Here is a 60,948-nt window from a genome sequence, read left to right on the forward strand (position 1 = left end):
ATAATCAATACAATGTGTGTAGCTGTTGTCAAAATATAACTTATTTATATTATGATTTGCTTATATACTGTGTAGATATTGTTTGTATTTCAGTAGTGACTGTTTGTATGTTGTCACAATAATAAGAAAAACTGGAATGTGGCGCATGTGTGGGTATATGTCATGGATCCTTGAAAAACCGCTTTATAAGTGGATGTCCTCTGCTAGTTGAGACAAACGAGGACATATCTTGCTTCCTTCCCATGTCTTTTACAGAACTGGAACCATCCTTATGGATGTGACCAGTTGTATATATCTGGGTCGTGGAGGAAGCAAGGATGTAGGAATTGAGGAAAGGACACAATTTGGCATTATTGGGACACAGCAGTAGTTTGAAGCCTTGGAGGCTAAGAGGGTAAAGCTTTACCCCGATGTCTGTGGCATGAAGATGCTCAGTGCACAAGTACACCCCCTATACAGAGCACCAGTGTACTGAAGGAATCCACAACTTCCCAGGTTCAGGGAAGACATTTAATCTTTATTCATGCCACACTTCGTCCATATAATTTACTCCTGTTTTACCTCAGTAACGTTTTGTCAATGTTATTCTTATAGGCATGGCAACTGTGTCCTGGGAAACCAGCTGGGGCGGTCCGAACTGGTCTACGTTGGTGACCAGGGGAAGAACGAACTTCACCTCTTCCTTTTTCCCTGACTATACCAACCTCAGCCATGCTCATGGAGAAAGCCCGTTTTTTTGGATCATCCCTGAAAACAGTTCCGCCACCGCTGGCCCCCCTACGCACTCTCCCCCCACAGTAAGGACACGGGACCTGGCTCTGGCCCGTGCAGAGATCGGGGTTCTGGGGCTGGTGTTAGCGCTGACAGCCCTGGGGAACGGGTTTGTGCTCTGGGTGCTGCTCAGAAGGAGGAAGCACCATGCTCCCATGCACGTCTTCATGGTCAACCTGTGCGTGGCGGACCTGGTGGTGGCCTTCTTCCAGGTAAACCTTCATGTGTTTCTAATACAGCAATGGGCAAGTGAGGCTTCTCGAACTCTTCAGTGCAGGCAGACATCCCTCAGGCTGAAGTACCAGGAGATGTATTTGTTTTTTTGGTACCATCCAAGCTGTTATTTGCTAAATTAGTTGTTAGTTATTATATTCATTTAATGGCGGTGATTCAGTTTAAATGGTGAAATGCCACGCACCCTGAACATGCGGTCACCTGCATTGATTTAGCTGAATTATCAATCCTACTGTGTGATGACTAGGAGCTCAGATGGAACAAACTAAGAAACATCTACATTACAATGCCACACATTAAATTGCTGACAAAGCTTTTCATCCTACTATGACATGTGACTATGACTGTAGGCCTCGCATCGTCTGTGTGCACACATTGTTCATGTCCCACTTCTCACCACGCAATGTGCGCTGCCTCCCCTTCCAGGTCCTTCCCCAGCTGGTGTGGGACATAACAGAGCGCTTCCAGGGTCCCGACGCCCTCTGCCGCTTCGTGAAGTACCTGCAGATAGTGGGGATGTTCGCCTCCTCCTACATGATCGTGGCCATGACCGTGGACCGACACCACGCCATCTGCTTCCCTCTACAGGCGTACCGCGGAGGGGCCACGTCACGCTTTAACACGCCTGTCATCGCGGCCTGGGGCCTGGCCGTGGTGCTCAGCCTGCCTCAGGTGGGAACACAGAGTCCTAGACATCTTACAGCTGGTCAATTGATTCTGTTTAGTGCTCCATAATATCACAAGCACACATTTTATGATGCCTTTTGTATGTCAGACCCATGCTTTTGAAGCTATATGCTGCTCCAATGAAGGGTTAAGAACAGAAACAGGTTAAGACTGTGAAAAAAGCACTGAAAGAGGACATTATTTCCTGATGCTGCTGTCCCCTGTGCCTTTGCCAGACAATGTGACCATGCGCAATAAATGTTATTGAATTAGCTGTCGGGCTCTGTCTCTCTCTCTCTCCCTCTGTCTCCCATAGATATTCATCTTCTCAAGGTCAGAGGTTTCCCCAGGGGTGTTTGAGTGCTGGGGACACTTCACAGAGCCCTGGGGGCTCAAAGCCTACGTCACTTGGATGACCGTGGCTGTGTTGGTGTTGCCGGCTCTCATCATCACCATTTGCCAGGTACGGGCTCCTTCTGTGAGTGCACATGTCTGTGTGCACATCTGTCTGAGTCTAGCTATCTCTCTCTCTCCCTATAGATTTGTTTTTTTCATAAACCTTGGCCTCGAGGCTATCACTGTCCCTCTCTAAGACAAAGCTTATTCATGAACGATGAGTCCATTATGGGGACTATATACCTTGAAAAAAGAATGAAGTCTCCCTGTTTGGCTCCAGAATTAATATGGGAAATTAGACAGAGCCATGTTACTTATGTACTGCAGGGACTACCTGAGGATGTTTGGTTTGACATCTGTTTGCACATCATTCAATGTTGTTCTATTTTCACTGTGTAAGAACAGAAATAATGTTGCCTTTTCTGTCATCCCCCTCCTATTCCCACCCTGTCACTTCCTATTACATAGGTGCGAATATTCAGAGAGATCCACAACAACATCTATCTTAAGTCAGAGAGAGTGGTGGCTGCAGAATATAAGAGAGCCTCTGTCCTCTTCCACTTCCAAAACCAGCAGCAGAAAGGACAGAGGGGGAGGGGTGGAGGAGGAGGGGGTAGAGAGGGACGAGGAGGTCACTCTTTGCCTGATGAGAATAGCCCTTCTTGTATTCCTTTCAACAACTCTCCCTCTCCAGCTCCCACAAACCCCAAAAGTGCTTTTGATAACATGCCCGCTTCATACGATAATCCCTCCCTCTCTATCCCCTATTCCGAAGTCCCCGCCCCCAATTATAATCTCACCAACCATCAGAACTCTAGCGTAGCAGAACCTTCGCCTGTCCCTGATGCACCTGAGAGCTCGGACACCTCCCCTTCTCTGGTTCCCCACACTGTCTGCTTGCAGCCCTCCCCCGGTAACTCCACCTCCTACAGCAGCCATCCACACCCCGCACGCTCCTATGATCTCCCTCCCGATGGTGTCCCCGATCCCTCCACCCACGGGCCCGCAGCGGAGTATCCTCCCCTGGCCCCACCCCACCCCCCACCGCTGGGCGTGTCCAAGGCCATGTCCAAGACAGTGCGGATGACTCTGGTGATAGTGCTGGTCTACACCATGTGCTGGTCCCCCTTCTTCATCGTTCAGCTGTGGGCTGCTTGGGACCCCAACCCCCCAGACCAAGGTCAGGATCACAGGCTTTGTCATGCTCATTGCCCTTTCCCTCCTGTGTAAGTCAAACCTTGTGTTAAGTTTTTATGTGACACTCTGTCTGTCCTTAACCCAAAACCTCTGTATGAGTCTGACTAAACTATGTCCCATATATGACCCCAGTAATCAATTGTCTCCATTTACACTTGGGCTATGAATACTAGTGGAACCTGCATGAATGAGGGGCCTTTGATTGCCATCAGTGTCCCGGGGAGGTGGGTTCACATCTATTCACATTAAATGCTGTAGTAATTTACGCTCCTAACCATAATTTTAGAATAATTACTAAGTAGAATAATTAGTCAGGCACATAAATGTGTCAAAAATAAGCAAGCAAAACACATGAGAGAATGTGGAATTAAGGAAGAGAAATCCATGAAAGAACAATATAATAAGGAACTGAAACATGTGAGAGAACACTAGAATTAGGAAGAGAAATACACAAGAGGAAAATAGAGTTAGGACAAGAAATACATGCAAGAGTCACAATAAGGAGAAATAGGGGCTGCTCTAAGAGAGATGGCAATGATGCACCTGTAACCCAAACAGTGGAGGTGCCTCAGGATCTCTAGCTTTCTTGACTTTTATAGCCAATAAATAATCTGCTCATTCTGACACCTGCCAAATGCTGGCATTCCGTCAACAACATGCATTTCTAACCTCTTGCACAGATTTTTCCACACATGCACAGACAGATGGTTATCATTTGTCCAGACAGCACCAGCTGTGCCCAGCCCTGCTCACCCCGCTCACACACGAATGCACACACATACACGTGCGCGCACATACACACATGCGCACAAACACACAAACACACACAAGCACACGCGCACACACACGTGCGCGCACGCACATACACACACAAACACACACACACACACACATAGCTGTGTCTCTCACTTTTCTTACATGGCCGTGCTGCCTAATGCCAAATAACCAGTTTTGTACAGCATTAGTGCCCACAGGTATTAATTCATTTTTTGCTCACCACAGTAGGTGTAGAACTTGTATGAATTCACCTGTTAGTAATGTTTCCTGGCAGTATCCCTTCCTGGCATTACCATTTTATTGACCATTTTATCAATCAGTTATCAATTTTATTTCATGTAGCATGCCTTTGAATGCTTTACATATCCTGTTCCATTTAAATAATACAGTCTGCCTACATGAACATCTTCCATATTGAGACATTAAAATAAAATAGCAAGATGTCATATTACAGTTTTCTACAACTGCTTTCACATGTTTTCTGAAACTTGGTCTCATTTATTCAAAACTCTACCTACAAATCCAAAAATTGCACACACAAAATGCAAAGTGCCTCATATCTCCTGCAAAATGAAACACTGCATTCAAAATACCATAAACATATCTCAAAATCAAGTATTTGCATCAAATGGCAAACACTTTTTCACAAATTTTTGGCTATACCATGTACACACTGTTGTTCTAAATCTAAAGCTCTTCTGTCTTTCATAGGCTTATATCTACATTTCCATACAATGTTCTAGAGTAAAAGTAATCTGCTGAGAGTGGTTGAAATGTACACATTAAACACCAATGCAATGCTGAAAGTAAATATTTATTTTTCCAAAACATTACTGTAGTTACTGTAGTACAGTGTTGTATGACATACAAGAAAACAAAACTATATACCATATGGGAATTTGTACAGAAACCATAAACACATGTAAACCAAAAGTTGAATTTTTAGAGGAAAGAAAAAATGTTGGGGGGTGGGGGGGTGGGGGAGGCAAATCACCAGTGCTAAGGTGTATCCCTCCTCCGGACTGGGTCTGGCCACAATACTTCGTCCACATCACATGCTATATTTTCTCTTGTCAAACAGCAAGGGAAGAATCTCCTAGAGTGGCATATCCAACCTTGGACAGAGGCAGTGTCTTTGTCCCCACATGCCTCCTCCTGCCTGGAGAAGTGGCATGCAGGCATAGGGCTGATGATCATACACTTTCCAGCGCCATGTAGAGAAAAATTCCTCAACAGGATTTAGAAAAGGTGAATATGGGGGGAGGTACACAACAGTGAACTGTGGTACACAACAGTGAACTGTGGATGGGCGGCAAACCAGTTTTTGACCAGAACAGCCCGTTGAAAACTTACATTGTCCCATACTACCACAAATCTGGGCTGGCCTGGATCCGGACTTTGATCTGAAACAAGCATATTGTGAATTGCTATCAGAAAAGTAAGCCTATGGGCATTGTTGTAAGGACCAAGTGTGGCATGGTGGTGGAGGACACCGTTCTGCGTGATGGCAGCACACATGGTCACCTTTCCCCCACGCTGTCCAGGGACATAATAGCTCTCTGTCCTATTACATTTCTCCCCCTGCGCCTGGTTTTGGTGAGGCTGAAGCCAGCCTCATCCATGTAAATATATTCATGGAGAATTGCATGAGCATCCAAATCCAGTATTCTCTGTAACAGACAAAAGAATATACAGATCAGTAAATATGGTACAGTCCAATACTCTGGCTCTGTGTCTGCAAGTTTGAAGTACTGGAAGTAGTGTCGCATACATACATAGTCGCATTGCAGATCTTTGACTCTGTCAGAGTTTGTCTCAAATAGCACCCTGTACAGTTGTTTCATTCTCAGTCATTGCTGCTGGAGGACCCGTTGCAATGTCAGCAGGCTAAAAGCATCGATGTTGTTGAACACTGTTGCATCGTTTAGGATATGATCTTTTATATCCCTAAGCCTAATGGCATTGTTGGCCAAAACCATATTTACAATAGCCATCTCTTGTTCCTCTGTAAACATGCGACCTCTTCCTCCATGATATCTTTGCCTTTCCACTCTGTAGAAGATTCAAAAACAGTGTGAGTGTGTGCAGTATAGTACAAAAATGTTTTTTACAGTTGGCTGTATTGTAGTACAGTATGATAACTCACCACACTGTGGCCATCCATTCCTACAATGCAGTGCAGTAAATGGGTGGCATAGAGCTACAAATGTTTATGTCATACTATACAGTAATACGCATTTTACAGTAATGCTGAAGTAGCCATTAGATAGGTGCATACCTGTTCTCATTACTAAAGGTTTGAATTATGGATACCACTGTGAACCGACTCAAGTTAGGCTGGATTCTCAGTCCAGCCCCCCTCATAGTTAACCCGTGGTCCATCACACGATCAATGAGCGTAGGCCTGATCTCATAAGAGACAGCTCTCCTTCCTTCTCTTCTTCGCCCTCGTCCTCTTCCCCATCCACCTCGTCCTCTTCCTCCTCTTCCAGCTCTTCCTCCTCAAACTTGTCCTTGTCCTCATTCTCGTCCCCTTCCTCTCCCTCCCACTCCCCTTGCTCTCCCTGCAATGTTCACATCCATTGTTCTAAACAGGTAATCTGACCTTTGGCTTATTTATAGGCCTATACTAAAGCAGCGATTGGTTAGTGATCAGTTAAGCAATTAGTGTTTGCGCATTTGAGGAGTGGGTGTGAGACACTGGTGATTGGTTGTGTTTGGAAAAGGAAAGCAAGTTCCTGCTTCGAACTTCCTGTTCGATTTTTGTGTCTTAGGTAGAGAATTGTGTGTAGTGTTTTGTGAAATTGAAAACTGAGTGAAAGGCTGAGAATTAGTTTTGCAGACTTGGTGTGTGGTTTTGCTCTTTGAGTGACAGGTTTCAGAAATTGTGTGACAAAGATTTTGTGTGTAAGCAGTTTAAAAAAACTAACAATATTATAGAAATGTTAACTCAAGACAAATTATTTGCTGCAAAGGGATGAAAAATGTGAGGAAGACTGGATCAATCTCTTATTGATAACAAAAGACACCATGTCCTTAAATGACCTCTGTGTTGTGTTGAATTTCTCTGGAATAAGAAAGTGTTTAAGTGGACAAAGGATCCTGATGGCACCCAGCAGAGGGGAGACATGTGAAGAAAAAAAGAGGAGAGACACCATAGACCTCTGTGTTGTAAGTGATTGATAGAAGTGGTATGACAATGTTACAGAATTAAATTCAGGCATGAGAGGACACTGGCAGCAGTTAATAAATGGCAGCATAGCTATGGATGGGGTTTCACTCTAGATTTAAGTATGAGATTTAAATGATTAAACTTGTCACAACTGGGGAAACTGTCATTTTTCCAAATAACCTCACCATGTTAAATGTACAGCATATGTATACACTATGTATATGGAAAAAGCAGAGGCCCAAAACCAGACTCCTGTGGGACTCCATATTTTGCATTGGAATGATCTGAGAAAACTTTCACGAGCTGCACAAGCTGACATCAGCTTGATAATTATAATCTAAACCATGAGACTGTAGCCCCTGCTTTGCTGACAAGAGTCCAGCTGATTACGTAGCACTTGGTTATATCAACTGTAACAAATGCAGCACTTTAGTAAGATGAACAGAACAGAAACACGGGCTAAATCAGAGGATGGAAATGAATTGTTTACAACTTTTAGAAGACCCGTGTCTGTGCTATGACCTGGGTGAACGCCCGCCTGGAATGTTCTGAGAACACAAATTGTTCAGTAATTGTTATGCCACTGCTGTCTCTAGGACTTTTGACAGGGAAGATTAGATATGGGTCTGTAGTTTCCAGGGTTGTTTGGATCAAGAGTTTGCCTTTTAAGTAAGGGCTTCATTACAGAAATTCTGAAGGAGTCAGGCACATATCTCTGGAAGCATGACATTGATTGTATTCAAAATAGGCTGGCAAAGAGTGGGTAGACGCTTTGTGGAAATAGGATCCGGTAAACATTTAGAAGATTTAGAGATCATAATTATTTTGTGTAGTTCAGGCTTGTCTGTCAAAGAGGCCTGTTGTCTGTATTTTGCACGCACATATGCGTGTATTTGTTTCATGATGTCAGCAACTTTTCAAATTAAAGAGTTGAATACAGTAATTACAAGTAAGTATTAGGGTATTGATAAAGATTGATGAGATTTCAGATTAGGATGGTATCAATTCCTAGAGAAATTTGGAATTATCTCTGTTGGCCTCACAAAGGTCAGAGGACTAAAAAGATCTTTTCAGGTTTGAATTACCTTTCCGTGACAGGAATAAGACTTTCAAATGGGTTTCCATTTGAGGTCTGTGAGATCTGGTTTATGACATCACTGTTTCAGTAGATGCGATACCACTGTAGCAGGAGGTAGCCTTTTTTTGGCAAAAAAAAACAGTTACAGCTTTATCAACATTATTTTCTACAATAGCATTTGTTTATTAGGATGGACATATAACCCCAAGATCCAATGTTTTACACTCACTTGTATCAAATGTGATACATATTCAGTTACGACTGTACATTCACTGTTCACGCTATCATAGGTGATTGTATCAAGTCTTTATCCTAGTAAAATAATCAGTGTGTTGACAACCCCCTCCCCCTTTTAAGCAGAGATTGTAAAATGTACTATTGACAACAGAGGATACAGAGGCATTCTGAATATGGTGAAGTGAATTACCTCAGATATGGTTGGCTGCCCTGACACTTTGGAGTTGAACCTGCCTGAATGTATTATGACCTGATGTAAATGACCAATGCATGTAAAAGTGTCAAAGGAACCAGAATTGACATTCCTGCCTTTATCTTCTGCTTTGTGAAATTTATCTCCAGTTATTTTTCATGCGTGTTTTCCCCTCTTTTGTATGGTCAGAAATGCAGGAAAACATGAGAGCCCCCACAATCCCATGCACGTTTTCCATCTGCAGAGCAATCTACCATATATGGCACTTATGTTACAAATGCGTTTATGTGACGCATCAGGGAGGCCCAAAGCTGGGGCTTGACCCAAAGCAGTTTACAGACGTGGGAAAGCCTCTTCGCATTCAAGCATCCGGTCTAGCTCCTCTGAAGCCCCCCTCTCTCCTCTCAACAACTTCTGTGGTGGCTGTAAGCTCTCAGAGTACTTGGGAACGAACAGCCGGCAGTATTTGAGCAACCCCATCACCTTTCACAGACTGCGCACGCTCACTGGCCAAGGCATATTCTCAATCACACTTCTCCTGTCTCCAGTCACACACTTCTCCCCTTGTGAAATGTGTGTGCTTAAGTACACCACCTCTTTCTGCGTCAACTGCGCCTTCACCTTGAACCCCTGCCTTGTTCCTTCTCTTTCTCCTGACACTCCTCACAGTTTTTGATTAGAGGGGTTAGTGCGATCACTGCAGATTTATCACTATGGCTTCGAGTCAGGCTCCTCCACCACTGTCCTTACATTTCATCAGATGCACCTCGGCCCCACCCAGCTGTCTCCGTTTTAGATGCTAGCTGCGTATATTTTGCAAGCACATATGTTATCACTTCCCTTATCTCCCAGGGTCTGAGTCTATCTGCTCCATTGTCTGCTAAGGTTGTTTATCTTCCCTGAGAGCCTTCTGTACAACTTATTTTAACTCTTAGTTAAATCTCAGGCAGTGGCGTCTTTCATTTATATTCATTCTGTACATTTATATTATATATCTTTTAGACTTTTGTATTCTCTTTATTTATAATCTATATCTTTCAGTTATATTCATTCTCCTGCTAGTGATGAGTTTACACATGTGTTTACGCATGTCACCTGCCTGGTTAAATATGTAAGATTTCACTAATTTCTTACTGCTGACTATAAGCATTTTATGATACATTGACATAACACACTGTCACACCTGCAGTGCTTTAACCCCAAGGTTCTGGGCAAAGACATTTACAGTTTCAATATTCAATAATACTTTTTGCCTGATGCAGGGGGATAGGTCTGGATAGGTCTTGCCTTTGCTGCATGCAGAAAAACACATGCAAACACAAACCACAATGCGTATTCCCCTGTGTCCCAAGACACATCAGTTTATTAATGAACATCAAAAGATCAGACAATCAAATGCTCAAATAATCAAGCAATTAAGCTATATAAAACATATTTGCAGGACCAGCACTGATTCCTCTAGTCCTCACTCACCAAGTCTTTTACATCACTTTTCTGATGTCTCAGACTGACGGCTTTTCTGATGGCTTGGGTGATGATTATAGTGTCGGTTATATTATTCATCTGTTCTACAGTCAACAATTAAATAGCTTTTTTGTTTTTGATTAAAGAATATGTCAGCCACTATAAATTATTTCCCAAAATATGAAATCAAAATAGAAAATTAAACAGTTTATGCACATTACTGTGTGTTGATCATAAAGGTAGGTAGCTAAGAGGGACACGGAATACTATTCTTAAAATTGATCAGGTACTGTTTCAACAATAATATTTTTAATTAAGAAATGCAGAAGACCCAGATAACAAAACTGACGAGTAACTTGCCAAAATGATAGTGGAACAACTCACAGCCTAGCACCTGTACAATCCAGTTGATCTGAAAGTAATTTAGGTATAAAGCAGTTTTAGTTTATTAAAAAAGGATGAAAAAAGAGGGAGGGAGGGAGGTGCATTTGTTTTTTCAGGACACTTCTCACATCCTCCTCTGTCTGCACAGGAGTAGCCTTCACCATCCTGATGCTGCTGGCCAGCCTCAACTCCTGCACCAACCCCTGGATCTACACGGCCTTCTCCAGCAGCATGTCTCGCGAGCTGCAGGGCCTCCTCTGCTGCAGGTCCCGGGCCTCACGGCGCGGCTCCCTGCCGGACGACTCAACCACCACCACGCACACCTCCACCACCACCAAGGATGGCATGTACTGAGGGGGGACGGAGCGGAGTCAGCATGTTGCAAATCTGGCAGCAGAGAGCCCAGGGAAGGATGAGAGGGAGTGATGGGGGAGGGAGAGAAAGACTTGATTAAGATAATGTTTTATTATTTTTTTATATACCTAAAAACATTATAAAGATCTTTATTATTTCATGTGATTTGTTACCTGTGTGAGGCAAAGCACATGGAGTCAAACTGTGGGCTCTATAGAAAGATAAAAACAATATCGCTGAAGCTGAGCAAGACTTGATAACCAATGGTGAATTTCAGCTTGGACTCAGAACTGTTGCGAACGATCAAGGCAGACAATGGAAAAGCACATGATCACATCAGAAGAGAAAAGAATCCAAGAAGTGAGAAAAGATCTGGAATGTAACCCAGGCCTGGAATGTGAGTGCAAACATTACACGGACCATGCAGCTCCAGTGTGCTGTGAGGAAACAAAATGGTCTGGCATAGAGATGTAAGACCTTTGTAGAGCAACAGAAGCCAGTATGACAATCAGTGAGTTGAACTGGGACGGACCCATGGCTGAGCACAGCGGGAAAGCACAACACACTGGTTACAAACAGGGAATCACACAAACACAGTTACAAGTTGTGATGGGGACCAGTATAAATAGACAGTGGTGATTTGGAAGGACTAAACAGGGGAATACTGAAGACTCTGAATTTGACGTGGCACGTCAAATGAAGTAACCTGAGGGAAAACGGAGGACCGGGATGGACAGACTTTTACAAACTGGGAATGAGAAGCACTAAAGGGCCAGTATGTGCAGAGTCACACCTTGGGATATTACTTAATGCCATTACATTATATCTAATGTTACTGTAATGGAGCTATACAACTACAGTGTTACTGCAGCAGTTAGTAAGAACAGAAATTGAAAAAGGTAACAATCAGGAAGAAGGATTCACAATACACACTGAAAAAGCAAAGTACATACATAATAGCACAACCAAGAAACAATGCAAGCCAAAACAGAAATTCACTGCAATATACAGCACCATGTATTTATGGATAATGCAATGCAGAAGAGTGAGAAATTCAGAAATATATAATTTAAACACACATCAATCAGTAAGAAGCAGCACAATATCTGACAGCGGCAATAAGTAATGTAAATAAGCAGTCAATAAATACAAAAGTAAAAACAGAAAACATGTATAATGTCAAATTTGGGGAAATTCCCAGACAATAGTTTAGTTTTATTTTATTTCCTATCATGTCACATAACATAGATACATAAATACCTTTATAAAGCTTGTATCTAATAATGTGTAGATGGATTCCTTAATGCACTTCAACTGGAACATTAACATTACAATCAAGTAGAAACATATTTGTATAGTTTCTAGATGTCAATCAAGAGTTTATACATTATAAACAAAAGACTTTTTGAAGTTTCAACTCCTACCTCTAGCAGATGACTAATGTCAAAACTGTTAATTACTAAATAAAATATATGTTTTACAGACCAGCAGTACCCAGCTAAGAAAACAAGAGAGTAAAATAAGAGAGTAAACATTTTAGTGGAGTGATTGGGGTACTGGTTTTAAACTTGTTGGGTAACATCCTTAGTGGAATAGTGTTATTTACCCTTGTGCAAGGTATTTACATTGTATTAGTATGTATTAAGCCATGTGAAAGGATATATGCTAAAATGTAACCTGTGTGAGTTCTCCTGGGAAAGGCTGCCTGCTACACAGATAAATAATGTAATAAATTCCACAAAAAGCAATACAGCAGTGCAGTGTGTATACCGATAAGTGGAGTGCTTGCCATGTATGGGTAGCCAACTTTTTACTACATGCATAAGGGTATGATTTTCATGGTGTTGAAGTAACATGCAGACTGACAGACATTGGGTGGGAACTCCTGTGCAGGGTACAAAGGGGTTGGATATTATTTGAAAACCAGAAGGACGTACATATGTTGTTGACTGACAGAAATATTTCCTTTATGGATAAACACAAATTAGATGATTGGCAAGGCAACATAATGACACTGACCAGTGTGAGCTGTGTACCTTTTTTCTTTGCACGTGAAGTGTACTCTAGATGTCCCATTTGACTCTTTTGTGCCATTCACATTAAGTCTACCTTGTTTGTGAAGAGAAAAGAGACGTGCCCCTCTAAGCTAAGTTTACTGTGGTCTGCTTTCACTCATCAGTTCCTCATAGACTATATTATTGTCACAAACCCATGCCAGTAGGCTAAAAAATGCTGTCTGTCAGCTGGTAACAGCTAGTAGGCTATAATTACTACCTCAGCATGAATGAATAAATAAGTAAATAAAAACAAGTAATAAGTAAGACTGTGATTATTATAATCTGCATATAGAATTTATTTTACATTGTAGAAGCTGCCTAACAGAGAATAAGCATGTTATGGACAGGATTTTTCTGATGTTCTTTTTGTCTTTTCAGAGACACTCTTCAGGAAAAATCTTGCAAATTAAAGATTAGCTAAAAACATTTCTCTGGAGTACTCCTGTATGGTTACAATGTGTCAGACTTTTTAGTAAATGTACTGAAGTCCAGTTCAGGGTAGTTTCAAAAGATTAAGCCTAAGATATGCCAATTATGAGGTATTTTGGTCTGACATGATGTTATTTTGGATGGCATCTTTTCCTGTGTTCCCTATTAGCCTTGCTCTAACAGCCAAGCTCACATGTTTTGCAGCAAAAATAGTTATGTCTGAGTCTGTAAATTTGGTTACTCCTCTTGGGCTGAATGCACAAAGAACGTGGGTATGTGTCATAATACTTCTCATTTGCAAAGTGCTTTACGATAATACCAAACAATATGACTAATACATGGAAAAATCACCGTCATGCACAAATATTACGTGGCCATCCTGTGGAAAAGAAATATGCTCATCTTAAAGGGCTGGGGGCTCATCTCCTTTCTGATTGGTTGGACCAGACATCACCATATGTATAACTCATTGACAATTCATTTAAAAAGAGAACAGTAATTACAATTTTTGGTATTTGATCATGTTCGTAGGTATAAGCAAATTGTATCCAGTAACCTTAGAATTGTGTGCACTTTATATTTTACAGGTAGGCCTTATGGTTTATGAGTATGAATATTAATTTTAGGGGTATGAATATTAATTTACAAGTATAACAGTATAATTTATGATTCATGAATATGATCACTTTTTATGAATAAACATGCCATGTACACTCACATGTATACAGCATACAAAACATGCACATGCACTTTTCTGTCATTTTAGAAATGTAACCACACACATCGCACAAGTGCATGCTGTTTTACTGTAATCTGCTCAGATTTACCACTCAGACAGTTTCATTGGACTGTCCTTCTATTTCCTCCTCGTCCTCTCTCTTATCCGCTCTGTCTCTCAGACTATTCAAAAATCACAGGAACTGACTTGATGAAAGCGTCATAGTAATTCACTATAGATGCACAGTTCATCAGTGATTTTCTGAATGAATCTTTTTCAGTGAGCCATAAGCACTGGCTCAGCTGAAGTCACCAAATGATTGGAGCTGCACATACGCACTAGGGTGAATAGTTCACCGATAATTTCCTGACTGAATGTTCTCTCTGAGCCATGCGCATTGGATATGTTTCCTAATATCGCCGGCTCTTCTGCCTCATTGAATCACTTGAGTGACATGCACAGTACATTAAATTCTGTATAAACCCAAAAAATAAAATGAAAATAAGTAGTGAAGGGAATACCTATGTGTGGCAAGCTGCTAGCTGAGTGACCTATCAGCTATAACAGTTAAACAGCACACCAACTCAATGATTCGTTCACAGGAGGAGAATGTTCAGAAGCGCTGAATCTGCTATATTGTTTCACAAATCAGTGAATAAGAACAGAGAATATGAGAAAGTGACTTTGCCATATGAGTTAAGATGCCACAGCCACACCTTACAGCACTTGTGTATGATGGTGTACACTTTTCAAGATGCTCATGTTTACAACTACAAAATCATAAGTTAAATAAAAAAATTCTGTTCTGATGAATATTTGTACAAAATGAGGATTGCTAAATCTAGATACTCTTTATGAAGCATTTAGATTTAGCAATCCTCATAATTATAGCTTGATATTTACAGTAATGATAAAAAAATCTTCAACAAGAGTAAATATTATCAAATATCATTGAAATGTGTGTTACACATGAATGTATGAAAAGCAGCTCTCCATCAGCATAAGCCCAGTATGCCTGTTATGTAATATGTAATCTGAGCTATGCTCAAGTTAGAAATTGAAAAAAGTATATTCATGTGTGAAAAGCAACACATGCAAAGTCATTGCAGTTTGTTTTGCAGAGACAGGCTTCAAAACAGAAACAGGTGATACAAGAACATGATGAATGACGCCAAAAAATGCATTTGGAGCAATTTCACTCCAATATGCTGCATTAACGAGAAAGTAAGGAGTATTAACCAGAAGAAATTGTCCATTCAAAGAGGTTCTAAAACTCTGCTCTGAACACCAAACCACGTCCGGAGCTGAGGGGGTGCTTAGGGGTGGATTGCACCCCCAGTTGTCTCCTTATATTCTAATGTCTACATAGTATTTTTGACTTTTTGTGCACCCCTGTCGACTGAAATTGCACCCCTCCTATTTTCTCCTGGCACCGAACCTGCACCAAACAGGGGTTTGCACTGCCTGTTAGCTGATTAGCTAATGGTTAGCAGATTAGTAATGAGCTGATGAGTAAAACATTTTCTTTAGTAGTATATTTAACTGGATTCTATATTCAGTTAAATATCCAGTTTAACTGGATTCCAGGTTCTATATTTTACTGGATATCATCTGACTTACAGCATGACGTTAAATCAGTGAGTGTCTTGTCAATATTCTATTGCCATGACTGAATGATTCTGTTTACAGGCTTGCTGATTTGCTTATCTTGTTAATTCACTCACTCGAATAGGAGTGTGAACTTAAAACAGTGAATGAACTGAACAGATCAGTGAGCAACCTAAAGGTTTCAGATTGGATTCCCAGAAAAGACACTGCTGTTGTACCTTAGAGTAAGGTGCAAATTGCATCACTGAATACATATCTGAATAAACTGACAACAATACATAAATGTAAGCTGCTCTGGAGAAGGGGGTCTGCTCAGAAAATATGTTATGTAATAACATGATGATGATACTAATTTGGAACAATAATCAAAATGTTTCATGCTTTGTTAAAGTAGTTCATGTAGTGAATTTGTACATTAACCATTCTCATGAAAATGACATAATATTATTGTTGTCACATATTGTCATTTTAATGACTGCATGTATGCATTATGATACATGTATGCATTATGATATATGCTTTATATTATTTATAATATATACATGTGTATAATATTTGACATTTCATGTTAAAACTTTATAATAAATGTTCAGAAACCATTGTTGCTTAATATTCACATCTTATGTTATTTAACAGTTCTATAACCTCCTTCTTTCATTTTCCTACTCCTCTTCATCTTATTTTTGATAAAAAAAATAAACTTCTTTTATTCAAAATCACACAGTTCAAATCATTGCCTCACTGAATATCAAAAAATCATGCTTCCCACTAAGTATTTCCTAGGGTCATTCCTGAGTGACAGGCTTCGGTGGTAAAGCCGATGTTAAAGGCACTCACTCTTGTGTGCTTGCCTTGTCTGCCTCCCTCAGTTTCAGGTTCTTCACTGGTGTGTGAATGGCTCTGTGATGTTGGCATGGCTTACAGCGCAGAAATGGAAATCATTAAACCTGGATTTCTGGTAGACTGAAGGCAGACATATGTCTGGATTTAGTTGCCTGCTTCATCTTGCTTAACAGGGGAACCCAACGTACTGGGGGCCAGAAAGGTGTCTGAATTTACCTCACACCCAAGAATTGGATTATGCACTTTCCTTAGTAGGGAGCGTTCTCTCACCGTCTCTCCTCCCTCGCCCTCTCCCACTCCCTTTGACTATGACTGTATAAGGAGCTGGGATCTGGAAGGCTGACGGATCGGATCTATCAGTAATTCTGCGTGAAATTCCTGCTGTGAGAGGATTAAGATACAAAGCTGTTTTTCTAATACCACCACTTCCTCCGATTTGATCCTTACCTTCACCAGCGCTTGTCAGGGGTGAATTCTAGGAATCATGACATGCCTCCAATAAACGTCTGTTTGAATCATAGCGTGCACGCATCACAGAGAGTCTCAGATTGCAAACCTTGCCACTTTTACAAGCGCAGTAACTCTGTTTTTGAAGAAACTAAACTGAAATGGCAACAGAATTCAGCATTTACAAGGCAATGAATTCTCTGGGAAACTCATAAGGCAGAAAAAAAGTCTTACATTAACAACAGCCATTGCTATTCCAGGTGCACAAAACACCTGAGAAATGCCACAACAATCTCAGGACACCTTACCGTGTTGAGAGTCAACAACAGATCTGTATGCAACCCAACACAGCTCAGTCCCACAAAGTGATATGCAGAGAGTGGGCACACCTCCGTGACATGACAGAATCTCCTCCACTTGTTAAACTGAGGAATCTTTATGGCTATTACAGCCATCAGCTCTCTGGACAGGCTTTATGAGAACAGCTGCACGAGGTATTTTTGGAGCTGGCGTCCAACAGAGGTAACTGCATCAAAAGCGTTTGCAGGGCGTATGTGATATGAGAGATAGAGAGACACACTAAAATCAAATGACCTTAATAAATACTTTCCTAGTGAGCGCTATGCTTGCACGCAGTGATGTGTCCAGGAATTTTCAATTACTTTTTATTGTGCAAGCCTTCTGTAAACAGATGTTGTTCCAGATTTTTGTGTTCTGGAATCTGAAAAGGGATGGTAGTCATGGTTTTGCTAACAGAGATAACTCTGAGAAAATCTCCTAGACCTCTTTAGGAAGCAACAAAAAGTGTCAGCTCAGATCAGGCTTATAGTATTTATTTGGATTTTCCAAAAAAAAAGTGTTTTACAAAGTACCACATAGTATCACTGCCAAACTGAAATAAGTAGGAATTAAAGGAATTATCCCCAAGTTACTCGAGGCATTAAAACAACTAAGCGCAGAATTCAAAGAGTACTGATCAAATAGATAACATCTGAGCTTGGTACCTCTGTTGAAACCACTGCTGTTCCTTATTTACATGAATGTCCTTGATAAGGATCCAGAGAGGGATAGATACCTGGCAAAGGAAATTGAACAAAGTTGGAACATAGTTCTACACAGAAAATGTAAGACAATTTCCAGTTATTTTATGGGAGGTCCTAATTTGAGCAAACAAACAAAAAATATAGTATTTCTCTCAAGAATTTGCTTTAATGTATTTTACATGTTTGAGAAAATGTAGAGGAATTTTTCCAGTTTCATTAAAACAAACAGTATAACTCAGAAACAAGAAACCAGCAAGAGAGTTTCATCAAGGTAAACACATAAATACATGTAGAAATAGATAAATACATGTTTGAATGAGTGGGTAAATAAAGACATTAACACATCATTCAGGCAGTGTTTTTGTGAAATACAAAAAAAAAATGAATTCAATGAGTTCCATACCAGCCCAATATAACAATGAACAATTAAATAAAAGGAAAATACAGAGGAAAATAATAATCTTTTTTGTGGGTCATTTATGTTAAGATGTTAATTAGATCCACATAATACTACACTTTTGTTTAAGAGAATATTACAAATAATAATTTTTGAAACTGCTAATCCTATTTGTTGCCAACATATCTGTAATTTGGATCATTGTACTGGAGTGTGGACTAAGCTTCTATTTGGACTTCCACCTAGCCAACAATTACAACCTGGGATAATCTGAATTTAAACAGTCTCTCAGGTGTAGAATACACTGAATCAATTTAATTGAATAGATCTTAATCATGCATTAGGAGCAGTGACTTATATGATCCATGTCTTCACCAGGTATAGCAGTCTGAAAGTCTTCTCCAATTTCTTTGAGCATCTTTAGTTGTTTTCCTATTACCTATAATAAATTGAAAATTTTTGCACACTTTTGTATACTGTTTCTGGAGGCATTGTAGATCAGTGTCTCTCATTGTTTTTGGGAGGGTATTTTACGGCTGAACTACATACCAGTTGTAGAGTTCTTAATGTGTTCCATAGTGTTTAATGGATTCCACACTTTTACCTTGGGATATCAAATTTCTTTTTAAGTAATCTCAAATAAGGAAATTACACTTACTTAGTATTAATGTTACTATTAATAATACAACAACAATAATAATAATAATAATAATGACCATATTATTGAACCTTAATATTATACAATAATGAAAAGTTATATTTATGAAATTGTGTTGTGCATGTACTCGCTGGTTGGGGAGTGTTGTTAGCCTGGTCCAACACTGTTGCTCATTTAACTTGGATGAATACACTTATGCTCTCTTGTACTGGAAGTCAAGTCACTCTGGATAAGAGTGTCTGCTAAATGAATGTAATGTAATGTAGTATGGGTAACATGTCTGACATTACAAAACAAGGTACATCAGAAGGTGTGTAAGGCTCTATAGTGACTGTTTAACTTGCATTCCTGAATGCTAGGGAGGAACAGCTGCCCAAAGCAAAGTGCAGCCTTGAGGATTTAACTGCATCACCGTTTTAGGGTGCGGGAGTTTTGGAAAGGTACATTTACTCTCAAACCAACCACGCAGTCAAATGGAACATTTTTTGAAAATTTTTAAAATGGCTGGTGATTTTAAAGTTTAACTTTTGACCATTTTTATTGTCCTTGAAAAAGATCACCTGTCCTTTTTCCAACAGGTGTTACTTTGCAGAATACAAAAACACACAGGAAATGTTTGCCATCAAGGCCTTAAAGAAAACAAACTTTGTGGCTTGTGCTAATCGGTGGAGAAGAGGCTTTACCCTCATTTGAAAGCTCTTTATACTTAGAGTTGAGGTCATCACCTGAGATACTCCGGTCAGCAAAGCATGGACCCTGTTGGCTTTCCCGTCTTGCTCTCAGCCTGGTGTGCGAGAAGAGGATCTTGGAGATGGTGACGAGCGTGCGACACCCCTTTCTTGTCAACCTCGTCACCTGCTCTCAGCACCATTCCTGCTTCATCCTGGAGTACACGGCAGGAAGGGACCTGATGACACAGGCTCAGGCTAGCAGCGGTGGTTCACAAACAGCAGTGATGTCACAAACAGCCGTGATTAGGGATCACAACTGGGGGTTCTAAGACAGCATTATGGAAGTACCTGGTTTTCCCTCATGTATGGCCAAAGAAAATAAATACATTTGTCTATATTTTTGTCACTTAGTAGATGCACTCATCCAGAGCGATGTACAAGATGTAAGTACAATTAATATTATGCCTGTATTTTTGACATTCAGAGGGGCTACCAAAGTCCAGCACAAAGTGTATCCAACAAAAAAAACAAGAAACCTTACACAAACAAGGACACAACCATCCAACAAACATCACTGCCAAGCACAGGGTGTGCACCCAGCCCAACACACAAAGGTAACACAATATACCCAATAGAAGGACTGTACCATATCAACACAGTACCAATACAAACCCTTGAGTAAAACTTCCACAAATAATGGATGGGATTAGATGCAGATGGTTAATTAATAATATCAATATGGGATAGTGATGTGACAGGGCATCTCAGTGTCCTCCGTCAATGGACTCCCACAGAGACTCCCTTGCCTTTGTACGACCAAATCTTTGTACAACGAGGCGTCTGCTTCTGCGCAGACACACCCAATAAATATCTCATTCAGTTAAAAAATGGATCAGCAGCCAGCTGAGAGGAGGAAGCCTAAACTACTGACTAATTAGCATTTAAAATGCAAACTAATTTATAACTAAATAAGCAAATAACTAAATAAGATTCTACAGTCAAAGAGCATCGTCAGACAGGAATTAATTACTTGCTAAGATCTGTGTTGACTGAAATGTGCGCAAAATATATTGTAAGCCACAATGAACAATATTACCAACTGGCAGCACATACAATGCCCACAGTGGATACACATAGCAACATGGCCGCAATGTTTACACAATGTTCTCAGAAGCTTTCAATGCCCGTGCTTTGCTTTGACAGATTTTACTTGGTGTGTGTTATCCTCGGCCTGCAGTCCCTGCATGACTGCAACATCGCCTGCAGGTTGGAACAGCACATATTTCATTGTGCATTCTACTTTTCTCTGGAGCTTTTCTTGTGTTCCTTCGAGATTTTACAAATTCTTCAGCGTGCTGCCTAAACACTTCAAGTCTGCTCTAAAAATGGAGGCATTGCTGCCTCACAAGGACTTAGCCACTGTCTCACAAAAGTGATTTCACTTTTGTGCCATGTGCCCATGTACACATACTGTGAGCTACACAACCAATCTGTGTCATTTAATTTGCAGACATATCAAGCTGGCGAACATGCTGCTGGATTTTGACGGCTACCTGAAGTTAGCTGACGCTGGCTTTTGCAAAGAAGGTAAGGGAATGCCTGTAGTCAGATTTTATGAGCCACCTTCAGTCTCAGCTTAGCGTTGACCACCATTCCTCCAGCTTTATTCTGACCATAAAGGTGATACTGTTTTGTCATGCAGCATGTTTTGTCATTTCCTGTCAGAGATGGGATCCAACGACCACACTGGCTCGCAGGTCAACACCACCAACTACGTGGCCCACGAGGTTCTGACCGACGAGTCGTACACGCGGGCAGTGGGCCCTCGGCGTGGTCGTATACGAGATGCTGGTTGGGGAGGTGGGTGCTTGGTTCCTGTGGATCCTAACCATGCTGCCAAACCTTGCGTGTGGCCTGTGTGCGTATAGTTAATATGATTTGTTCCATGCATTTAAAGTGATTTGTCGGCGATGGTGGTAATCTTCCCCTCTTTGTTTACCACTGCAGACACCTTTCAACGCTGATGATGAGCAGGAGACATTTCACAGGATCATCACTGATGTCGTCAGCTACCCCAGCTTCCTCTCCAAAGAGGCCATCCTGATTACCCGAAAGGTGCTTCTGGTGTTCCGTCATCAGTTTCACTCTGAATGGACTTCGGGACAGTGCACTTCACTGTCCATCTCCAAGATTCCTTATTATTGTTATGGATGACAAATTTAGACTAGAATAGGACCTTACCAGATAAAAAAGCATCATTGGTTTTGATTTGACAACTCTACTCCCAATCCATCAGTTTTGTGTACTATATGTATATTATTTCTGTGTATATATTTTAAATAATTGACACTGACATAATTCTGCTGCAGCTGCTGTGGAATTTGGAGAGGCATGTCAGAGCAGGAGAGCAAGGGACAAGGGAAGCAGGAGGTCAAGGAGCAGCACTTCTTTAGGGTATGTCAACCATCCCTCCATTTTAGCACTTTCAGCTAGCCAGGAGAAAGTGGCCAGCCCACCGCTCACTGCCAGTATCTCTCTCTTTCCCAGGGTGTGGATTAGAGTGCACTGCTGGCCAGGAAGGTAGTCCCGCCCTTCATGCCAACCATTCAGGGGGGAGAGGATGTCAGCAACTTTGACAAGGAGGTCATAGCCGAGGCCCCTGCTCTGACCCCCCTGCAGTCTAAGGTCCTGACTTTGGACATGCAGGAAATGTTCAATGGGTTTGACTACACTGCAGACTGGTGTTAGATCGCTACCCAGCCTCCCTGCTCTACTAAAGACCTGATGGTGCTCAGATGATCTGTGGGCCCAGGCTTCCAGCAAAACTCTGCCCCGGGAACCCAAAGATATGCTTTTATTGCATGATAAAGATGAGTTTCTTTCCAAACCACTCAGATGGACTGAGGATTCACTTCGGATAATGTGCATTTTCACTTGGAAAATCAATGGGCTCCTGATGTCTGAGATATTTGCTACATACATTTCGAGTGTTTGTCCATTGTTGCAGTAACTCAGACTTTATTACATGTATATTTGCATGTAATAAAGTCTGAGCATTGCATATAAGCATGTGAATTTTTTGTGTATGATCGTTTAGACACAGACTGTATTACAAGACAATCTCTCATAAGATGAACAAGACAGGCGGAGAGAAGGGCCGGGCAGAAACACAAGGGAAAAAGGAAAAAAAAACCAAAAGCGCAGGGCTAGGAGGCGGGAGTACTGACATTAGTAATGATATTGGTAAAGGTGGGGTCATATTATATATTTTCTAAGTATATTTTTTAAATGGCTGGCTATATGCACAGTACACAAGCAAAGTGTATGTATGCAGTTGTTTTTGAAAATTGAAATGTGATATGAAAAATTCACATCATAGACCTTCTTGGTGAACTGCGACATTAAAGTGGTGGCTTGAGCACTTTGCTAGGAAGCTGATTGGAATGGTTTGCTGCATCAAATTTAAACAAAATGGCAAAGACTGTAGACAATGTACATATTATGAATTAAAAATGTATGTATTTCTAATACAACATGGCTACATTGTCATTTGCCTTTACATACCCTATTGTTTCCTTTATGGAACCTAGTGGGATTTGTGATCTGTCGCTTCTTTAATTTTTATCTCTCATAGTTAGACCTCTGTAGTCAGTAATCAAGGTGGATGGAGTGTTAGCTCCTGTGGGCTTTTAGGGGATAGAAGTTCAAGCTGAAAGGATTTTTGTGCTGATTGGCTGAAGTAGAACCTACAAACATGCACCTCTACCATCAATCACTAAAAGATGGAAACCAAGATGATCAAAGAAACAGCATTCAGCTGTTCAGAATTTGACCAAGTACAGAAGTCAGGCAGAGTCAGGTGTGTAGCTGTCATCTGACATCATATTTAAACAAACACCTTTTAAGTAAATATGATTACCGCCAGAGACATAGCTCCCCTTGGATGCATAGCCCATAGCATGCATGGAAAAGTACATACAGCATACACCTTCTTTGGTCACTTCCCTTTACTATAGCCAGGAATGTTCAAAATGGTTTCAAGAACCTATTGTCATATTGATACTGCCCTCTAGTGTTAAATGAGTGTTGTACTAGTGCTAAAGGACTGTACTTACACATTTAAGGGTGGGACATTCTTTTGAGTAATAATTTGTACAAAGGAAAATCTTTTTGTATAATAGTTCATTTTTCATAACATTTTGTCAGTAATTGATTCCAAATTCATTTAATATTTGCAGAAATATTGTGATCATCACGTCATATATAATAAAAACATATGTTTCTCAAGTCTTATCATTAATAATTGCATTGGTGTCATTGCTTTATTTCAAGGACATGCATATTCTGGTATGGATAGAGATACTGTAGAGAGCTACATGAAATGTGGACAAATCAAGACAAAATGCTCAAAGTTACATTTAAAAAAGGTATCAATGTTGTTATTCCTACTGTCGTGCCAAAACTGGCCCAAGCTCCAGAGCTTGTTGGGGCTGAGAAACATGGTGATTACAGTGGCCTAATATCATCTGTTGCTATGGCAATGTTGGAATGACTCCTTCTGTTATTCCATATTTAACTCCAAAGACGTCACTGAGTCCTTGAAATTATGTGCAGGTCACAGGGCCATTAGGGAGATTGTTGACATCTATGTTACGTGGTGTGCATGCTTATTTGATCCCCAGAAAAAAATGCTTTCAGCTTACAAAAATTCTGAGCTCCCCACGTGTACAAAGTACTTACTCTTTAGTCAGTAGAAACACTTGCAAACATATGTCTGCAATTAAAATGTGAGATTTCAAAATGAAGCCATGTTATGCTAATCTGGGTCACATTTGGATGTCACACAAACCGAACAAGCACTATTCCAAAGCAAACCTACCCTACAATTCCTAAATTCTTTTATGTAACTTGAAAAGGCTGTTTCTCACACACACAGTTTTCGCTGAAAACGGTTTCCAAAATTTTGTACTAACTTAATTCACAGTTTCTATTGCTTATAATTATTTTTATTTGTAAAACCCTGAGTGGATGAGTCTATTATACCTGGTAGGATAATGATACTTGCAACATGTTTATTAGATAGTAAAAATGACTTGATGCATTTCAATTTACCAAATATTAAATTAACTTTTATTTGCCACATTGTGGCATGTGAAAAGCAGACATGATTTCTTAAAGGAAATATTGCAATCCACAAACAGATGGCATCCATGCCTATGAACACATCAGCATGATTTTGATTGCAAGTGTGTGCCCGCCTTTGATGTGTGTATACTTTTTAGCCTTACACAGTCATGGTAAGGAGGAAAGCAAAATGTTCCGGTCATCCAACCCGGCTCTGTCATTCACAACGGCAGCCCAGCTCTCACCAAGACAAAGTCCTGATGGGCGATTCTGTCATACACAAAGCAGTTGTTTTGTATATGTAAATGAATTGCTAAAAGTACTCATTTGGCACATGGCTCTGGATAAGAGTGTCTGCTAAGTGACAAAATGGAAATTTAAATGTAAATGGTTGCTTCACCTTCCTCTGCTGTGAAGGTTCAGGTCAGTCGTTACTTCAGGGTTTGCGACATATCGGGCCAAGAACGTTCTGTCCTCCGCGCTTTAATGTAAGGAGGAAACCTGGATAATCTGCACAGGCAAAAATGACATCATACTCTGAGAATCTGAAACCCTAAAAACTGAATTTTGTGGCTCCCTGTGACAATATTAAAGCTTGCAAGGAAGTTCCCTTGTAGGCCCCCCACCGATCCACGCATGGCAGTAAAGCATTTAGCCCTGCCATGGCCCTGAAGGTTTTCACATTGTATGCACTGTCACTCCCTCATTAACACACAACTCTTAAACTACTGGGACAGTTCCTAATTACTTTAAAACTATGATGGTCACAATCTTAGTGCTACCACACACTAACTTCAGGTCCATCTCTGAATGGCCCTCTCATAAACTATCCTGAGCATGAACACCTGTGAGAAATTTCAATCCGGCCTTTGTTCTGGCAAAATTATAGAAACTGCAAATCTCAGAGGAGCTAATGATTTGCTCAGCCCATTTTAGTCAAAGGTTTAAGAGACATCAATACACGAGCTGCACTGCATAGCTGCTTTGCTCACTTTAAATGTTTTTTTTTTTTTCCAAGCATTTCTTCCAGACTCAGAACAGACAGGAGTTTTGTTGCTTGGCACTGTGCTCAGGATAAATGTGCTGCTTCTAACTGTTGGTATCTTAACTTCCATTGCCAAACCAGCAGTTAAGAATCTGGGTGTTACCTTTGATGTCTTTGATGTCTGAGGATTGTGCAGAAAGAAAATGGAGCACAAGACTGTTACTACCAGGCAATATTTCTAAAATGACATCATTTTTTGCCTTTCAGTGGCACAGAGAAGGTCATCCATACTTTAATTTCCTATAGGTTGGTTTCCTGCATTCCTTTTTCCCTAATCAAATCTGTGAGTCTGTCTCTCATCTTCAGCTCATTTTTCATCTTTTTCATGTGGTTCTATACTGCACTCTTTCAAAGACAGCCCTCAACAGCATTGCATTACCTTAATATTGAAGTACTGCTGTATCTCATATACTGACACATTTGAGACTTGAGTGTCAGACATGAAGACCACATTCTCCTCAGATGATATGAGATTGAAAAAGATGAAAAATGATACGAGATGAAAAAGCAGCTAATTTACCAGAAAGAAATTTAGGATACATTGGAAAGGTTTGTTTTGGAATATTGCTTGCTCAGATTGTGTGAGGCAACGTGGCACAGAATGGATCAATTTAACTTCATTTTGATATCAATGATTTTTATGGCAGACCTGGTTTTACAAATGTCTCTACAGACTGATAGACTAAACACTACGTACATTTCAGTTACTTACTTATTTCAGTACTCCACGTACTAGCATATAAGGTGGCCTGTGTTTGAGATGATGTAATCTGTAAGGGAAATTAAAGTGAAGTTAAAATAAGGAAGAATGTGAAAATGGCCTAGGCTTGCACGTTTATCATGTGGCTATATGCAATGCTATTGAAATTTTGTATATTTAAATGAGGTCAGATGGCACAAAACTAAATGTCTGTAATGAGTCAGACCACCAGGTCACTGTCACTCTTTATGTAGGAAACCCCATGGGGCCTGACTCTTAGTACTGTATGGGTAGAGTATGGGTACTACATGTCCCATCAACCCACACCTTGGCAGATGTCATACCTGCCCTACAGACAGTAGTAGCAAAATTACACAGGCTACTAGAATGCATGCATTAGGACTTGTAATACTGGTTATGAGTAGACCAGCATGAAGGGAGTTTGCTATATCTGTAATATTATCAGACAACACTCCCTGTGATCCTTGGAGGTCCACATTGTGTTTATATGGAATTCTTTATTATGACATTCACTCCCTGGAACACGACTCAGGTATACACATGTACCAATTATAGCTCTTTAAACCTGCATTATGCAAATAACCCGTGTCCGTATGTTATAACTGTATTCTGACGTGGAATAGTTTACACCAACTATTCTCAGTGCTAGATACACACACTGGATATCGCCACACAGGATGTTCTCTTCAGAATGAGAAATGAAGAACCTCAGGGCCAAGTTACAGTTTGCGTTCATTTGGAACGCCTTTAGACTGCACTGATATTTTGTAGCCTAGACTGGTACTTGTAAATTGGTGTCCTTTTGGTGGCAATACTGTGTTGCAGGGGTATTTTTAAAAAATGCATACTGACCAACTAACGTAACTTCTAGCTTTCGTAAACAAAGCATTTTGTACAGATTTATAAGGCTATCTGCTTCTTGACAGCCAGTTTTAATACAGAATTGTTACTGAATGTTCCCTGTTAGTAAGACCTGTTAACAAGAAAACCAGTTAAGCCTATACTGTTTCGCTGTTTCGAGTTCCAACACAGCCTCATTAGCTGGTATGAGACCTCCTCTTACTTCCCTTCTGCCAGTAACACTTTTCTCGACCAGCTGCATCGTAAAAAGACTGCCATGTCTGAGTTGGACTTTTCCACAATAGAGAATGCCAATCCTACAGCATTTTTCATGTGAAATCAGGAATTGCATTGCACACTCATGACAAAACAGAGCCAAGACACTGTAAAGAAACTACATCCTTGTTTTATTGACAGCAATGATTGAGGAGTGAAAATTGATCAAACGCAACATAAAGAAGCCAGCTGATTGGACCCAGCGGCTCAGGGACTGCCCCCTTCTTTACAGTGACATCAACTCTACCCAGCCCCGTTGGCTGGGGTTTGGAAGGTAGAGCATCATAAGCAGAAGTAGGCAGGAGATTTCTGTGCCACTGCTGTCAATCAGCTGACAAACTAGAACTCTGGTTCCCCCATTGGTCCAGAGGGAGCTGCTCAAGCCTCTCTCTGATCCAGGGGGGAGGAGCCAGATGTTCTTCTAAGCATTTGTTTGGATATTCAATTAACCAAGAGAATGGAACAAGGAACAAGTCACAACTCCCAAAATCACCAAAAAAAAAAAAGCCAAACAAAAATAAAATTAAAAAACAGGGCAATTCTATTCACACAATCCACCTGCTTAACAGTACCCAATAATTAAATACCCCCCTCCCAAAGTTAGTCACAACATTTCATCAATTGTTCAGTACACCCCCCCCACCCCCTCCCCTGCCCCTTGTGTTTCATCATTGGCAACAATCACCATCACTCCATAAAGAAACAATTCCTCTTTGGTGGGTCACGACCATTCACAAGCAAATGTATATAAACATCAAAATTTGTCATCAAAATTAAGAAATAAACACCCCGCTTTCTTTGTGCCAACAGATACCCATGTGAATCACCAAACAAATAACACCAGCACGAATTCATACATCACTACCTTAGAGGCACTGTTATGGTGGGTGTCTATAAGCAGAACCCCTGTAAACCCTTTCAAAGAAACATCTACAAAACATGCACACACTCAGGGTACATACAGATAAGTGCACAATCCTGTCTTTCATTTTAGATCACCATGTTGGTATCAGTTTTGGTATATAGGCACTGTCTTTGTAGCACACGTTGACCATACGCATGTTTAAAAACCACTTCCTAACTGATACGTCTTTAAGAATTCCTCATCTTCGCTGGCAAACAGGATGGTTCTACATAGCACTCTGATGTACGCTTTCCCCACAATTCAAATCTACTTCATAGCTTTTCCTTCCCTCAAGTCTCCCACAAAATTTATTACAATTAAATGTGTCATAAAGGTTTAAGGATATCAAGTTTTTTTATACATATTTTGTGCAGGAAGCAACCTAAAATTGACGGAATGTTCCTTTCCCTTGTACAAAACAAATTTGGCAGCCCCTGAAAACCGACGCCACCAAATCAACTTGCAAACGGATTGACGCGGATTGAAATGCCCGCAGACTTAACCTTGACTGAAATATGCACACATCAGGATGATTTCTGTGTAAAATGTGACGGGCTGTGTGTGTTGGTGGCAGTGTGCTCTTCTTGCTGATGATTCGGGCTCCGGTGAGCGGAACGGAGATGAAAGCAGAGCGGAGGGTGGCTACTGCAGATTGAGCTGAGGAAGAGCTGCAGAGCAAGGCAGGAGGATGACCTCAGAGCACGAACGCTAAACCGCTGCATCTGACAGCACAACTTTGCAACGCAACTGCCCTGCTCCTCTCCTCGACCTCTGACCTGCCAGTGAGGATTGTAGAAGTGATTTGTTTTTTTTTGCCATGTACCTTGGCTGCCAGGGGGACGGGCATAGATACAAAACCCTGCCTCCTTTCACTGTAAGGCAAACAGGAAAAAACAAACCTGCAGGAACGGGGGGAGAAAACATGCCCTAGCTGACCTCATGACCTCTCCACGTTGGCCCCTCACAGACAAGACCGGTGAGGATCAGTGGGAGGCAGATGTGGGCTTACCACAGCAGAAATGAGTCAAAACTAAGAAACTGCTATCTGGCATAACACATTCAGGGAAATTACATGTAGACAGCTACTTTCTTTAGCTGGCTCTTTGTGAGCGCGCCTGACCTTTGGGAGATCTCAGGCTTAGGAGTTTGGCCTTTCTGTTTGACTGTGCCAAGCAATTTAACTGACACGGCCAACTACATTTCAGTTTCATACAAGGGGATTACATTTAATCTCACCATGAACACTTGCTAAATCAGATGTAAACACAGACAGCCATCAGCAAACACCACAGCTATCTATGCAAAGGAGGCAGGGTCATCTCGGGATGGCAGCTGAGGTTCAGGATGACAAAAAAAAAAAAAAAAGACATGCTTGTGCGTGAGCATTTTGCTTACTATAGTAAGCTCATCAGACTGATGATCAGAGATAAGCAGGGAAATCAAGGTCTCGGTGGTGTGTTACTGAGGACACGGGCTACAGGCTAGAAACTGCGCTGGGAGTGAGGGAGTGGCTTGGAACACAAGCCAGGACCAAAGCAGCCTACAGTGCAAGCCAAACCATGCTGGGCTGGGCTGGGCTGGGCTTAATCTGACTAGTACTATTGAATGTGAATCTGAAAGTGGCAGGGACCTCCGATGACAGAGAAAGAAGGTGGTGAAGCATGAACAGAGCAGGAACTCAACAGGAACGCGTGTGCTGTCCATCCCCCCTCCCACCGAGAAAAAGGAAGGAATTTTTGGTCTGACGCTCTCAACCCTGCGGCTGAACAGGGGGGAGAAATGGACAGCATATGGGGGTGGAGGAGAAGAGGGGAAAGGGGGGGGTGAGAGGTAAAGGTTAATATATCACTTCCACCTCATGGGCTGTGGAGCGTGTGGGACTCATTCAGACTACACTCATGCTTTTCCCTGCAGACACATACACTTAGTCTTTCTGTAACGCACACTCACTCACTCTCTCACTCACACACGCTCACACTGTTTCACTCACACTCAGGATGAGGGAGGGGAAGGGCAGCAGAGGCCAAAAAAAAAAAAAAAAAAAAAAAAGGAAAATGAGGCGTGAGAACAAGAAAGGACCATAATGCAGGGGGGACGGGGGAGGAACACAAGAAGGGGGACCTGGAGGACAGGGTGTGCCTTCCCTGGGCGCGGTTCAGTGTGCTGCAGTGCTCTGGATGGGTGCGGCTCAGTTGGCCACCGTGCTCTGGATGTCTGTGGGGCTGGGGGCGGCCGTGCTGTTGGTGTTGTTGCTGCCGCCGCCCTCCTGGCCCCCGCTGACGGAGCCGCGGGGCGGCACCTCGATGATGCGCGGCTTGTCGATGATGCGGGCGCAGCGGTTGCCCTTCTCCACGATGCCGATGATCCAGGCCTGCTGGCCCTCGCCCGTCCCGCCCTCCTGCCCCGGCTGGCCCCCCTGGCCGAGACGGCTCGACTTCATCTCGGCGCAGAATCGGGCGGCCTGCTCTCGGGGCAGGCATATCAGCAGCCCGCCTGAGGGAGACAGAGAGAAGGCCCGTCAACACACACCCACACGCGCACACACACACACACACACACACACACACAGAGACACATACACACTGAGGAAACGGAACCTGCAGGGATGATGACCACAGTAACCCAGAAATAAAGCATTTGTGATAATCACCTTAATCTTGCTTTTTTTGAGACCATCCTTCCCATTTTTTGAACCCAATCCCAGTGATCCACAGATGTACTAACGGTGTGCTGACTGCCAAGCTTGGGACTAAAGATATTAAGTTCAGAATGTAAAGGTATGAAATGAGACACAATTTCCGATGCTAGCATCCAACTGGCCATGCTGACATTTTTCACCTGTGCAGTGATATCTCTTTCAGTCTAAACATTATTTTGCATGCAGCCTTACATATGTATCTTATTCCTGCTGCTCTTTGTTTTTCACCCGATTGTTAGCTTGTATCATACCCTGAGCATTAAGTAAGCGTATTTATTCATGCCAGAGACTTGTAGGCTCCATCTCTTTTCCAAACGGAGTTGAAACAGTTGGCTTAGCGTGCGGTACAGCTGTTGTGTACTGCAGCTCTCCTTTTAAGGGGCTTTTCCACCATCAGGACTGCGACAGAATTGGGCAGGGGTCTCCAACCTTTTTTCATCTGAGAGCTACTTTGAAAAAATGAAAGTGGCGGAGCGCTACTCATGTCTTATATTACTCACACTTATTCGCATAACGTATCAAAACACTCACATTAACCAGCTGAATTAAGCTACTTTTTGTATATACATGTATCAAATGTCAATATCCAAAGCTCACATTTTGGATCAAAAGTATCTTAAATTCACATCAATAGCATGTCAAATGTACATTCTGTATCCATACGTTTCAGCTCACTGTAGTGAGGGGCGAGAGCAGTCACCCCACCCGGCCTCAAACCCAGATCTACGGGATACCGAACTGCAGCTTTGGCCGCAATGCCAAAGAGCCAGGCTTGTTGGTATGGCAGTCAGAGCGCATACTCAACCGTAGTGACAGCACTCTGTCACACACATAATACACTGCTCAAAAACATTAAGGGAACACTCAATCATCACAGGGTAACACCCAGTCAATTGAACTTCTGGGATATCGACCTGTCCAGTTAGAAAGCGTAAGTGATTGAGAATCAAATTCACCTGCTTTGGTGCAAATGAAAGCGACAACAGGTGGACAGGAGAGGCAACAGCAAGACAACCCCCAAAAAGGGAATGGTTTTGCGGGTGGTGGCCACAGACCATTTCTCTCTCCTGATCCTTCTTGACTGATTTTTCTCAAGTTTTGCATTTTGCTAGTGCCCATTCAGGTTGCACAGGTAGTCCAGCTCCTCCAGGATGGCACATCCATACATGCCGTCGCAAGGCGGTTTGTTGTATCTCCCAGCACATTCTCCAGAGTGTGGAGGAGATACCAGGAGATGGGCCATTACACGAGGAGAGCTGGACAAGGCCGTAGAAGGGCCACCACCAAGCAGCAGGACCGGTATCTGCTCTTTTGTGTGAGGAGGAACAGGAGGAGCACTGCCAGAGCCCTACAAAATGACCTCCAGCGGGCTACTCATGTGCATGTTTCTGACCAAACTGTCAGAAACAGACCCCGTGAGGGTGGCATGAGGGCCTGACGTCCTCTAGTGGGACCTGTGCTCACAGCCCAGCACCATGCAGCTCAACTGGCATTTTCCAGAGAACCTGCTCTCTTCACAGATGAGAGCAGGTTCACACTGAGCACATGTGACAGACGTGAAAGAGTCTGGAGACGCTGTGGCGAATGTTATGCTGCCTGCAACATCATCCAGCATGACCGGTTTGGTAGTGGGTCAGTGATGGTCTGGGGAGGCATATCCTTGCAGGCTCACAAACCTCCATGTGCTAGCCAATGGTACCCAAGTCTGAGAGGAGAACTCCCAGGACACCATCCACCGTCTCATCAGGAGCATGCCCAGAATTGTTGGGAGTGCATACAGGCACATGGGGGCCATACACACTTCTGAACCACATTATGAGTTGTCGTGATGAAATTTACGCAAGTTGGATCAGCCTCTGATTTTGATTTTTCATTTTGATTATTGGTGTGATTTTGAATCCAGCCCTCAATGGGTTGATGAGTTTGGTTTCCATTGACCATTCTTATGTCATTTTGTTCTCAACGAATTGCACAATGTATATCAATGACGACTTTTGACTTGAATATTTCGTTCATCGAGATCCACAGTGTGATTTAAGTGTTCCCTTAATTTTTTTGAGCAGCGTATATCAAAACATCTTAAATTCATATCAAAGTCCTACAAAACACAGTAAACATTACTACGCGTTAATGGCGTGAGAGGTCAGACAAATTTGGTGATCATTGGATGCTATTTTGGAACATTAAGCCACGTTAAACCTTTTCCTTATAATGGGCGTTTATGGAGAGGAAAACGCTTAATGTAAGATAACATCCATACTCATAGGATTTCGGTTTAGATTTTTTGACAGGTGAAAGGGTTTATGACAAGACATGTCCGAAAGAAATTTGGTGATCATTGATCGCCGTTTTAGAACATTAAGCCACGTTAAGAGCTTTAGAATGTCCATGAAGTGGCGCTGAATATTGCATCTTTTACCGACTGAAACGCTGGTACCGCATGAGGCACACACACTTGTCCTTCACATTCGTGGGGGAAAAAAAAAAAAAAAAAAAACTCACGTTCCCATTCCTCATGGAAATAGCATTTTTTTTTGGCCTGGCCACTTTCTTTGTTCATCACAAATCTGGCTATTTTATAAGCTAAAAACTGGCTTGCTAACACCACCAAACTCCTTGCTTTAGCTCAGCAGCTACCGCAGTAGCTAGGTAACAGGGTAACTGACGTGACGACGTGTTGGAAAACTTGACAGTAGCCTAATTTATTTGATTAACAGCTGATATCATTTTGTGTTGGAGGGGGGTGGGACATCTGTGTATTTGATTGATTTGAAATGGGAAGAGGTTTCCAGGGTGCATTTATGTATTGTCATCTTTGAACCTTTTGGCAAGCTACTCAAAAACAGGCAGTGAGCTACCGGTAGCTCACGGGCGACGTGTTGGAGACCCCTGGATTTGAGTAAACAGAACTGCAAATATACTATAAAAGAGAGAGCTGGCAGGACTCTCCCATGCCTTTCCACCCACGGCACCTCATCTGGCTGCTTCTACACCTGCTGGGCCTGGTCAATCAGGGAAGATTGCAAGGCATCAAATTTCTATGGTAAGACAGGGCAGTCAACTGACACCAATCAAATAAGCGTTCAGGTATTCAAGGAGAATTGTGACTCTTGAGCTGCTAACAGAATTTAGCCTTTTAGTCAATCACAGCCTCTCATTTTGTCTAAAAAACAGGTAGGCCTATCTGTTTGTCAGACTTTTACCAGCATGCTGCCCAGGCAGGTTTTTTAAAGATGCCATATCTGCCACCTCAAACGTAGGCAATTTCTGGCGGCCACTAGCTTCCGCCAGCCTCACCATGCGGCTGACATTCTGCTTTTCCTGCTTCTGGCTGTGGTTCTGGGAGCAGAAAAGCCTACGCTCCACAGCTCCACCCAGTCCCCAGCTCTGATGGTGGGAAAGCCCCTCCCCCTCGTTTTTGCAGGGCATAGTTAGGACGGCAGGGCGGCAGACCTGACGTCTCGGAGGAGGTGCCCTGCAGCAGGCCGAACAGGTTCCCACAGGCCTTGCTGATGGCGGTCATCTTGGCCAGGATGGGCAGGTTGTGGATGACGAAGGCCACGTCACTCCGCTGCTGCTGGGCCAGGTTGCGGGCGTGACCCAGGATCCCGAAACCCGTGATGTCGGTGGCGGCGTGGGCGTTGAAGGTGTGCATTAGCGCAGCAGCTTTGAGGCAGAAGAGAGACACAGAGAGATGTCAGTGTATCAGTGTATCAAACAACAATTCGTGTTGATGTTGTTACGTCATTGGATGTATGGAGTTCATGTGTCTGCTCCCGCTCTCGTGCTGTTCCGCCCACCGTTTTCTTTTTTTTTTTGCAGATTAGTGCCCTGCTGTGATTGGGTGAGGAATGAGCAGGAGGACTTAAAAGGAGGAAGCCTCAGGACTTGGCGGCGCTTCCCCTCCTGCTAACGCCTGTCCGTGAACCGCTAGAGTGCTAGCTGATGTGTGCTTGTGTGTGCGCTCTCTGATAAATTTGTAAATAGCTGTAAATACTTTCTTTGTGTTACCGTTTTGTTATTTAGCCAGCGGGTAGTAGGGGGTGGGTGCCGTTTTCCGTTGTTGGTTTTTTTTCTCTTGTTTTTGGGTAGTTAGGGAGTCAGGGAAGAGACTATTTTATTTTCTTATTTTCTTTGGTTAGGTAATTTATTCCCTTTCTCCTCAGTAAGTTGTGTTCTGTTTGTTATTTTGGCCTTTCCCACCCCTGAAGTTTTGTGTTAAAAAAAGAACCCTGGCTTTATTTACGGTGTGTGTGTTCTGGACTGGAGACAAGAAAGGGGGGTGTCCACACCTTTTATTTTATGTTACACCTCACCCTAGACAGAGTCGTAACAATGTAGATGATAAAGTTGCCCAGACATCATAAAAATCATATAAATGTTTTCATGCCAAAGTTAGCCTGGCTATCCTACCAATCTGTGTAGTGTATATGTGGTGTCAGAAAAGGTTAGCGGTTATCCTGTCACCTAGCTTAGAGTGTTTAAATGATGATCTACAGGGGTCTGTTTGTCTCAGCTAAGTTAATGTAACATATGAACAACAACGTGTTGATGTAGACACAAATGGTTGCCCATACATCTTTTAATCATATACATGTTTTCATGCTACATGTAGCCTTTAGCCTCCGCCATCTTGGTCAGACTTTTTTTGTTACTCCCACCTCTCTAGAGAACGTCACGTACCAAACACATCACACGCTGAACTGATTGGTTCTCACGTGGTTCTCATTTGCAGAAAATTGGGATTTCGCCGTCTCAATTTCGCCTGCTTCGGCAAATTCGCTCCGATTTCGCCCAGTCAGAGCGAATTTCACCCCCATCCAAACTGAATGAGAGCAAAGCGAAATTCGTTGCAGCGGAAGTGTACCATTAGGAGAACATCAGGTGTAGAATGTCTGGTGCAGATTTATAGCACAGAAAGAACTGGTGTGGCCTGGGGCTGAGTAGAAGGGAGTTACTGGTTCAGTTAAGCCATTTTGAGAGCAAACGGGAGTGGACTGGGGGTGGCTGAAGAGAAGAGTTACCTGTCCGGTTGAGTGTGGCCATATTGAGCATGGCCTCCTGGTAAGCCTGCTCCACCTCCTCCCTCGTCACCACCAGCTTGATCTTATTCCATTTCTCAGGCTAAAGAAGAGAGGGAGGGAGAGACGGAGGGCATGTAAATACTTCTGGTGTGAGGATTATGAATCACATTTTTAATCAAGATAATGATCCTTATCAAAAAAACTCAATTATTAACATTATTGGTACCAAAATTATCCTGACCTTTGTCTGTGTACTATTTGTTTTATAATGTTTCATGACATACTATTACATATGTATGCAACAAATGTGTGTGTAAAGTCCAGATCTGTGTTCAATTTAAGGCCTAGTCAAACCTAATCGAGTGAGTCTAGCTGGAACTAATGCACACACAGCCAACAATGGTTGAGCAATACAATTTCACCTCTAGGCTAATCTAGGCAACGGGAATCTCTAGTCTCCAAACTGCAGCCTTCACCATAAGGATGATGAGTGATTGCCCCCTGCTATCCCCAGTTTCCCTCTTACAATGTCCAGCCACTGATGGGCGTTGACGGCCACTTGGGTTCCCAGAGGTTTGGTCAGAACCAGCACGTCGCCCGGCACTGCACTGTCCGGCCTGCGGGGAAGGCAGAGGTGAGCACAGAGACACGTACAACTCTCACATCTGCACAACATACACATCCCATTACAAGAAACAGTTACACAAGAGGGGAGAGAGAGAGAGAGAGGGAGAGGGAGAGGGAGAGTGAGAGGGAGTGGGAGGGAAAAGTGAGAGACAGGAATGGGTAAGCCTGACAGAAAAGAAAGTGAGAGAAAGAGAGGGAGGGAGGGAGAGAGCCAGAGAGAGAGAGAGAAAGAGAGAGGGGAGAAGGTGAGCATTACAAAAAAAGGCTGTTTAGAAACATGAGGGGAGACAAACCCAGACACCCAGAGGGAGGACTGGACTCACATGATGAAGTCGTTGGGCTGGCACACCACAGTGGCCACGCCTCCAATGATGATCCAGGGGTTGATGACAGTCTGGCCCCCAGTGACTGACGTCCCACCTTCTTCTGCCGCATCACGGAAGCCCTGTATCATCAGGGGCATCACCTGTTCCCGCTCCTGGAGAGAGCCAGCTGAGATTACTACACATGCACACACTCACTCACACATGCTCGCACACACGTGTAGATGAAAAATGACACAAAATGAACATTCTACCTGTCTAGGCCCATCACATCACAGAGATGCCATAATGACCATAATGCGTACAACATCCATGTGACAAACAGCATATCTTGATTACGAACGATAAAGTGCCTTCCTCTCTAAAACAAAGTTGGCTATGACGTGAGGCTACATTCCCAGAGCAAACTCTCACCTTGTCGTTCATCTTCTGACTGACGCTCAGCAGCATCAGCATGTTGTCGCACTCGGTGATGCCCATGGCATACAGGTCGCTCAGGACGTTGGCACAGGCGATGCGCCCCTGAGAGAGGGTGGGAGGAGAGAGAGAGAGGACAGACTGACCCCCACAGTGCTCTTACACACACACACACAGCAAAATAAATACATACACATTCACATTTACAAAAGAGACCCACAGGGAACTAAATATACTGCAATATACTGAGAAATATATTATTAAGCCTGACAATATATTGCAAATCCATTTAAAATATATTAATGCAAAGCAAAAGCATACTGCAATATACCAAAATGGCAATAATTTACATATTTTCAATACAATTTCTGAGCCAAAAACATATTCTCTAAAATATATTGTCAATATTTAATTTTTTGTATAGGGAGAGATAAAAACAAACACTAAAATACAGTGAATAAGACTGTTCTAATGACTAGTATTTTTACTACCATTGACTGTGTTGCTCAAATGCTAAGCGAAAAATAATGTTTGAGAATGAGCTGACAGTATGTCCCACTGAGGGTGCCTCGTCAGAGAGCAGGGGACGAGATGAGTCTCCAGCCAGTCTAATATATAAAGGACCGAACAGCAAATACTGCTGACGGAAACTCACCATCATGTAAGGATCCTCCACCAGGGGGTAGAAGAAGTCAGTGGTCTGGACCAGAGAGAGACCCCCATGCCTGAGAGGGATCACACACGAGTCCATTCCTATACCTGTGGCAGGGACAGCAGCGTGGGGTCAGTGCAGAAACGCAACTCTCATTCAGCATGTTACAGCACTGACACCCAGTTCAGCATTGCTGTAATACGGCAGAGAGCTGAGTGTGTCAGCACAGAAACATAATGATCCTACAGCACTGACACAGTAACAAGGCAGAAAGCTGAGTGTGTCAGCACAGAAACATAATGATCCTACAGCACTGACACAGTAACAAGGCAGAAAGCTGAGTGTGTCAGCACAGAAACATAATGATCCTACAGCACTGACACAGTAACAAGGCAGACAGCTGAGTGTGTCAGCACAGAAACATAATGATCCTACAGCACTGACACAGTAACAAGGCAGAAAGCTGAGTGTGTCAGCACAGAAACATAATGATCCTACAGCACTGACACAGTAACAAGGCAGAAAGCTGAGTGTGTCAGCACAGAAACATAATGATCCTACAGCACTGACACAGTAATACAGCAGAAAGCTGAGTGTGTCAGCACAGAAACATAATGATCCTACAGCACTGACACAGTAACAAGGCAGAAAGCTGAGTGTGTCAGCACAGAAACATAATGATCCTACAGCACTGACGCATGGGCCCAGCTCAGCTGTGCAGTGAGCTGAGTGTGAGCACAGAAACACAACACAGCATGTTACGGCAGTGACACGCAGGCTCAACTCAGCAGTTCACTCAATCAGATGGTGAAACAGAGGTGAGTGTATCAGTGCAGGTTCACTTTAGTATATCACGTTGCAGATAAAAACAAAGCTGGTAACACATTCATCTGTCTTCCTGGAAAGAAAAATGACCAGTATCACCTGCATAACCAGTCTTCTATCAGACTTAGGATTTGGGTGTTGGTGATATGGTAGATATGATTCAGTGTAGTTATGTTCTTTCTGTCTAGTTCAGCTTATGTGCTGGTTTCATTCAGGAGTTAGTGATAGAAACAAAGATATGCCAGTCAGTTTTCACAACACCTTTTTTAACAGATGTGCACTGCGGTCTCATTTCAACCCATTGGTTAGAAAGAGGGGAGTGCAGAATAAAAGACCTTTAGTAAATACTTTTATCAAAGATCCATAGTCAATCCCATACTATATATACACTTCAAAATGATTAAAATGAGTAACGTCATTTTAACTTTGTAAAATGATTACAGTAATAAGCATGTCATTGTGGCAGCAAATCCAGATACATACATCTAACTTTTGCACTGTCGCCAAGTAAAAAAAAATATACATTGTATCATTATTGCTAACAATATATCAGTGTATATTTTTGTAAAATGCAGATTAAATGTCATAAATACAGCTTCTAGTTCTTAGGAAAAAAAAAAGAATTATCTGTATTTGCACCACTGCTTTTTATGAACTAGCTTTTAGTATCTACAAAAGAAACTAAAAAGTCAAACTGATAAGATACTAATTTTCATGTCATAGAAGAATCTTCTGGTCTGGACCATGTGTATGTAATGCTGCCTCATCTTTGATAAATGTGACCCACAACAATATGCAAGGCAAGGATTTTACAATGGTTTTAAGACTTATTACTGCTGATGCCACATCACTGTAGGTTAAATCTCTCATTTCCACACTAGAGTAGCTAAGTAGCTAGGTTCATAGTGCAGTGCTGTTGTATATTAACAGCACAATCCATGGAGGCTGTATTATCTAGTTTCTAGAACAAAGTGCAAAACACACAATGGGAGCTAATCCCAACCCCCCCCCCCCTCCCCCAACACAAAAAAAACAAAAAACAAATCAAAAGTTCACTGGCAATTAGAGGGGCTCAAATGACAGCCAAGATGACAAAGCAGAAATCGTGTACAAGTAGAATAGCGCTGATAGTGCAAGACTAAATGCTACAAGGCTTGAGCAGGCACTGAACATTTATCGCTGACCCACTGTTACCAAATATCTGTGACGGATAACAACTAGTTATTTACCGCTATCATAACAACCACTTCATAATGAATACAGAAGTAACACTTTCAAAATATTTTCAAATAAGCTTTATAATTTGAGAAATCAATTTTAATAAAATGGGTTACAAGATTCGTACCAAGAATAACACTCACGAATAAAAAGCACACTACAATGTGTATAAATAGCTGTACCATCTATGCAATGTTGCGGCTAAACGTTTTAACTGCAAATACGTTCCCCTTTGATGCTGGTGAGGCACATACTGCCAGCAACATACAGAGGCGAGTAATAAGGTCTGAAACCTGAATATGTCATATATAAACTAGCACTGTTACCCATTCAGGTAACCCATACAAATTTAACAGACTTAACCACTATCTAAAACGTTACACATTAAACACCGCCTTCTTTCATTTACATTAAAAACGCTTACATAACAGAGCTTATGAAATGCGGAAGGTGTTACAAAATGAGTATGCAGATATTACCTCCAACGGTTAACGGATATACATATAAAAAATAAAATGCACTGTTTGATTCACATTTAACAGAGGCTTAGCTAGGTACCAAGTGATACTCAGATATAAAGAGGTTGCACTAAATCACTTTTTCAGTTCAACGCAACTTGACACAACGCAGTGATATTGTCTGTGGAACCCCTGACTGATGTTCATTTCAATTAACTTGTTAATTAGTTAATTACTGCTTTGTGGTGTCAGATCGTTGCTAAACTGATGAACTGCGTTCACTCCCACATGCTAAAGTCAGACATTTTGGCAACAAAATGGCGCAAAGGCCTTCGATACTAGGGGACGCGCAAGGAATATATCACTTTCACAACAGCCTCTGTCAAAATTAACTGAAATGCCCGTTGTACTGCTTCCGATAGGTTTCACCACTGGTCTTTAAAAGATGATAAATGGCAACGGAAAGACATATATGTAGAAAGCTGCTAACCTAGCAAGCTAGAAAAATACAAGCACCATTGCTGTATCCTTGTCACATCACGTACTGGTGACACTAGCTGGCTAACGTTAAGTCACTTAAACTAGTACAAGACTTCCAACGTAGCCGATATATCCTACACGTGTCTACGCAATCTTGGTGGCGCCATTGCATGTACAATTTTAGTTTGGCAGCTTATTTCTGAAATCAAAAGGTATAGCTACACAATACAGGAGCAGTTTGCCCCATAGCTGCAAACTAGCTGGTTCACCCTTGCCCGATAAGGATACCTCGTTTTATTTCACAGATTAAAAATCAAAATTCATTCGCTACATCGTATCTGTACAACTACATTGACACAAAACGTTCAACAAAGCTAACGTTATGTGAACTAGGTGATATACGTTTTCCCATACGGTTTCGAAAAAAAAAAACAGCCAAGTGAGGAATAACTTCACTTTTGGAAGTGGGATTAATAGCTTGCTATGGTACGTCATGCTACGGTTTCAATTGACTTGGATGATCTCTAACTGAAGTAAACTGAAGTTAGCCAATCATAAGGAAAAACGCAGCCTTCCGAACCTGGCCATATGGTTGCGTAGAGAAGGTTAACTCGCTAGCCTGCTTAATACTGCTTTCGCTACCCCTCCACCGTAAAAAAAAAGTCATCATTTTCACTAGAAACGTTAGGTCAGCATAGAGACCCCTTCCCTAGACAAGTATGATATTTACGATTCATATACATGTACATTCACATTCATACTGATCATGTGTCGTACAGTAATGGCAAAATAGCTGATCCGCAAGCTAGGATTAGACAATAGACCACTGGGGTCCGATGTGGCCAACGCTACCTTTCTAGCTAACGCTGCACCTGTCAAATATGTCCAAGTTAGCCAGTTAGCTGGCTAATTAAATGTTGCCCGAGCTATGGCTCCTTACCTAATCGGGGGCCGTGGGTAACCGGGGCAAGTTGCCCATATTCGGAGGCCTCGTCTCCGGCACCTGTGCCCGTGCCCCCATCCTCCCCTGCCACTTGTGCCGGACGGTCAGGTTCAAGTCCCTGCAGGAGTTTGAGCAGCGCCTCCTGAGGGACCTTGCAGCCTCATCCTTTCATATCGGAGAAGGCCGTGAGCCGGAACCCACGGTCTAGGCCGTGATCCTCGGGCTGAAAAGGTTGATAACCAACGGGGAAGAGCACTCCGAGCCCGGCCGCGCCGCCAGCGTCGACCGCAGGGGTCGGTGGAGCCGAACCTGACATGTCGATTAAAAAATATCTGTCGAGCCCTTCATGCACGTCGCAGAACTTATGCGACTCAAACCGGGACAAAATTAGATAATGGGCGGTTTGAATGAAATTACTGATAGTGCTGTATATTTGAATGCTCGGCCAAAGAGGCGGAAAAAACTGTACGTGTCGCTACTATAATATTATATGGGAGGAGATACAAAAAAAGTACATAAAAATATGTATAATATTTACTATTAAATATTTCAATTAAAAGTTGCATGAATTACTTGTGATTTAGATTTTTAGTACGTAAAGAGGCGAGTGAAAACAAAAACATTTTAAATTTTTTATTTTTATTTTAGTACCGTCATTCCTGTCCTCACCCTTCTCATTTTGAAATGGTTTCACCCTTTGCGTCGGATGTAAATGCATTGCCGATGAATTTAACCTAGCAACTGACTCGGAATGAGCCTACGAGCTGCATACAATAGAAGTAAGTATGTCGTTGTTGTTGAACGGGTTGAATCACTAAAAATGTCAAGGTTTTAATTAAACAGATATACAATTAGCATTTTGTTCAGTTTGATTTTGCAATTAAAACTAGAACTATAAAAATAGAAATGTAAAAGTCCATGGGAAACTTTTCCATATGACCCCTCGATTCACTGCATTTTGTGAGAAAGAGGTATAGTGGTCCAAGCGAATGCGAAGGAAGCGAGTCACAGTCCAAGCAAAGCGACGTGTAAAGGTCCAATGCTGCCTTTGGAGCTTTAAGGTGTTTCTTTAACCTCCAAATAATTCTTGTGCACAAGGCATGTCATTGAACTCCGAGACAATTAATTGCATCATAGTATCATTACGCCAAAGGAGCCGCCACATGGGAGGAAAAAAAAAGATAACCATCAAACAGTCTTACAGCATCACTGTTTATTCGTTGCAATAGAATAAATTAATAAGAAAAAAATGTTTGTTTGTGTTTTTTTTTGAAATAGGGATACAAATGTGTATTCAGCTTTTCTTAGGGAGTACAGTTCAGGAATTTAAAACTTAACGACAGTAACGACACTCGTTTCTGTTGAACTTGTTGAAGTATATTGTATAGTACAATATAGTATATAGTTGAAACATACGGGACCTATAGAACAGCAGTCACCTGGCAAGCAATAACCTAAGCAACGTATGTGTTAGCTGGTAGTAGTTCAGACAGCTGGTCCTAGAATCAGGACTGGTCCCCGGGAAAGTCAAATAATTATGCAGGACACGGAGTGTTTCAGCAAAATCACGCCTAGGGCACCAGAAATTCTTGACAAGCCTAAAAGTGAAAAGTGACAAATACCTTAAGAAGATTTCAATCTTATTTTTTTGCTAGCTAGCCAGAAAGTTCAGAGGAAAGAACAGGTGTCAAGCAAGCGCTACCCATTTCCAAACGTATTTGTTAGTTACCCAGCCATCCAGCTCAATTATTGAATTTCAACTATGAAGTGGCAAACTAGTGTAACTTGCCTTATTAGGTCAAATACCATGTTAAACTTACATTGGTTGTAATACACTTAAAAATGGTAACCAGAAATGTCCTTCTTTGGAAAGTCTCCACAAGGGTACCTGGATGCAAACCTGTTACAAAGATGGTTAAGGAAACTTTGCAGATTCTGGGAACTGGTGAAAATCGGAGGTATGGGAGCTATGTAGAGAAAGGGAACCACCATAGGATGGAGAAGTGGATGACTGAATGTCACACAGTTGCACTGGTCTGTGTGCAGTGGTGATGGATTTTTTTGAGTGCTAAAAGGGGCTAAATGGTGAAGTGTGTACTAGGCATCATTAAGGCCTGGGATTTTGCTCCATCATGCAAAATAGGACTGTCAACCTGCATTTCAGTTGTTATCCTCCAGGCGTCCCTGTAGGCATTCCACTCCCAGCAAAGGTCAAGAATAACTTGAGTGAGGGAGTTCAACAGTGTCCATCTGGCACAGTGCATTATTGAGGGACATAATTTAGTTTTGCTCAACTTGCACATTAGACACAAAAACAAAAGATAATAATAGAAAAGCATATGTTAAAAATAATAATAGGCCAGTATTTAAAATCACAAAAATGGTAGAAACCAGTCTGAGATCAACACAGGTGAGGGAAAATCTTAGTTAAAGGCTCAGGGGAAGAAAGAGGAATATCATTCATTTGACAGAAGGGGTCAAACAGCAGCCAAAATGTTGTGCATTTTTAAAAGAACTGTAACATTGGCACGATTCCATCAGCCAGTCAACTATGCAACGTGCATGTGGCACAGACAGCTGATCTGCATGAAATCAACAATGAAAGAACTGACCCTAAACATTTTACTGCCTACCATAGTCACTGGTGAATCAACAGAGGTGAAAGATCATTACTTTTTGCTAATTTTGTGTTTCAAGGACAATTAATTACAGCCAACTTGAAAGTCATTCTGATACATCATTCTGATACATCTCTCATTCTGATACTGATACTCTCTGCCCAAGATTGGAGCATATAACTTTGTAATCTTCATGAACAAGCCTTCATTACAGATAGACTTGAAGACACAGCAAAAACATGGTAGGACATTAATATTTATTTGTTAAATCTCTGTTTCCATTACCACAATTTACATGAGGAAGAACATTTTTATTTTAACATTTTGAATTACAGACAGTACACAGGCTGGCATTGCCCCTCAAAGACAAACACTTACATTCTGGAGCACAGAAAGATACTGACAAAAGCACAGACACATGCCTGAAGTACAATACAGTGTACTACATGAAGAGAGATAGTAGAATTATTAGAATTACCTGCAAACACTGACAGAGATCCATAAGAATGGAAGTATTATCAATATTTCTATTCTGGTGACATTAACCATAGCAGTGAGTAAAAAGTATCTTCCTTCCTCATGACAGGTGGAGATGTACAGTACATGTCCACCAAACATGCCACCCCACCATTGTCACTCTACTCCACCATCTTGCTCCTAGTTCCTCTTCCTTGTTTTCACAGTGGAGTCCGCAGAGAGTGATCCACCTCTCTCTCTCTCTCTCTCTCTCTCACTGGATGCAGTCCATGACGTGGATCTGCAAGGTGTCCATGTCTGGTGCCTGGGTCTGGCACTTTGGGCAGCGGTAATCGGGCACCTCTTCAGTCATGCGGAACGAGGGAAGCTGAGCAGGGTTGAAGGGAACCGTGGCCCCTGGGAAGCCTCCAGCACAGAGATAACGAGACAGACACAAAAACACAGCAGAAAGATTATTTGGCAATACAAGAGAGAGATCTGCACTGGCGGTATGCACCTTGTACGTCACACCAGTCAAGCTTTTTGAACTGAACTGAGAGACTGTTTGATCCATGTACTTCCCATCCATCCTCATTTCTTGTTTGGAATCATGAGCATGAGCAAATAAGGGCTTGTTTTGGGGCTTGTATGGCTTGTTTTTCTTGAAAATGTCAAATTAATCAATTTGTTCTCCCATTTTTTCACTACAGGACAAAATATTAGAAAACCGACGGCATCAACATTCAAAAATTTATTTTTGAAATAAAAATGAAAAATTTTACCCAAAATACCACTTGGAGTGATAAAACTACAAAGTCAGATGCTTGTACTGACTACAGTTATAGGCATGTGCAAATGTAAAATGAAAGAATGTTTTGCTTGCAGGAAGGAAGTATTTGATCACTCAAATTATTCAGACATCATGAAGCGCTTCTACACAGCAGTTCTTATTGGCTACAAGGAGAAAGCATGCTTTCTCATGGCTGCTCCCTTACTGTCCCGTCTATTCAGTCCTTTTGGACGAAACTACAGACATGGGCCTCTATGTAACATCAAAACAATGCCCATAAGCTGTATGTGAATGTGAATTTGAAGCCGATTCAAAGCTACAGAACTGAGTCCCAAAGGCAGCCCGGTGCACGCTCGTTGCTCTCAGTACCTGTCTGGGACTGGGCCCCCGGGAAATCTTCCACGTGCCTCTGCCGCATGTCTTGTATCCTCTGTCTGTGAAAAGGAGGGAGAGGGAGAGGTAGGGGGTTATCGCTCTGCGGCGCTGTGCTGTAAGTGTACCCTGCTGGCTGAGGCAGGCTGCTGGGCGGTGCGTCGCCGGCGTTACCGTGTGTCCAGCTCGTGATTGAGCCTCTCGATGTCAGCCAGAGCCTGGTTCAGCCGCTCCTGCAGCTCCTCCTTGTGCTGATGCAACTTCTCCCGGGCCTCCCTCTCCGCGAGGAAGTCCGCCTTGTAGATCTCCGCCTGCCAGCCAGGGAGACGAGAGGAAACGAATGTAAGGAATGTATATGCTCCACTTTCAAAAGCGTTGATAAAAAAAGAATAAGACATTTACAGTGATCAAAACTCTACTTATTTAATGAAAAAGGCCAACTAGGAACACCATTCCCCTACTTCACTGTCTATCTGGGGGAACAGAGGTGGTTGACATTGGGGGACGGTTAGATGACTGGACTGGGATCTGGCCGTGAGGCTGTGGTTAACAGGTGTACTCTATTGGTATGTTTGCCATGGGACGTTTGATGACTAGAGTGAGGCAGGACTGTGATTCAGAGAAAGACAGCACTCTACAGCACAGTATCCCCATTACTACAGTGGAGCGGGTGAATGGTCACCCACTCAAGTACCAACCAAGCCACCTCCACTTAACTTCAGCTACTAGGTACAAGGATGCTACAGGATGGTATCACTCCCTGATCAACAAAATACAACCTCACTAAACAGGCATAAATCAGCTTTGACTAATTAATATCACACATAGTGAAATTGGGATCATATAAAAGGAAGACATAAGGCTATTAATACTGTGGGACAGTCTCCAGTATATTACTTCATAACACATTAACCACAGAATTTAGCAGCTTACCAGAAAATGTGCTTCTTTGCAATTTCATTCATTATACATCCTTATAATCGCTTTTACTGAGGGAATTCAGCCAATGTACTTCACCCCAAGTAAATGTAAAACAATACTCAATTTAAACAAATAAACAGCAAAAGTTCAAATAATCCACAATGCCATCCCTCTGCGCAAAAGAGCAGAACTACTCTTTGGATGGAGCAGTAGTATCTGCCATCGCCCAGAACTAGGGGTTTTTCCTGGTCACGGGTGTGGGCATGCAGGTGGGCACATTACCTGTGCGGCGAGCACTGGCAGGGTTTCCAGAGACGCCTTCAGCCGCTCCACCTCCTCCTTCAGCTTGTCGATAAGGCCCTGCTTCAGAGCCAGGGCCGTCTCGGCATCCACCAGCCTCTTCGACAGGTCCTCCACCTCTCCTCCCTGACAGAGAGACACAGAGGGAGAGACTCTGTTAAAAAGCAAACTGACTCTTCTCAGGGGCTCCCCAACTCGTACCAGCTTTCCAACATTATGGTTCCCTCAGCACTTGTGTTTAGCCGAAATACAACAGACAAACGGCCGAATGAGGCCCGTTGCTAGGTGCTTGTTTTCTGCAGGGTTCCGTCGAGACGCCATCTTGAGTCCTCTGTCATGCTTGTGTCATTTGTCTCGCGAGACAGCAATAGTGAGGAATGTGGAACAGAGTTACGGGATTGGTGAAAATGAGGATGCAGGAGAGAGTTATGGGATTGGTGCAAATGAGGATGCAGGAGAGAGTTATGGGATTGGTGCAAATGAGGACGCAAGAGAGAGTCACGGGATTGGTGCAAATGAGGATGCAGGAGAGAGTTATGAGATTGGTGAAAATGAGGATGCAGGAGAGTTATGGGATTGGTGAAAATGAGGATACAGGAGAGAGTTACGGGATTGGTGCAAATGAGGACGCAGGAGAGAGTTATGGGATTAGTCATAAAAACATAAAACAGCAAAGAATGTTGCTAGCCCCATCACACTCAAGAATTTCTCAAACAACTCTTCCTCAATTAACACACACACCAGTCACCACTAATGTGGCTGGCCCTGGAGACAGACAGTATGCAGGCAAACAAGACACCAGTGTTATTAACATCTCAAGAAGAATGGAGGAGGCGACGGCAGACCCTACGTTTGGAGTGACCTTCTTCAATAAGGTGTCGTAGTCTTTGAACAGCTGAGTGTAGGCGTGCTGCAGCTGGACCAGCTTCCTCCTAAAAACAGAGCCAGAATTAACAATAATTAAAACATTGAGAGTGCACACACAAGGAAAACGTAAATACTCAGTTCTCCCCAATTCACTGAATGAGAATGATAAACTAAAATAAGACAACAAAGGTTATGCGGTCTTCCTTTTGCCCGTCATGTCAATGAATTTTCTTTGTAAAAAAAAAAAAAACAAAAAACAAAAACATAAGACATGTTTGAGAGTCAACCTCTTAGACAGCAATGTCAATTTCAAGCTAACCTGAACACTATCTGTGAACTGCACACATGAAAGCATCCGATGGGAGTTTAATCCTGAAATTATGACCAGGGGCCTCTGAGTGAGGAATTAGCACCTCAGCTGCCTCCTTACTCTTAATTGCATCAGCATTTCAAATCAAAGCAACCTGCAGCACCAAGCACCATGCCATGATCAATACCATTCAGAATCAGCCAGCCAGAATCAGAATGAGAATCAGACTACCATTTGTCCAATTTTAAAAATCCTACCCACAGCAATGACCAATTCTACCTGCATTCTACCTGCAATATTAATGTAATTTTAATGTTACATTTAATATAAATATTACTACTATAATGTAGATTTTCCAGCTCAGTGTATCAGATGTGTGTTGAATGTTCAAGTGCCAGTGCTGACTTTTACAATGACAGTCTGAGTCAGTGTTATAGCCCCTCTCTCAAAGCCACAGTGTCAATGTTACAGCGCCACATTCAGTGTTATAGTTCCTTTGTCACAACTACAGTGTCAGTGTTAAAGCCCCACAGTCAGTGTTATAACCCCAGACTGATGCTCCTGATGGAGCAGATGCTCACTTCTCCTCAGAGAGGACGAGCCTCTCTCTCCTCAGTGTTACAGCCCCTCTGTCAGAGCCCCAGAGTCAGTGCTAAAGCAACAGTGTCAGTGTTATAGCCCCAGACTGATGCTCCTGGTGGAGGAGGCGCTCACTTCTCCTCGGTGAGGACGAGCCTCTCTGTCCGCAGGGCAGCCTCCAGGCTCTGCGTCTGCAGCCGCAGCTTGTCCACAGTCACGCCATGCTGCTTCTTCAGCTGGTCCACCTCCCGCTCCATGCTGTGCAGTGCCTCTGTCCTCACAGCCAGCCTGGGGGGGTAGGGGGGAGTGAGAGGAGCTGTAGTGAACTGCTATGCTGACACCCAGGAACCTCTGCCCTTACAGGAATAGTCCAGACCTGCAGGGGGAGCCTTTTTACTTCCCTTCCACACGCACACGCACGCACGCACACACGCACGCATGCACACATGTACATGTGCGCACACACACACACAGGTGCTTACGTCTCATTGAGCCGCTCCCTGTCCGTCTCGCTCTTGTCCAGGCAGCTCTGCCTCTCATTCAGCTCCCCCAGCAGCGAGGTCACCTGGGCCTTCAGGGCCTCGTTGTCTTTCGCCAGCTGCTCGACACAGCACACAGGAGGGAGAGGTCACAGAGCGCCACGCGTGTGTGCTTTTAACAAGTGAGCATCTAAGCACTGACATACACTTCCTGCGGTCAGTGCAACCGTAATGACGTCACTCCCACCATAACGACCGTTGGCATACGGGGTTGTGCTGCCTGTTGGACATGTGCCAGATTTTGTAACAATGCAAAGGGCTATGCTGTTGACCACAAAATTGTCACGTTCAGTGAATATCGCTACAGGTGGAATGCAAATTGGCCAATGGGAACGACGGGTTGGAGCTAACCGTTTTGACGGGTGGTAGGTACGGCCATATACTGCCCTGCAAAAACTCTTAAGCTGGCAGAGGGCGCTGCCATGTACGCATCTGTGTTCACTTGCAAATCTGAAGCACAGGTCGGCGAAGAGCGTGCTCGTGTGCTTACCTGGGCGCACTCCTTGTCCTTCTGTTTTAGCAAGGCCTCTGTTCTGTCTCGCTGAACCGTGGTTTTCTGGAGGCAGTCTAATTTCTCCTGGAGCTCGTTATACCTGCGACACAGAAAACAAAGCTAGAGCGGCTCCTCGGTCAGAATGTGCCCCCGCTGCTCTTAACACCCCGAAAATCGTATCATTTTTTCCCCAGTTGTGCAGGTGATCAAAATACCAACATACTTCAACAACTGCTACAGTGATTTGTTTTCTCGAAAGTGTTCCATGCTATAAAAACACCACTGAAAATCAACATATTGGGGTGGCAGGTATGCCATCTGGCAAGTTACAGGTGGGTGTGGCATACCACACACCTATACAGCACAAGCCAAAAGATTAAAAATAATGCTAACACAGCAATATAACATCAACAAGGCTAGTTAGCTAAGGAGGCAGGTCACTTAATTTTGCAGTGTTCTAAATGGAGAATTAAACTGTACTTTTCACACAAGCTACTACGTTGTGGTCTAAGATGAGTTTGTGTTGTGTTGTATGTCACATCTATCAGCTCCATAAACAATGCTGTGTTCATGACTATATGTCAACGCTGCCAGTTTATACATGGAGTTAACAACAGAGCCAGTCTTCTGACAACAGAGGCAGTTACAGCACTAACTCTGACCTTGCAAGCTGCTTTAAAACTTAAAAATAGGCTGAGATGGCTTACCAGCCAGCTAGTGAATCAGGTTGACAATAGATTACTCTTGCTTGCTACCTAGTAGGGGTGTAAACGTCTTTACTTATCACCTATACAACAGATACGATATAATAATACATCGGAATATATCCAAAAAATCACTTTGATATGATACATTTTGATACTACATCATTCAACATTATCTTAAAATTATTCTACGCCCCTTAAGAAATGTAGAGTATAAGCATAAGTTCATTACATGCAATGGACTAGCTAGCCATCTTATTTTATTTCCAGTCAACTATCTACACTGTTGTCTACCTACCTAGCTACTGTGAACAGCATGTGCAAATGTACTGCATCTCTTTCCTGATATGTACACATATATCAGTTCCACACTAATCATCCTCACTAGCAAGCAGTATCATAACAACTCCCTTCCGTTACACTATATTAATAATTAATTACATTTACTACACATACCATCATTCTAACTGCTCAAATGTAATACTAAAATAAATGACACCTCTACAGAAAGACTTTCATTGTACAAAAATGGCTTGCATCCTTGTTCTCTATGAATCAGTACAAACACTTGCAAAAACTAGTCTGACATTGAAAGAGATGCCATTAAATTGAAGCCAAGTTGCACTAAAACAGGTGGGCAACACTAGTTCACACAAAGTGGAGAAACATTTTGGACAAGTAGACATATTCAATGTTTCCTAAACACTGCCTTTTAACTTGGTCTTTGCACGTCGAGAGGTATCTCAAAAAAGAGAGGTATCTCAAAAAAAGTAATGCTCTACTCTTCCAACAAAGAACACCTGACAGCAAAACGGACAGCACCGTTGGTGACGACAGCACCGTTGGTGTCCTCACCTGCACTGTGTGGCCTGTAGCTGCTCTTTCAGCCGGACCAGACTGGAGCTGAGAAACACAGAGAGGGCAAAGGTCAAACGCAGGTCCAAACAGCAGCCAAAGAAAAGGGTCAGGACCGGGAGAGTCCCTCCCTCACAAAAGGTGATCTTGGCAAGAATCTATCACTGATCCAGACAGACAGGATGGAGAAAGAGTGAGAGTCAGTACCTTTCTGCACTAACGGCGTGTGACTCTGAACGCTGAATGGTCTCTTCTACCACACTGCAGCCCTGAGAAAGATGGAGACCCCAGCAAACAAATGAGCACAAATCACCGTCATGGTGGCACTTAACAAGAGGTGGGGAGTCAGAAAAGGAGCACTTCATGTTCTATATACAGCATAAAGCTGGGCTGTTCAAATAGCAGCCTGTGGCACTAAAGGCAGCCTGTGAGGGAATTCCTGTTAACCTGTTGATAATTGTGAAACAAAAAAAACTTTCCTAAATTGATCATTTAACACAAATTGAAAATAGACAGTCCCTCTGATGCTCTTTTCTTAATGTAAGAAACAACTGCTAAGTGTATTTTAAGAGCATACCTAAGCTGTTTTTAAAATACTTATCCATACATTGTTTTATCAAGAGGAAGAGGAATATATGTAGCCCCTTATTTTAGTTTAAATTAGGCCCCCATGAAAATGTAGTGGACAACCCCAGGCCTATGACAGCAGGTAATTTCTCCGCTGATGTGTAAATGGAGCATCATAAGCCAGCAACATCATTAGAGTATCTGCGACTTTATCCAATGCTGGGCAGCACACAAAACAGACAGGTTGAGAGAGGAATGAACAGTTTTGAACTACGGGAAGTGATCAGTAACGGGTATTGTCACCCAGGTACCTGTATCTCGGTGAGCTTTGCCTGCAGCTGCACATTCGTGCTGCGCAGGCTGTCTCTCTCCCTCACCCCCTCCTCCACCTCCTTCTCCAGCTCCTCATTTCTCCTCCTCAGTTCCCTCATCCCCTCCTCCAACTTTTCTTTGTGGCTCTTGAGCAGCTGTAGAAACTCATTCCCTCCTCCAATGACCTGAAAAATGGGGGGGGGAGAGAAAAGAGAAAGAAGTTGTACCACTCACACAAGAACATTTTTTTACTGGGGTTTGTTTCAGCTCCATCACCTCGCACCTCATTAAACCCTGACTTGCCCACTGACCCATATTCAACACCTAAGGAAGAGGAACAGAAATACAGAAAGAGAAGAGGAAATAAAATGATGTTTGGCAAACAAACATGACAGCACCCAGGGATGAAGGTGTGCAAGGGTTCAAGCTTCGACACTCCTTCACAAGCATTCAAAGTGACATTTTGTTGGTTGGGTGGAGTTCTAAAAAAAAAAAAAAAACTGACCTCTTCCTGTTTTTTCGATCAGAAGCATGGAGACATTTCCATTGCTTCAGCAGCCACTCCATGCGCAGCACGGTGTAGATGTGACACAGCCAGTGGAGGCTGTTTTAACACCTCCCTGTGCCCTTTTCAGAAGTGGTGTACTGCACAGCTGTAATCCTTTCGTATGACATGACACACTCAGGTCAAAAGTGTTCTGCCCACTCAAACAAATTTAACCTGGAGTGGTAATACCACACTAACACACGAGGGTGGATCAAAACGTTCACTTCCTCACCCAGATAAATGTCTTTCTGTGGTAGAGTGAAATTACTTACGAGAATATCCCACTGAAGAACATCTTATTATAGTCAAATGCCTTAACTCATGATCATGGTATCTGCACAAGCATCTACAGCCAAATTTGGGAACTGGAGAAAACTGATAAATGGTCTGTGATCAGATCTTTGGGAGGATAACTGCTGCCAAGAACTCCTTGTTCTCATGATCAAGCACTGCCCCACAATTCCCTCTTCCCTAAACTGGAGCCTCACTGACATGGAGGAGTTTTTAACACTAACAATGAAGAGACATAAAAGCTATAATATTACTGGAATTGATCAATCAATCTTACATCTGTTACAGCGTATTTTTACAATCGAAATTGTCACAAAGTGCTGCACATGTAGCATTGTGGATTTTCCAGAAGGAGTCAAAAATGAGATAACCCAAAACCAATTGCGGAAAAAAAGGAAAATTATTCCCTGACCCTGGGAAAAGGCAGCCGAGTGACGCCTGACTCGAACGAATTGCCATTTATCAACAATCTCCATAAACATAATCTCCCTAAATCTTGGTGTAACAGTACTAAGATGTCGGGAAATTATGGTGAAAAATCGCATATGAACACTTGCTTTTGAAGGACCGTCTGTGTTTGGCTGCCAACCTTTTGATCCAACACTGCGCAGAAACAGAATTCAGCTATCAGTTATCACTCAAGCATTTTAAGCAGAGACACCCAGCTTCGGCAGAACCCATGCCTATTGTGAAGTCACCGGGGAACTGGCCACTGCCTAACATGAGACCAAGAGAGGGAAGAGATGCAGGGAGGGGACCAGGAGTGCCGGGTAAGGAGACGCAAGGGAGTGAGAGAGAGGGACTCTCTCACCTGGCTGCTGGCCCCACCCTCTCCCTCTCCCCCATCTTCTCTTTCAGGAGAAGACAGGCTGTCAGCCAGGCTGGGGTACACAGTACTGCAGGAGCTACACACACTTGAGTCAGCCTGGATACACACAGATGGAGATGCTTTCAAAAGGAAGGAACACGCAAGGATACGCTTACTCCGAACACAAAACACACAGGTGACAGTGGTGTAGTATGATGTCAAAATGGGTCGGTTTCCCTCAACGTTGTGGCTTCAGCAGTGTTCAACTTATGGGCTGAATTAGGGCCAATTCCATTTTAATTCAGTAAATTCTGGAAATTAAGTGAAATTCAATTCATTAGCTGAAACAATCTTTACAGAAAATGGTAAGCAAACTTCAACTTGTAAACTGAATTTCAATTTCCCAAATTGACAGAATTAAAGCAGAACTTCTCCCAACTCGCTTTTGTGCAATTGTTTTTTTGGGGCAATGTGTAACACTCTCCTTACATCGCATTCATACACAGAATGACATGTACACTCTCAAAACCACCATCTTTCTTACCACACTCTGTGGGGGGGTCTGTCGGTCAGCTTCCCTCTCCACTCCCTTCTGCCCCTCCTTCTCCACCCTCAGCTCGGCTACCTGAATAACACACGCAACCAGCTTAGGCCTGTCCATTACCATCCATTTTCCTAAAAGTACAAACTGCTGCAATCATACAGAGTGTTTAATCCCTTTACCAAATCAACGGGAGGACCAGACTGCTGAGTTTTAGACATACCCGTCAACGTGCTACTGTTCAGTTGTATTTCCCGTCCAAATTGGGATTTCTATGAATTTGAATTACACTTGCTTAGCAAATGCTCTTATCCAGAGCAACTTACATAGGCCCACATGCCCAGGGGTAAAACAGCAGTGGCTCACCTTGGAATCGATCTAACAATCTACTCTACAACTTCAATGTGCTCTACTATCACATACTGCTGTTCTAATAATGGAATGTTGCACCTGCACAAAACCCAGAAGGCTTTGCACCCTCCCCTCCCACAGGAAGGACAACGCACTGACCTCTGGAGGATTCTGAGGCGCGTCCCTCTGGGCGTCTGTGCGGTTCTGCTCTGCACTCAGACTCAGCCGTGGCACGCCGGCGCCCGTGTGGTTGAGCTGGCCCGTCAAGGCCTTGTTCTCGCGTGCCAGCCTCTCCACGAGGGCCCGGGCCTCCCGGAACCGGGAGCCCAGGAACTCCCGCTCCTCCCGCGTCTTCCGCTGCCATCCCTCCATCTCCTCGCAGCGCTCCCTGAGGGCAGCGTTGCTGCGCCGCAGCGCCTCTGAGACAGGGAGGGAGAGGGTCAGACGCACCTCGGCACAACCGCAGACACTCTGAGAGAGACCCAACGCAGTGACAGAGACATACTTCTCTGCTGGCAAACCTGGACACTCAAACTGCTTGTTATATTATCAGAAAATAACCAAATAAATGAGCATCTTGGGCTGTGTCTCCCTTACCCTGAAAAAGGCAAACTCGTAAACTGATTGTAAATGGAAAGGATGTTGTAGCATTCTGTGATTTATTCTGTTCTGCTGACATAGCCAGGGAGTGGCATTTTAAAGACCAGTGTATTGAGAAACTCCTCCTGGCATAAAATACTTTTAAATACTACCTTCTACCTCCCATATCTCAAGTTGCTTGTGACACACAAAATGTACCACTTTTTAATGAGTTAATTTAATTTCCTGGAAACACATTTCCAATTAAGGATCTGTGGAATTAGGCATTAAAAAGAGGGCTTTATGGAGGAGTTTAATGACTTCAAAAAGGATTTTAACACAGATCAGTGACTCTGAGAATCTGCTTTTAACCCCACCTCTGACCTGTGGCAGCGTAACCAAACAGACCAGCAACTGCTGCAAGCCTTACTGTATAAGCTAGGGTTGCCACCTGTCCTGGTTTTCCCGGGATTGTCCTTCTTTTTAATATGCAGTCCCGGAAAATTTATTCTCTCCCCCAGGACACTTAATGTCCCTGTTTTCAATAGGCTAGATCAATTTTTATCATTTCTGTTTAACTGACTATTTACATTTTCACGTCCATCCTCTTGAAATATGCATCATTTTCCCGCTGGTGTACACTATCACTGGCTCTGGTGGGATGTGACGTGACTAGCCCATCAGCCTTGGCGGCTAGTACTGGTGGCACTAGATAGGCAGTGAACCAATAATTTTGCTGAATCTACTATAGCCTACTACTTAATGGTAACTTTATTCTAGGAACAATATAACTATTGAGATGGGTGGTGAGATGGAGGACGAAGATGAGATTGTGTCTACTGGGTCTGACAGGCCAGTCAAAAAGAAAATGAAACGTTCAACTTATTTCAATAATGACTGGATGAAAAATGAAAATTACACCGCATGGCTAAAGCCAACCCCAGGCGATCCACTTTCTGCTACCTGCTCCATATGCTGAGTAAAAATTGTGATTAAACACAAGGGCAAAACCACTTTGGACGACCATGCTAAAACAAAAAAACATCAGAATCACGTTCAAATCACCCGACAAACCAAGGCAATTTCATCATCCACGATCAGGAAAGACTCAGAGGAGGACAAAATTGCTGACACCGAATTACTACTCATCACGGTGTGCGACATGGCCGCAGCTACCTGTCCACTGACTGTGGGAACAAGGTCAGTGCAAATATATTCAGTGACTCTAATATTGCAACTAAGATGTCCTGTGGCAGAACTAAGAGTGAAGCCTTAGTTGAGAATGTGTTGGCACCATTTAGTCAAGAGAGATTAGCAGAAGAGTTGCAGAAAGCACAGTACTTTGCAGTATCTTCTGATACGTCCTATTCTGGCCACACAAAATTGTTCCCATACATGGACCAGTATTTCTGTGCATCCGAGGGTGTGAAGTACGGATGACTAGATTTTTACAACGACCCCGACAAATCTAGTGAAGTCATATTTAAACAGATGTGTGTCCATCACTGAAAACAATGGACTTTCAGTCAACCAGTTTAGTGCCTATGGTGCAGATAACGCATCAGTTAATTATGGTCGGCACAACTTGGTTTTTCAGAAACTCAGGGAAGTTAACCCACACATTTTGAAGGGCAATTGCAAGTGTCACATCATAAATAACACTGTGAAAACATCTAATCGCGTCTTTAGTTCTGCAGGGTGTGATGTGGTGGCCTTTGTGCTTAAGGTGTATAGTGAATTCAGTTGTTCTGCTAAAAAAAGTGGAAACGCTTAAGCAGTTCTGTGAATTCACTTCTACAAAATACAGGGAGATTCTGAGGCATGTCCCCGCATGCCGGTTGTCTTTGCTGCCAGCTATCCAGAGGACTTTAGAGTGTTGGCCAGCCTTAAAGTCTTATTTTGTATCCCCTGGAAAGGACGACTGCCCGAGTATTATCTGGACATTTGTGTGTGGTGCTACTGACACAGAAAATGTGAACCCTACTGTTGCTGAATGCATCCTGGCATTCATGCACAATGTGATGCAGGAATTTGATTCCTCTATTAGGAAGCTAGAGAGTGACGGTGCTACTGTGATCGACGTTTACCTTTTACCCCAGCAACAGGAAAAGTTCAGAAGCCTGGCAGACAGGTTTTTTGAGAAAGCAGTACTATATCTTGACTTCAAGGACCAGGTTATTGCACACATTATTGCACACTGTATGATGATGTAGTCATCCTGAATGAAGTATTTGACACCATTCCAAAAGACCTTACCCCAGATAGAAAGTGGGCCTATTTTTTCAGTAAGGCAACTGAATCCACTGAGCTGTTGAAAGTATTTGCTTTTGTTTTTTCCATACCAGTCAGCAATGCCTACGCAGAGCGAGTGTTCAGTCACATGGAAGATGTTTAGTCCGACAAAAAACTGTCAGTTGCAGTGGTGAAGTCTAAGCTGCAGGTCAGACTGAACTTTAAATTGTCATGCACTGAGTTCAAGTCATTCATTGAAGAACAGAGATCAATGATAGCTGCAGCAAAGGGAAATGCCACATATAAATGGAAAATTAGGTAAGATAAAACCTATAATAGGTATGTTTTCCTATACGCTAAGGGTGATTTTAGTCTCCGATTGAGGCATATTAAGTAAATAAAATGAATTATGCTATAAATGGCTATAGATTAGGTCTAAGTATAGTAAATGCAACTCTAATGTCATCCCCCTACTTATTTGTTCAGCCAAGAGGGAGCAAAAACAAGCACAAGCAAAGCACGCACCAGTATCTAAGCAATCGGGTAAGCAGCTGTTTCTTCTCATGAAGATACTGAAGGTAAAATAAGGTAAAATATTCAGGGCTACGCACAACCCTACTTCACAAAGCACAAAGCCTTCTCTAATTCTGTTACGTTGGTCTAATGGACATGTGTTTTTGCTTGTGGGCAAAGAGGTTCATCAGTCATCGGTACGATATTGTCCAGGTTTTTTGTCAGACATAGGTGGCAACCCTAGTATAAGCAACTGACTCATTCCAGAGCAAGATCCTCTGGGACAGATTCATCTCACTGTTGTTGTTTACCTCTCAGCTGGTGATTGTCTCCCAGCAGCCTATGCACCACCTCATTGGATGCCAGCTCCTGGGGGATCCGGAGTGACCCCTGAGAGCTAGCTCCCAGTGACCCATAGCCCCCAGCACCCAGCACTTCGCCTCCGGTCATGTCCCACTGCAGAGCACTATCCACATGAGCCTGGGGCTGAACCATCACCCTGAGGAGGGAGAGAGGAAGACAGTCACCTAGTGCACTACCAAATTCTTTAAGTATGTTATTTCAGTCACAGTGACGATTAGAATAATTGACCTTCTAAAATATAAAACATCGGCCTTTCAATGTTGGTTTGTTTTAAATGTAATTTATTCAACTCGCAAACTCGGTAAACATTAGTTTGTGTGTTATCTCCATAAGAGGTGAAATGAGGCAAACTGACCACAAAGTTGATTATATGTTGCTCTGTTTGATCTATTACGTCAACCCATGCAAGAAGAACCCTTCCCCCATCCTTTTCCGGGAACTTCTCTCGGTATTTTCTGACGGCTTTCACTTTCATTTCCATTTCCAACGAAGGACAACAGCCAGGTCAGCTAGCGCTGTATGCAAAGAATCGTGGGGCCTTTCTGTAGTTAGCCACCTAGCTAACATAGCTAGGTGGCTAACGCGGAGAGCTTACTGCCCTGATGTTTAAAGCTAGCCTCCTCGCCGGTAAACCTAGCGGCACATACTCACTACGCACCCGGCAGTTAACATAGATGTTAAACTAGATTAGGTTGTCTGTCACAAACCAGCAGCTTCAGAAGTTCAGTGGAACAGACTGTTTACTTCCACACAGAATTTAATGTTATCTAGCTAGAACTTCAAATGACCATCTACATGACTTTGCTGACAATGAAATAGGCCAAACCACTGACTCTGAAGTTGACAGCTTGCCAGATAGTTACCTATCTTGTTATCTAGCATAGCTGAAATGAATGTTGCTAGCAAGCTAGCTTACCGTTACCACTGACAGATCCCACAGTCTTAGCTCGCTAACTAGCTACATAGCGATCCGTCGTTTCTAGAGTCGGATATACGCCATAGACACAACATCATGACAAAAGTAAAAATAGCTTAGCGAGCTAATGTACCAAGACATATTTACCTCCGCTCTCGGTGCGTGTTGGCTTTTTAGCTAGCTGGCTGCTAGCTAGCTAGCAGACGGACGCTGTTGATTCGTCTAACTTCCTACTTAGCAAAGGTGTATTCACAGTCCGCTCCGGTGTTTTTCTTTTTTCTTTTCCTGGTGGCGTTATTAATGTATGTCTACGATCGCAAAGCAGAAGATATACGACTGTAATATCTTGCTAGCTGATTGTCAACCTTGCTTTCTGATATAGCTGGCTGATATTGACACCGCCAGGCTCAAGCTTGGTAAGCAGGAATTCCCCTTAGCTTCCTACTTCCGCAGTCGACTGCGAGACTTGGGGCAGAAGTGCTGGTGGTAGGTGAAGTCCAAAAGCATTTAAAGCCAACTACTATTTTGCTCGAAATACGCATTTCTACCTTTACTTTCGTCCTTTTATGCTTACATATAGGGACATGGACGAGACTGTCTGTTAAGGGGAGTGAATGAGGCTTGTCATTTAATAGCGGTTGAATAATACAGTTGAAGAAAATGTGTTCAAAACAACTGTCAGTGTAGTTTTCACATGAGAGCGAAGAGCTCCGTGAAACTATAGAGTAGACCCAGGGCGATTCTACATCACACCT

The 60,948-nt window shown here is 42.7% G+C and overlaps 3 protein-coding genes across 4 annotated transcripts in view; 1 reads left to right on the forward strand and 2 right to left on the reverse strand.

The window, feature by feature from the left end:
- avpr2ab (arginine vasopressin receptor 2a, duplicate b) overlaps positions 1-10,923 on the forward strand; it is a 25,749-nt gene extending 14,826 nt beyond the window's left edge. The window contains exons 2-7 of the mRNA XM_036531221.1: positions 595-983; positions 1,432-1,677; positions 1,988-2,134; positions 2,536-2,698; positions 2,843-3,247; positions 10,718-10,923. Of these exons, the coding sequence (XP_036387114.1) occupies positions 597-983; positions 1,432-1,677; positions 1,988-2,134; positions 2,536-2,698; positions 2,843-3,247; positions 10,718-10,923 (1,554 nt within the window). The 5' untranslated portion in view covers positions 595-596. The remainder of the gene's footprint in view (positions 1-594; positions 984-1,431; positions 1,678-1,987; positions 2,135-2,535; positions 2,699-2,842; positions 3,248-10,717) is intronic.
- Positions 10,924-30,752: 19,829 nt separating this feature from the next.
- Positions 30,753-42,814, reverse strand: sephs3 (selenophosphate synthetase 3). The gene is made up of 8 exons (XM_036531229.1): positions 42,367-42,814; positions 38,449-38,552; positions 37,791-37,898; positions 37,377-37,531; positions 36,953-37,043; positions 36,427-36,526; positions 34,856-35,068; positions 30,753-31,197 (listed from the first exon to the last, which is right to left on the reverse strand). Exons 1-8 carry the CDS (start codon positions 42,683-42,685, stop codon positions 30,893-30,895), a joined length of 1,395 nt encoding a protein of 464 aa, XP_036387122.1. The 5' UTR covers positions 42,686-42,814; the 3' UTR covers positions 30,753-30,892.
- A 2,421-nt stretch (positions 42,815-45,235) lies between these two features.
- Positions 45,236-60,647, reverse strand: ikbkg (inhibitor of nuclear factor kappa B kinase regulatory subunit gamma). Of its 2 annotated transcripts, XM_036532232.1 has the most exons (16): positions 60,341-60,647; positions 59,226-59,413; positions 55,750-56,009; positions 55,243-55,323; positions 54,702-54,815; positions 53,052-53,237; positions 52,381-52,442; positions 52,174-52,221; positions 50,612-50,714; positions 50,065-50,180; positions 49,718-49,870; positions 48,677-48,758; positions 47,809-47,952; positions 46,780-46,916; positions 46,603-46,667; positions 45,236-45,869 (listed from the first exon to the last, which is right to left on the reverse strand). In XM_036532232.1, exons 2-16 carry the CDS (start codon positions 59,407-59,409, stop codon positions 45,718-45,720), a joined length of 1,887 nt encoding a protein of 628 aa, XP_036388125.1. In that variant the 5' UTR covers positions 59,410-59,413; positions 60,341-60,647; the 3' UTR covers positions 45,236-45,717. The 2 variants fall into 2 exon arrangements, with proteins under 2 accessions (XP_036388125.1, XP_036388126.1); XM_036532233.1 differs by lacking the exon at positions 54,702-54,815.
- Positions 60,648-60,948: the final 301 nt, after the last annotated feature.

Source organism: Megalops cyprinoides, chromosome 6, assembly GCF_013368585.1.
Source record: "Megalops cyprinoides isolate fMegCyp1 chromosome 6, fMegCyp1.pri, whole genome shotgun sequence".
Lineage (NCBI taxonomy): Eukaryota > Metazoa > Chordata > Actinopteri > Elopiformes > Megalopidae > Megalops > Megalops cyprinoides.

Excerpts from the sequence above, each read along its gene's own strand:
- ikbkg (XM_036532232.1), bottom strand. The coding sequence starts at position 59,409 with ATGGTTCAGCCCCAGGCTCATGTGGATAGTGCTCTGCAGTGGGACATG. Across the intron at positions 52,222-52,380 it reads CACGCCGTTAGTGCAGAAAG|CTCCAGTCTGGTCCGGCTGA; the intron begins GTACTGACTCTC and ends TGTGTTTCTCAG. Across the intron at positions 47,953-48,676 it reads TGAAGAAGGTCACTCCAAAC|GGAGGAGAGGTGGAGGACCT; the intron begins GTAGGGTCTGCC and ends TCTCTCTGTCAG.